General features: G+C 36.0%; 3 protein-coding genes and 1 long non-coding RNA gene across 14 annotated transcripts in view; 2 read left to right on the plus strand and 2 right to left on the minus strand.

The window, feature by feature from the left end:
• Positions 1 to 21,556, plus strand: part of Tsp (Thrombospondin) — a 128,603-nt gene extending 107,047 nt beyond the window's left edge. For 3 of the 5 annotated variants that reach the window (XM_022830932.1, XM_086967765.1, XM_086967766.1), the window contains 5 exons: positions 962 to 1,121; positions 7,539 to 7,614; positions 11,269 to 11,348; positions 13,684 to 13,774; positions 19,820 to 21,556. In XM_022830932.1, the coding sequence (XP_022686667.1) occupies positions 962 to 1,121; positions 7,539 to 7,614; positions 11,269 to 11,348; positions 13,684 to 13,774; positions 19,820 to 19,916 (504 nt within the window). In that variant the 3' untranslated portion in view covers positions 19,917 to 21,556. Of the gene's footprint in view, positions 1 to 961; positions 1,122 to 6,661; positions 6,716 to 7,538; positions 7,615 to 11,268; positions 11,349 to 13,683; positions 13,775 to 19,819 lie in introns of those variants that run through there. The other 2 variants (XR_015310461.1, XR_002679455.2) reach the window with 2 other exon arrangements.
• An 8,582-nt stretch (positions 21,557 to 30,138) lies between these two features.
• Positions 30,139 to 39,299, minus strand: LOC111259172 (glutathione reductase, mitochondrial). 4 transcript variants are annotated; one of them, XM_022830938.2, is made up of 9 exons: positions 38,498 to 39,299; positions 37,537 to 37,856; positions 36,453 to 36,680; positions 35,021 to 35,127; positions 34,650 to 34,758; positions 34,010 to 34,273; positions 33,445 to 33,748; positions 30,554 to 30,689; positions 30,139 to 30,409 (listed from the first exon to the last, which is right to left on the minus strand). In XM_022830938.2, the coding sequence occupies exons 2-9, from the start codon at positions 37,649 to 37,651 to the stop codon at positions 30,308 to 30,310; spliced, it is 1,365 nt and encodes a 454-aa protein (XP_022686673.1). In that variant the 5' UTR covers positions 37,652 to 37,856; positions 38,498 to 39,299; the 3' UTR covers positions 30,139 to 30,307. The 4 variants fall into 4 exon arrangements, with proteins under 4 accessions (XP_022686673.1, XP_022686672.1, XP_022686674.1 ...); XM_022830937.2 differs by having other exon boundaries at positions 38,280 to 39,299; XM_022830939.2 differs by lacking the exon at positions 38,498 to 39,299 and having other exon boundaries at positions 37,537 to 38,041.
• An 84-nt stretch (positions 39,300 to 39,383) lies between these two features.
• LOC111259174 (transmembrane protein 135) lies at positions 39,384 to 59,777 on the minus strand. Of its 4 annotated transcripts, none has more exons than XM_022830941.2 (12): positions 59,513 to 59,754; positions 59,031 to 59,136; positions 57,570 to 57,657; positions 56,435 to 56,575; positions 50,130 to 50,313; positions 49,686 to 49,806; positions 49,150 to 49,303; positions 43,858 to 43,978; positions 41,917 to 42,012; positions 41,608 to 41,673; positions 40,713 to 40,863; positions 39,384 to 40,372 (listed from the first exon to the last, which is right to left on the minus strand). In XM_022830941.2, the coding sequence occupies exons 2-12, from the start codon at positions 59,078 to 59,080 to the stop codon at positions 40,231 to 40,233; spliced, it is 1,314 nt and encodes a 437-aa protein (XP_022686676.1). In that variant the 5' UTR covers positions 59,081 to 59,136; positions 59,513 to 59,754; the 3' UTR covers positions 39,384 to 40,230. The 4 variants fall into 4 exon arrangements, with proteins under 4 accessions (XP_022686676.1, XP_086823896.1, XP_022686679.1 ...); XM_086967770.1 differs by having other exon boundaries at positions 59,377 to 59,754; XM_022830944.2 differs by lacking the exons at positions 59,031 to 59,136; positions 59,513 to 59,754 and adding an exon at positions 59,761 to 59,777.
• LOC147753681 (uncharacterized) lies at positions 43,985 to 50,336 on the plus strand. Its single transcript, XR_015310463.1, has 2 exons — positions 43,985 to 44,400; positions 50,177 to 50,336. It is a non-coding gene; the product is annotated as an uncharacterized LOC147753681 (long non-coding RNA).
• Positions 59,778 to 64,596: the final 4,819 nt, after the last annotated feature.

A 64,596-nucleotide genomic window follows, 5' to 3' on the forward strand; every position in this document is an offset into this window, starting at 1 on the left:
ATTCATTTTTAGCCATAGCCACCATTAGCATTCATATATCGGAGCGTACTAATTAATGAAAAACTAAATTTGAAACTAAAAAGTTGTCCGTAGTCAGCCCGAATGATTTTATATGAACGAATTTTACCATTTCCATAAATGTAATGTGTCATACATAAGACACACTTCTCAAACTTAAAAACAGAGGTCACTGAATTAATTCATGCAGAACATACGTCGAAAAACCTCTACTTTAAGCATAAGAAAATCACGCGAAAATATCTGCAAGTAATATTCACATATTGTACTGGTTGTCAAGTAAATATTCAAACATTACCAAAAAGAGTAAGGTAACTTCTTAATATGCGACTTTCATCTCCTTAGAAAATATATCACAATTTCAATATTTTTAAAGCTATACATTGCGCTAGGCTACCAAACTGAAACTGATCACTATCTATCTGAATTTTTAACGCACGAAAATGCTTGGATCTTTTGAAATGGATCCTAGATCACATTCATAGTCAATTAGGATAAGCATAATACATAAATTGGGTTTTTACGTTTAGTAGAACCAAAGTGAGCTAAAATGCAATTTGTTTCGCAGTTTTCGATGGGTAAATACACGGAAAAATAGATGATTTGGTTGCCAGATTACCCAGTTTTTTCATACGTTATCTAATAAATTTTGGAAGATTATAAAATAAAAATTATTATTTACTCGCGATTATATATTTAGAAATATAAATTTGAACAGCGATCGTCACATACCTAACACGAAAAACCAAAATACCCGTTCCGTCTATTTGATATATTCTCCTGTGATAAGTAAAAACTGGTATCTGTTGATCGCAAATGGGTACTGTCATCAAGATAGCAGGATGTGTTCTACTTTAATTACAGTCTGCCATAAATGCATTCATTAACTCCACATACATTGGAGTCATATGATGCTATCAATAATAATTAACGCTGTGCATAGGATAACCACAATTTCTACACGGTAATGTGGAAGAAGAAGAAGCAGATGTACTGGCACAGCACCCCGTTTCGTGCGACGGCTCAACCCGGCATTCAGTTAAAACTTGTACAATCCGAGACTGGCCCAGGAGAGTACCTCAGGAACTCGCTATGGCATACCGGTAGAGTGATTTGCAGAATAAATCATTACATGACCGTTATTTATGACGTCCATTAATAATATAAAATGAAGCCTGTAGGAAATCATTGCCTATATATTGGACAGAAGTGTTAATTTCTTTGTTACCGGAAATTTGTAATTAGGTTTCGTATCTTTACTTCTACGAAACCTATGTCTTAAATAATGCTATTATCACTACCTATTCAATTAACATTATAATTTTTGTTGGCTTAATTTTTTTAGACAGATATTTACATATTTAGTTAGATCTCCTCTTTTTCAGCGACATTTAATTTATCTCGAAAGATATAAGTCTCGAATTATATTTTTTCTTTCAATAGCAATAGATGCTTTAATAGAAATAATTAATTTTCTAATGTAAATAAGTCTTGTTTTTTATTATATATATAACTTGACGAGATAATTATCGATTTTTCTTTTTGATAAAAATTTAAGAAAAATTAATGTGGTAAAAAATAACAGTGAGGACCCACAAACTGGATCTTTTGCAAAATCTTAACATAACTTCAAAATAGCTAACCGTAGCTTAGTTGAAAACATCAAAATAAATTGATTTCATTTTGTTGCAATGTATTAAGCTATACTTGGACATTATAGACTATGGTAGATGACGATTGGATCAGGATTATTGCTTATGAGTATGCTAAGTTGTTTCTGTGTTTCCAGTATTAATTTTTATGTATAGTGTTTTCCTCGACAATCGGTGGGAACTCGTTTATGCATAAAAGTTGCTATGATTTAAAGTCATACACAGTAAGCATAGCACTAGATTAAAAAAAGAGTTTGTCATTGACGTGCAACAAGGCATTCCTTTATGAAAGAAACGGTCAGTGAAACGTGCTTGCGTCAGCAAACGAATTAATGATTAGAGAATGCCATAACTGCGTAACACAAATAATAAAGCTGCGCCCCTGCTCAAGTAAAGAGGGTAGTGACACATATCGAATTACATGCTTTAATTTTTAGGTTATTTTTTTTATTTTTAGGAAATCATTTGTTGGTCATCATTCGTCAAAAACGCTGATGTAACGATTTATCCGAGATCTTGAAAATTGTCAAAAAGATTCGTAAAGAGCTATTTTTCGAAAATTGGAAAAATTTTAAAATAGGTGATCTATCTTTCAGTAAGAAAGTGCCTCAACTAGTTAAACATGAAAAAACTTACTACAAGACTTTACTACAAGACTAGTGAAACTTCTACGGTGAATACACTTCGAATTAATTATGATCAAACAGTGATAAAAACATTCCAAATAATATCTATGAGGGAAAATCTATGATCATTTTTCTTAAAATCTCCAATACCATAGTGAAACAGCCTTATCGAATAAGTTATGTTTTAGTCCTCTCTCCAAATCAAAGGTTTGTCAAGATCTTGAAAACCGCTATTTACAAAAATCTAACCAGTTTGTGCTTCTGGCGGGTTTTGCCATGTTTTCTGAACGTCAATACTTTCGCCTTCCGCATATGGACAACCATGTCCTTCTTCCGTAGGATTACTTTGGTGATGCAAGCGTTTCCTATACGCACGTTCTATCCCGAACGCCACAGTAAAGCACTATACATAATATTGTAAATAGAAATTTCACTATGGTATTAAAGATTACGTTATTTTTTTAAACGAAAAATGTTATCGCGAAAATCTGATAGTGATGTCACTTTTTGGGTCATAGGTTTATGAATGACGCTCTGTGGGTCCATTTGACTGTCGATAGTTTGGACTTCTTACGTCAGTAAACATACTAAGCAATCGAGAAATTTCTTTTTCTTCAGTGCGACAGGCTGAGCCAGCACTATCATTTAGTACTCTTGCATGTCAATGGTTGTAGTAGTTGAATTATTATTGTCGTTCCACAGCAACAGTGAAAGCTTGAACCTTTTCAGCAGTGCATTTCTCTCACAGGTCCTCTAAAATCCACGAGCAGCTTTGCATGGCCTTTTCATAGTCTATTAGCACACTCTGTAAATCATGTTCGCTTGCACACGTTTTATATTATTCATATTTGAAGTATTATAGTTTTTTTTTTATTACTGAAATGTCCTAGGATGGCCGTTTTCGCGATTCCTTCTTTATGGCTTGGAAAACTTTTTTTTTTGTGTGAACCTGTGTAAGTAACAGGTAACTAAGACACAGATGACCTTATGATTTTAATGATGCTCTTTAACCATCTGAACTAGTGTTTCTCCTTCCCGCACTCTATCGTATTCGTTACTATAGCCACATAGGTAAGCCGTTCGTAGATCTGTACCTGTCTTCCCTAATATTAGTTGACCGCTGCCGCTGTTCCCTGCGATACCCTGCAGTGCTGTCGCCTAGCTATAGAAGCCCAAAATGCCATATAGTCACGGTTCCTTAAATAAGTATCACTTAATAATACCGAGAATATTTTTAGTTTGCTGAGACGAGAGAGTATATTGTTTAGCACAGACATGAGATATCTGTGTAGCACCTTAGTTAGTGCTTGTGGGTTAACAATAAGTCGTATTTTACGTCCAGTTCAATGTACGTCGATAAGATTTGTCACCCGTTCCGTGGGCTGGCTTACCCTTTTACTGGGCTGAATTACTTCCAGTTCTTCACCAGCTTTTTAATTTAATCCACAATAACTTGCACAGAACCAATAAGTGAAACCCGTGGTGGTTGTTAGGCCGCCCTGCCTTCTTCCTTATTTTTTATTTTGATTGTTTTTGACCGGTTGTCGCAGTTAGTTTAGATCCTCGAGCACGTCTTTGTATTCATCGACAAGATGTTTCGAAGCTGTGTTTGCCTTGCTAAATCGCCATAATTACGCTGTTACGACACTTGTATGACTTTCAGTTCGAGACATGTATTCGCCGATAGTAAGGCTTGTACATATTTGTCGACAATTGGAAAGCGATTGCTGCTTAAATCATGTTTGTCCTGACCACCGATCAGAAGGGTAGTTTGAAGTAACCATTTCTTGTTTCAATAACTCCTTACTTCGAGGTAATAAAAATTGGAACAACAAGACTTGCGTCTACGACGATCTAAGCACAAAAGAGAACGATTCAGTTGTCTGACTGCTGAAGCAAAACGTTAATTACTTCGTTTAGATCACAGTGTAACACGATTGTGCGTGCTCCTTACGCCAGTTGTTTCTTTAACGTCTGTGGTTCTAATTGAGGTACTTTCTTCATGACATCTGTATTCAGCTCTAAACAGTATAGTATGTCAAATTCTTCTGGAAACAATACCGACAATGCCAATAAAAATCCCCGAAACTCAATAATAGTTTCTGCCAAGAGATTCAATACTTTTAGACTTATGTTGCTCTGTCTGCTTTGGGTGCCCACATGTAATGTTCTACAGTTTCTTTAGTACACAGTAGTTTTTATTTACTAAACGGAATTTGACGGGAAGTTTGCAAACTACTTAAATGTGCAACCGACAAAATCGATGTGTCAAACCATAGAGCCATTTCATAGATAAAATCGATTTTAAGTAAAACGCCGTGGGGATTCGTTGATGTTAAAGTTAGATACGTTTAGTTAAGAATATATATATCGACACGCTTGAGGAAACATAGTCTAGACTTACGTGAAAGATTACGTCTACAACTGGTATCTTATTAGCTTCCTCACTGATGGTGGTGTTGCACTAAACAGAATGCGTCAGGGATGTCTCTGACAGCAGATTCAACAATTGTTATCCGAATATCTGTCTTATTTTATATTATATTTAATTTTATTTCACAAAATAATAAAATTCTCCAGATTTTCCGCTGCCGCCATGTAAAAGGTAATAATCTATACAAATTTTGTCCAGTAAAACGGCTAACAAGATTATCCCATTTTAGTGAGGACCGTATATATAAAAAAAGGACGAACTTTCTCGTTCTCTCGACTCTAGTTGTTCCAAGGACCCTCTGGCCTGAGAAGATTTTTCCTCAATTTATCTGTTTTGTTGCAATTTTGTTTAAAAAATTGTATAAGCATAAAATAAAGTGATCGATACATAGAACAAACCCGCTTAGTCTCAGTACAACCTATTGACAGCCTATTGTTAACCAAGTAAAATTCAGTAAGCTTAAAGCGTTTTATTGCTGTAGTAAACCTCTACAGTTTTAACAGGTTTAAAGAATAGGAGAAAAATTTAATCTAATCCACATGTCATTGGATTTGAGGACCGATGAGCTATGATCAGGTAAAAATAATGATAATAATAATGTAATAAAATATGTAAGCTTATAAAGTTCAAACAACGACAAAGCGTACACGGCAACTCTGTAGATTATTATTGCCAATGACTAGAACTTCTACTCATTGCAATAAGACTGGCTTATTAAATTTCCTAATACAGACAGTCTCAACGGAATGACTTCCAGGCCTCTGAATGACAGATTCTGTGGGAACGCCACATTCGCCACGAATTCTACATATAAATCTGTTGTGGATTCCGAGCACTGCTTAAGTGTTTTTCTTTAGATAGGGACGCCACATCTCCGTGCATGTATGTATTTGGGCTTCATTGGTCTATTATATAGTGTCACATTGAAATCGACTTCTTTAATTACGATACTGTATTGGAAACCATATTTTGCGAGCCTTGGAATTTGTTTTGTGTCATTTAAAATCTAAAACAGAATTAACAAATGCTCAGAATCCTGAATTAATTGAACTTTGAGGACAGAACCATCATTAAAAATATTGAACAAATTGGTTATAATTAGAAGAGGCAACTACTTATTTTAGTACCATGATTAATACGTCGGTTGTGCTTGCATCACTTCGTATCGCATCTATCGCAGAAATGTTTTTTCATCGTACAGTTACAATTAACTTGGCGGAAACCCCTACAGAATCACTTACTGAACTCAGCTTACCATTCGTCCTAACTTTGAATTACCTGCGAATCAGATGGCTGCGCAGCTTGTTTTATCTCCCATTTTAAGGTTATATGATTTTGACATTAGCCGTGAGTGGAAAACTTAATTGAACGCCTTCAGAAGATTGAAATAGACACATCCAAGTGACGTCTGCTTTTAGAAACGCCTAGCCCTATCACTAGCTGCGACGCTTTATGGTATTGTGTTGCTCGTAAAATAACAATACCAAAGTGTAAGCAAAGATGTGATCAACTATAGCTTTTTCGAAAATACTGCAGGCAGTCGAGTCTTGGGTCTTAAGCCTACGGTTGTTGATGCCAGATCTCAGGTAAAAATAACTTTTTAAATATTTGCCGTTCCAGTTCAGTCGCTGAACAAAGTTCATTTACACGCAACAGTGCAAAAACAGTTGATATTATGGGAAGTAATATTAACATACAAGAATCATCACACGTTTAAAGTGAATCGTGCTGGCTACCTTTCTTTCTTTGATATTGTTTTAGGTGCACCTCACTAGCGCCATGTCGTTTCTATAATTTTCTAAAATTTTTTGGAGTTTTGTGTTACTGTTTTTCGGGCCTGTTGACATGTTTGACTGGGTTCCTGGTAAATTGCTTGTTAACTGTTATTAATTTTTCATTGTTTCCCAATTTTGTTCTAACGCTTGATATAGTTCCATTGCCTCGTGGTCCCGCCTTGTCCTCGGCTGCTATATGACTTCTGACAGGTACTGCTATTTCAGATTGTCGTTCTGCTTGGGCCACTGTTGGGGCTTTGTATATTTTTTTACTGTTTATCGTGTTAGGTGTCCTGATTTTAGTCAATCAAAATAAGTACACGGGTGCGACGCAAAAAGAGTTGTAGTTGTAACTACGTGTTACGGTAATGAATCATTTTGGACTAAGCCCTGCAGCGAATGACTACGCAGAATGAGGAAACCTAGGTTTCCTACGATGAATCGAATCTATAATTTAAGACAAAACGTTACCTTTATATAAATATTTTAAATATTGTATTATAGTCTGCTTCAATGTAGATAACTAGTTTACTTAAACAGTGTACTATTGTTTCTCCTAGTAACATTTGATACAAAATATGTCAATTTATATGTGAATGAAAATTAATTTTAATCGTATTCTAAAACATTGAAACACAAAAACTGCTTCATTGATAAATTGAGAAATTTAATTTCAAAATTTCTACGTGCGCTCTATTATATCAACCTGTAATACAAATTGATCAACTTTTTGCTTGGATGCATGATGTAGTAGCCACCTGTAAATAATTTTTATATGAGCGCCGCTGGAGTTAACCCACCTTGCGCTGTAGACACAATTCGCATTGATGCGAATTGCCTATATATGTCTATAAAAAGATACTTGCATATGATAGTAGTAGGACTATAAATAACTATATCTATAAGCATTTTTAGGCGCTTCATAAACCATATCCTCTAATAGTGGCTATATATAAGATAAAAAATATAGTAGATGAAAAGTATTGTAGATAGGAAAATTAACAACTAAACCGATAAGTATTATCTATTCAAGGTAATACAACAAACCAGGTCCAGTTGTTATGGAAAGACCCTCGCAATGTTGGATGGAAAGAAAAGGCTGCTTACAGGTAACATGAACTTATGTATCATATCGGTGCATCAGACTATTCATGAATCATACAAGAGATGGCATATTCTAGGATAGTATACATGGATATTGTAGTTAGTGTTGTAATGTGATTTGGGTAATTCGGCTGCAATTATTCTGCAGCTTATTATTATTCAAATAAAATATAACTCCTAAAAATCTTCGTAAAACTTGCATTATCTGTTTTGAGAATAAGAACATGGAGGTAAGTGCGAACTATTTTTAGTAAAAGAGTAAAAAAGTAACTATCCTTAATGTTCTTAATATAATTTGTGGCATTGTTTTTTGGTTAATCTAAAAAGAGACCCAGCTTTTCACTCATTTTTACAATAAAATCGTAACGTCCAGCATTCACACATGCTGGCGAAGCTCATCATTTGGCTGCTCTATGCTTTTTCAAACTCCTGTGATTTTTTTAGCCCATTCTGTGGTATTACTCTCAATGGAATTCCTTTTGCACATCCTAGAGAGCTGTCATCAAGTCTTGTCCATATACTAGTTCTTTGACGGCCTAATATCCGTGCTTCCCTTCTAAACACAGTAGTCAATCTTACGTCGTTGTCTCCGTTCCTTTGACTCATTTAATCGATTTGCTACATGTCAACTTGTCGCGCATGAATCTTCAAATCACTAAACGAATTTTTCTTTTTTTTTTTGGAAACTTCTTTTTTTAAAATTGTTTTGTAAAAAATCTTCAAATGTATTTTTTTAACATATTATCTAATAAAACGTTCAAAGGCTCTTCCTTGAATTGTGGTGTCCTAAGATACCTACGATATTTTCCTAAACCTGATACCTAAACTCTGTCACGCGCAAATCTGAACTGTACGCGGAGAGTGTTATCAAACTCTTATGCCCTTGTACTGGGCCGCATCGCGAAACTGATAAATCTGATTTTAAATCGAAAGTACGAGATCCTTTCAATTAAGTCTGAATCGCGTGACTGCAAAGAAATCTGTGATTTGTGCGAACCGACATAGCCGCCCTTTCCTCAAGCACATGGCATGAATCTATGTTCGAATTCACAGGTGTAAATACAACTGACTATGCATCCACTACAGTTTCTCTTTCCTGTTCAAGTGTTGCCCCTTAGCCGGTGGTTCCTTCTATTTGCCAACGGAACCGGGGTCGGTAACGTTCGTTCGGATGCCAAAGGATCGAAAGCCAATCCGTAGTTTGGAAAATTCCACCATTGGTATAGCCACTGGCGAGACCAGACCCTCTTTTTTCAGTTGCGCGCATTGTTAACAAACGTGTTCACTTTAAGAACCGCTCTAAATAACGCTACAGCTCCGCAGGACAACGATGGTTACTAGGTTAATTTTTTTATGGGTACGCCGCTTCACAACATAAATTTTATTGATCCTTCTCTCTGTTTATTGATGACGGTGACGATAGAAGCTTGTACTGGACATTTTCTAGTCTTCAAGTACTATCGCTAAACCATATATAAACTAACTAAATCTAAAAACCTACTCTAGATGTGATTACAGCACTAATAAATCTACCAATTTTCTCATCAATGCGTCTATTGTACTGCTTGTTCCAAATGTATAGGTTATACAAACCACTACCGGAAACGAATAGAGTGTTTACTTCTGCGTTTGTTCATCCGTAAAGCCCGAGCGTACGATGCTGACAAATGCTGATAAATGACAGTATTCTATTAGAAACACAGTATTCTATTACATTTGCTTCGATGGCTCCATACGTTTATTAGAATGATTAAAAAATCATTATTGGTGTACATTTTGGAGCTACCGCTCTTCATATGAGAGCGGCGTTTGGAAGCTTAGCAAAAAACATCTCAGCGGAGATATAGTAAGTGGTGGGTCGTCACTGGCGAACATATTGTGGAAAAGTTGGTTAGTAATCAAGGTAAAGTACGGCTCTCCTGCTCTTAAGTGACTTGCTGAGTTATAGTGCAGTATCACTCTAATATTGCTGAACCCTGCGATTTACATTACGATGGACCACCTGTTTGTAAACTGGGTGTGGAAGAATTGCTGCTCATCTTGATGTGATAAATTTAGGTATATTTTTTAGCAACCGTGAAAAAAGTTTGATGAATGCTATACCTTCTAGCCTAAAAAATTTATCCAGCCCTTTGATCCAAACGGTTGTATACGCCAAATACAGAATCAAATCGATCGTATTGGTTTCAAGTAAATTAGCTTTCAAGCCACCGCAATTTATCTGTTATTTTCTTTGAAGTAATGTTTTTTTTATCTGATAAGCTGCTTGAAGTCCAAATATAACTACATTACTGAAAAAAAAACGCTATTGTTTTTTGCAAACACCTTGCTTGCTTATCAGTTGAGTTTCTTACACTGATAGTTGTAGGATCGTATGCGAATGGTATTTCAGCTGACTTATTTTGGCAGACTACGATCAGCCCGGTCTGTAGGATACTTGAGCCCGATGTCGCAAATTACAAGCCTTGATCTAAATATTCTGGTGCTTGTAATACCTCCAAAAAATGTTGGCGACTCACACTTGAAAATTCTTAAACAAAATATATTTACAATATCCCACAACAAGGTTATATCATCTCTACACAGCTACTAAAGATGTGTCAGGACTAGTCCATTATTGTCCATGCACTTTTCCACAATACATATTTTAATTAGAAAAGCGCTTTCAACTGAATATATAATAGCCAGCTACCAAAAAATAAATGTAGGTATTCACAACGCCACTTTCAAATGGTTCTGCTATTATTTATCGAACCGCTCTTAGCGAGCTAGTCGCCAATAACATAAGCCAGCCTTATCCAGTAAGCCCTAGCATCTTTCAAGGAATCCGCGTTTTTCCATCGTTATATGCTTTATTTTTTTGCCTACTAAAGGATGTAGAGCACCTCAAATAAGTTGCTGTTTTAAAAACCTATTACGCAATTGCGAATCACTGTCTTCATGAAATGCTTATGATGGCACCGTTCGTTGGTGTCATAAAGGCGGAATGCGTTTTTTAAATCAAAAGTGAGTAGTTCCAGGAATCGAGCCTTTGATTATAGCTATGAAATTGGTGATGTTACGTTTGCTTCTGTCGCCATTACAAAAGGTTCACCCACGCAAATGGGTGCTTAATTTGATTTTAATGAACACTCAACAAAGCTTCTTAAATCTACAAAGATTTTCTAAACTTTAATATAAGAAATTGCAAAGTTGCTGCTCGTTTTTTTAAGTTATTTCATGTACTCTAGTATGGACGGCTTGTATTAAAAGATAGTAACCAACCTGTTTGAAGATGTTCAAATACTTTCTAGAAAACTTCCCTAGTGTTGTGCGTGCGAAAGAAACAGTGAATTTGGCATCCATCACTTCACTTTTGCAGGACCACGCGCTTTTGAGCCAATCCTAATAGTAAACTACTTTTCAATATTAGACCAAATATTTTGTAAAGCTAGAATTTCATTCAGCTTAAGCCGATAACTCACGTTTGTTGCTTATAACAAATAATGACGCTATCTTCTTCACTTGTGCAAAAATTCCTGGTAAATAAATTCTGTAAGTTGTAGTAATTTCAATTGTATTTCACAAGAAAACTTTTTATGCAGGATCTCTTAATGACTACCGTTAGTTTGAAGCCGCTTGTAATGTATTAAAGTAAAATTATTTTTTACCTCCCCTAGGTGGTTGCTACTTCATCGCCCCAATATAGGCCTTATACGACTTAGGATCTTTGAGGGACAGAATATGGTTGCTGATTCAGGTAAGTTGTCTAAAGATGTCTAATTACTGTAACTACATCCTCCAAACTCTATAGAGAACATTATATGCATTTTATTGATCTTCGATCTAATATACAACAAACAGTATTATGGTTTTACTCGAGTGGCAAAGAGATATAATGTAGGTACTCATATGTCGGGAGCACTTTTGCCGCACTTCTAGTATGTACTCGACACAATAAAGCGAAGACAATAAAGTTCAAGCAGTCTAAATTGTGGCTGTAAAATATCCGGACGTCTAACGGAATGCAGGATTGTAGCCGTTTATTGTAGCCGCCAGAGTTCCCATAGCACTTCTGGTTCATACAGATTCTGGCAACTGTTATATGTAACCTTTACTATAAGTTAAAACTGCTCATTATAACGTTTTTCTATTTGACTGCTAATACCGCTCCGCTGAATAAGGTTAGGGCTAGCATTTTGATGCAGGTTATGGTTGTACGACCATTGTATAATGCTTCAAGTATTTCTTTTGCCATTACGGCTAGATAACAGCATCATGATGCGGTCATCATATTAGTTTAGCTTTTTCATCAATATAGAGTGGCAATATTTCGTCTCGCATTTGATAAAGCCAGTTACTCGTGTGAAGAATCTTGACAGGTATATGTAATAAAATAAATAATAATAAAATTTAAGAAATAAAGACCTTTAAAATGTTTCTTCTATTACGTGGTTTGCTGTTGTCAGAAATGTTGCGAACGTTCTCATCACAAGCTTCGCAAAGGCTTTCAATACTCGCGATCACTTTATTTTCAATAGATTTAGCGGACTTCGTTTCTATTCCCAGTATGTTTGTACTGCATATCAATGATTTAATCATCATTAATGTCGTTCCATGAGATGATCTTCAGTTCCGCCGATAGAGTAGTTTATAGTTGCAGTTGTGTCTGCGAAGTGGTGATCATAGATGTATAATCCTTTTTTTTAAGTTTTTAAATGGCATACATTGATGCCAGAGCTTCTGCTCTTTGGTTGTGCCTTTGTTTGGCCACAATAGTTTTTAACTTCTTTTACCACAATGTGCTTCGTTCAATTCAGTCTGCGGAAACGAAAATGTGTGAAATTTGATATTAGGTACTTTCACTCTTTTGAAGTGTGTCTGGTCCGGTTTTTAATCTAGACAGTCTTATGTGTCCTGAGTTTAACGGGCGGATACATTATCACTGCAGTATAATAGATACTGCAGGCGCTGCTTTCGCTAGAACTTCCAGCGGCAGTAGCGCCTACAGTACACCAACTGTATGAATGAAATGTTAGGTTGGTAGGAAGGAAAGAACGCTTGCAATTCAAAGGCGTCATTTGGTAGCACGCGGAGTTCGGAAAAGTTCTATTTGCATAACTAATGAATCTGATATATCCGATATGTATCCGTCATTGCATGCTTCATGTTTTTATGTTCATTTTAATGCGTTAATACTTAACAATTTCATCGCACCAGCTCTTGATTTACCTATGGTACGGAAAATATATTATGCTATACACGACTGGACTATCCTTCCTGGTTCACTTGGTGGCGTTTTGAAAGTCTCGGTATTTTTTTGCATAGGCTTGTCACGTTTCTTCATAAAGATATCAATCTTCTTGGGTATGAAAACCACTAGATACACTAATTACTTTTTCAGACCTAGTTTAGTTTGTTTTTCCATCGTTCTTTGGAAGATGCCTAAATATCGACGTCGTCGAATAAATCGCAGTATGCTGATAGCCGCTTTGTTAATCGAAACATATATATCTATAGTGTGTGCACCCTAGCAATTTTAGATACGGGAGCAGGAATAATATTTCTTATTATAAGTTCGTATTATAAGATTGTAAATGGGTAAATTGTACTCAAAGGACAACTCATTACCTGAAGAGGGTCATACCACACCAATATTTTCTACGTCTTCAGACGTTGCCAATTACTCACTTCAAAACAACAAGTTGATTTATGCGTGCGCCACCGTGCCAAAGCTATAGACTATGTGGGAACGTAAATTCACGTGATTCATTTATTTCAGATTAAACTGTTTTTATGTTGAATTATATACGCATTTAGATGGGTTCCTTCTTACAACAAGTTAGACAAAAATATTTTTTATATAAAATAATAAAAATATTCTCTTTATTTTTGGAATGTTTTTCTCTTTACTTAGGTATATGTTTTAGATTTTCTGCGGAAGTTCACTATTCTAAATATCATAAATGTTGCTGATATAGTCTTTACTGGTGAACCTTGAAATATACTGCTGGAAATTCCTTGTAGACGAGGTTTGTTGTGTTAAATACAAGATTAATGAACAATTAATAGGCTGTATTTTATAATACTTTCAGGAAATATTTTTGACGACACCCTTAAAGGAGGCAGGCTAGGAGTGTTCTGTTTTTCTCAGGAGAGCATAATCTGGTCCGATCTTGTGTATAGGTTAGTAAACGCTTTTTTCTTTTTAAACTTTCTTTGAATACTTGTGAGTACATAATATATCTTGTAAGTACGTGAAGTCATCCTACTATCGACAATTTTTTTCCTATATTCTAAATACCTTGCAATATATAGAAAAACGCACTTAGTTTTTTTTAATACGGCACCATCTCTAATACTTTCTAAGAGTCGAAGATCAGATATTTCTTCATTGTTTGAATCATAAGCACAGAAATATAAGCGCAATGTATGCTGGATTATTTTCTTATACATCTATTGTATAACAGTGGCATATAGTTTTATGTAAAATAAAAGCATTCATTAAATTAGTCTACAGAAGTGCAGCGTTTCATTCATTTCTGTTGCAAAATTGTGGGTCTGAATTTGAGAGTTTTCTGGTTAATTTTAAAGACGCTATTCATTGTCACGAACTTGATTTCACAATAACCTGAAAAGTGGTCATCCGCGGGAATAAAAGTTGGATATTGTACGGTGGGTACAAGAGAACCTTCCACACCAGCTCTCGCAAAAAGAGAATTTAAAGATTTTTAAATGCGTAGTCTGTGATCATCATGATGATAAAAGCTTTTGCTTTGTCTTTTCTATTGCAACCCTTATTTGCTTTATGCAACCCGGTCATACACAGTCACTGACCGTCTTGTTTTCCTCAAACATCTTCTAGTAATAACACAAATCATTATATCTTTCGGAATCAGTTTCAGCGCTATCTCCTATCTCCGAAGGCCACCTATTTGTTTTTTTTTACTGACATAAAGATACCTCTTGTCGCCCGTAACTACTTTGTGTAAGGGCATGTCATTAGGGTCGCGTTCTTCGTGTCGAGGGGTAAAAAAGCTGTGTTCCTATGTTCTTTTTGATCAGTTTATTAGCCACCCAGCCTTTCAATTTTCGAGTACATCTTCCAGGCTCGATGTATTGCATTTGAACCTTGCGAACTGTTTTTCTTATTTTTGAAGAAATTTTGATTAGCCCCCTTAATTATGGAATTCTCGCCGTACATGGTACAAATATCCGGGCTGCCACGGTAACCTTTGGCTTCGAATATACATTTTAGTAGTATATCGTAGCGAACAAACATTGGAGAGCAAAGGACAAGGAAACACTTGAAAAAGGTACACAATACATTTTCAACTACTTATTAATATTTAAACATTTACAGGAATTTATTTCTAGCACAGATCTAACTGTAATGTGTATCAAAAATTCGTAGAAAAATTATATTTAGTTTTTATTGGTTCATTAGTAAAACGATAAAGTTCTTGAAACAGAATGCAGCATATTCGGTGACACATTTAAACATATTATCTCACCCCGTACACACAATCCAAAATTTAATTGGTTGCGTATTACGACCTTCTTCACCTCTTCTGAAGTTCAAACTATTAACTACTCGTCAAAAGATCATTTCCTCTCTATCTGAAAATATACAAAACACTGCTGGTATTAAACAAATATTATGGGAAATACCTCAGGAACAATTTTCACATCCACCGAAACTCTTTTATGAACAGAAACAAGGGTCTAGTAGATAGCTTTCTGTCTACCCGAAACCTTTACTGTCCGTAGATTGTTAGTTTACATAAAAGCTTCTAATAACTGAAAAAAAAAATTTTTAAAAAATAATAATAATAATAATCCTGAAAAAGTGGGTGCAGCTAAGAGCAGTCTTGTATCTGATATGCATGATTCAGTTTTAGAAGTGATTCGCATCTGCACGGTCAACACTGACTTCGGTTACATCCGTCAACCGATGAGATATTCTAATAATAACAAGATTGGACTAAATTATAGAGAGTTCGATAATTGAATTAAGTGAACGTTTGTTCTAGTCAGCTATTCATAGCTTCTTGGACGAGTTGCGTCTGCGCCTCCAGTGAATGGCAGTTAAGTTGGAATCTCTAGAGACCGTCACTTTGTAGCTTTCATCCGGCCTGCTAAATCATCAAGCCACATCTATTTTCACAATCTGCCTTTGTTCTTCCAACTTTTCTTTACTCAGAGCTTAAGCTCATGTAGAACCTTTGCTGTACTACAGCGTTCTTTAGGCGACTGGGTACCTCTTGACATATAGTAATATAACTAGCAGCGTTTTTAACATCGGTTGCTATTTCGATTTTTTGCCTTCAACATGTTACCGATATATTGGGCAGGTCATTGTATTCGCCATGTGACTCTTGCCTTATGGGTGAAGTACTCTTCCTTTGCGGTTTGTTCTCCGGTATAACTATTGAACAAATATTCAATAGTTATACCGGAGGCATATACTACTCGTCAGATTCGTCTCCGTTACAGTCGCATGCCCAGTGTGACGTTCAGGTAGTTGAAGCATCACTGTAGTTCAGCGAGTGTTTTTACTATGCCTTTAACAGCAGCCGATTCTTCTCAGCATGGGTGCTTCTCTTCTAACCCATTTACCTTATCCTTTAAGAACTCTGCCAGCTTGTCACGAATCTTCTCAGTAGTGCTGGTGGAATCTGAACCTTTGACTTGTATAAAGGCCCGTAGTCCAACTCTGCCAAGCCTCCAGGTTAGCCACAGTGTTCACTTTATATATAGTCGTTTTTTTGAATCCGGCCTTAACCTACAGTAATTTCGTTTTTTTTTTTTAAATTTGGGAGATCTTCGTTACATGTATATCTGAGCAGCCGGGATCAATGATCTGCCTGCTGTTGTGTCACTTGTTTGCTTAGGGGCCTTGTACCGTGATTCATACCCACCCAGGGTCTCTTACCCTGGTCACCGTATTCCGTGCATAAGATAGCTCAATACTGACCTGCAAGAAAAACTATCATCTTTTTTCTGTCTATTTTTCTTCTTCTCATTAGACACATAGAGGCAGGCCATAACAAATGCGGCCTGGCCTATCACATCATAAAGTCCACCTGGTTAACATTGGAAAAGTTTCTAGTTTCGCTATTCGACAGTTGGTAAGGCATTCTGTAAGGTTACCTAGCTTTAAACCTCAAAATTGTATGAATTAGTCCCACTTCACTTTTACCACTGTGACGAGTAAATTAACGTAGTGCTCAGTTAATGAGACGATTACTCTTGTGTCGAGGCTTCCGGCTGTATCTTACCACGTTAATAGCGCGTCGGCAGTACAGCGGTGTAACTATAATACGTTTATCAATATACGTTTCGTTGAACTATTAGCTTTCTGCTTTTACGCTGATCTCCATACGGATATCTCGTTTCGATATTTCATTTTGTGCTTTTGTTTTTTAGCTATGCTCTAGCTCATGGGGCAAGCAAAGGCTAAAATGATTCTCCATGGAATCGTCTGGCTCCTATTTACGTCTCTATTTGTGAAGTCTATTTACGTCACAAAAGAGTTGGCAGGTAGCATCAATAATGCTGATTTTATAATTCTAGAGCCTTAGTACGATACGCTGGGGAACACCTTGATTAAGACACGGAGCAGTCGTTACTACTTTTCACTTAAAAGGGTTGTGGGGTTGGTCACGTCTGGCAGCTCTCGTCAGAGACGCGCTAAAAACTTGTTATCCGTATCGTACTTCGTCGTCCACGATTACAATCAGAGTGGGTTCTCCAAAGATTGTTTAGTGCCACTTTTCGCGTGTGCATATCTTAATCAGATATGTAATATCCCCGTTATGTTGTTTACATTTTTCGCTTTATTAGATCTCGAATTAATTTCTTTAGGCTGTTTTGATTGTAGAACGCTCTCACGTAGACTGTTTGGCTCTTTTCCTTTATGTACGGTTCTTATCGTCCTTTTTTGATCCTGTGTTCAAATGCTGCTTCCACCATAATATGTGCCTTTTTGGATTCCTCCACTGTTTCCTTAGCGTTCGATTGAGGGCTGGGAAATTCCACTATGGCAACGTTTTGAAGACAAACCTTGGAGGTTTTTCCATGTTATAGAAAGCACTCTGTCTTTTTGTCGGCCGGTTTGTTCATATTACGGGTTTCATACGGTTTGTTCATATTCGATCTTTTTTCCCTCTACGTTTCTATATCCTGCCCCACCTACTCGTGCCTTTTTGTCAATACAAAATAGGAGGGCCAAAACGTTCTACAGTGTTTCCCCATTCCTCACTAAAGCTTAAAAGGCACAATTTAAGCGTTAAATTCCGAAGTTTAGCACTTTTCCCTACTCCTCGTGTGGCAGGCTATTCGATGAAATACCCCGTGGTATAAAGTTCTTCCGAGGATTCGTGTTGGTTCTGAAGACGGGCAATTTATTATTCGCTTCTATTAAAACTGAGATCTCACTTCTTAAATACTTTACCTAAGCGATCGACCTCTCTCCGTGCTCCTGTTCTAAGTACATACTTTTTTCATATATATTATGTTTGTAAAACAGCCTGGAAACACATCTTTTGCGATCACTTTTACCGAGGATCTTCTAAATACGTCCGCACAGCTCTTCATTTCTTTACTAGATTTACTATAAATAACTAATTTCCGTGCACCGCGTTTATCTGTCGTCACTGAGTCTTTAACGAAGACCAATATTCCTTCAACACAATGAAAAAAAGAACTGAGTGACATTGATCAAAACATGTTTTGATTCCCCAGCCTTGATATTAGGTTCTTGGTGACGCCTCTGGTAAAAATATTCATTAGAACCGTCAGTAGTTATTTCGTTTCGCCGTGCATGGTTTTTATTGCATGCACTGTGCACGTATAGAAACTGCGAAGAAATTAGTGAAAAAAGCTTTACCTGTTAACTTTGTCAGCCTTCTTCACTACAGATTACTTTTTAAAATATTCAAACAGAGGACCTGTAAACCGTTATGGTTGTTACTATTATATATATCAACCTTTAAGCAATAAATAATACTTTGTAACAGCGTAAATTTTAGGTATAACGAGACGAAAAGTCATAACTGTAAAAAAATATGTGAGAGGCCAATGATTATTTCTAAGCGAGTGACCTTAATTGAGGCCGTTTTTCACGTTGTTTACTGTCTTTATCAGACGTTCTTAAGATCTCACATTTGCTCCAAAATATAGGCAGTGGCAATTTTGTCGAGTTTAATTTAGATTGCTAGAAAGTCAAGTGAAGACGAGAGAGGTAACTTCAAATAAAAATCAGGATGCTATTGTCATAATGGTAAGCCTGTTGTTAACTGACACATTATGTTGTACAATTATTCACACTGAAGTACTGAGACAATACTGCTGTTAGCCAGCCTCTATTTACATTATTTATAAAAATCAGATTAAACGGATTTTGGCAACAACTACAAGACGAAACTACTGCAATTAAAAACGTGAAAAAAGTGAAACGTCGGAGACGATATTACTGAGTAGTAACTATGTATATTAGAGCTACACGGACTGTGATGATCAAATAATTACGCGAGACAGCGGTTTGCCTGATACCCATACCGTGGATACCTTGTCTCTGATTTTAACGCAAATGAGAAAACTTTTCTAGAATCTAGTAGTATAGATCTTGCATAAATGCTTGATTGTGCATTCTAGATGTGTATTGACCGTCTGCTAAGTACTGCACTTACTGTATTAAAACTGCATGGTTACGAAGCCAAAAAAGCTCAAAGCTATTGTAACTTCAGAAACATTAGCGTCATGCACTCTAACCTCTGTTAAACTTAGTGTTCTATCTATCAAAACCCTCTCTCCAACAGCTGGTACCTCATAAGATCAATAGCTTGTTTTTCTCATAACAGTGTTGCCACCAATGGCATACCGTAGCTCCGCGTAACAGGCTTCATAAAATTTATATATATATATATATATAATTTAGATTGCCACACTCGAAAAAAGTCGCTCTTTTTCAACTTTCCTTTGAACAGAAATTTTTGCGATACGATTCTAGCAAGCATGGGATCGGAACAAGTTAGGTTCTGATAAGTATCGCATTGTTATAATGGGCATTTTAATTGGTAGATAAATCGTAAGCAGTCTTGACCTTTGGCGTTGGGTAAGTGAAGACCGCGCATTCTATTTGATTCGAAATAATCTGAAAAACAGTGTTACCAAGATAATGCTTCATTAATATAGAACACTTCATTTTACAAATGTCATTTGTTACAGGTGTAATGAAGCGATTCCCGAGATAGCTTACCGTGAGCTGCCTTTTGAGCTTCAGAAGCAGGTTTACATGGACAGTATAGTCGATACCAAAATATAAGGAAACAAAAATCTACCTGTAAATCCAGGGAAACATCGGGCTCGGAAAAAACTTTCCTTCATTTCGATTTACTTAAATCAATTAATCAAACGATCAATTTAAAATACAGATTCTAACAATCTTGCTGCAAACACACGCATTGAGCGAGTTTCCATATTTAGCGAGTTTTCATATTTAGATATCTCCTTGTAATGTATGACAATTACCTATCTACATAAGAGTACGGGCGTTTGTGCAGCGCCTTTTTCCTTCTCTATCCTGCCCTCCAAAAGTATGTAGAAAAACAAAATGGAAAGAACCTCTTCTCACAGGTGTCTCCTGCCACTAAAGTTTTTGGTGCTCACAAGTTACCCGTATCATCTAAATGGAACTTCTTGCAGAATGCGTTGAACAATAATGAATATAACTACCGGAACATTTATTTTTATATATGGTTTATCTTCAAACGTAGACGCTGTTGTTGTTGTAGAGACCGGTCAGCGTTAATCTTTATTTTATAGTTTTTTTTTGCTTGGCTTCTAGCACCTACAAAAAAGAGTATTTTTGCTATCATCATTCAGCTTATTTTTGATAGAGCTGTATTTAAACAAACATTTAACGCAAAAGAAAAAGAATAAGACAACAAAACAGATCATGCTTTCAGTCTTTACAACGGTCTCGACAAACAAAATTTTCTAAACAATGTAATCAACTAACGTTGATGGATCATTTGATATTCGATACTATTAAATGCTATACTACTACGTTAAACAATCTACAACATATAATTTTATTTCAAATTATGTTAAAATATTATAACTTCTCCAACACTAACCAGAACAACTGAATATGAAGGCAAAAGAAAAAGAGGTAAGAGCAAATTCTTCAATAGTAAGGACGTGCAGATCAGGCACTCCAACGTTGTCGAACATCAGGCTATACGTTCAGCGAGCTTGATAGACGAAGTTGATAAGCGCGTTACTCAACTTATTGTCGTACTCCCTTCCAATGTCTGTCTCGCGCACCCGTGCAGCGCACTCCAGTTACCCACTGACAACGAAGTCCATCGTTGTCCAGCTTCACAAACGTGCCATCTTAACGCTTAATGTTCCAACAACCAAACAAGCCTTCGCTGTTCTTTCCCCAGCACCGATTTTACTGTTGATATGAATAAAGACACGATCTGCTGTCATGAACGTTGAACTCAGACGTATTTTCCCATAGAGATCTCGCCTTTGATCATTGCTACAAACCAACAAAGAAGCTTATTCTGTTAATGTCGAAATCCATTCATTAACAAAACACAGGCGCGGAGCGAAGCCCATGTGTATGTTTGTTGGGAAAATAAGGAGAAGGGAGATATAATAAAAATAGTTTCTTGAAAATTTCCAAAAATAACTTACACAAATAAATATGGATATGGCATTAAAATGCCGTTTTATATTCTAGCTTCTTATACTAAATATCGCAAAGAGCCGATGGCTGATACCGTCGTGAGTTCAACAATCATGCTGCTACTACAAAGAAAAGGAAAAAAACGGCACTGGTTACATTTTAAAAGACACTGAGTAATCGAAAATGTAATGTAGAGCCTATGATGATGAGTAAGAGCAACTACATACTAACTTATACAAAAATAAATGGGAAAAATGTATCAAATACGTTTTATTGCATCTAGTTGCATGAAGTGCATAAACAGTGCCGCTACAGTGGTAACTATGATAATGCAAGATTAGAAAGTAACACTTTTTCACTTGCACTTCGCATTAACTCGCAGGCTAGAATAGATAATACGGGCAACCTGAGTACAGTAATTGCTATTGCAATGTTTAGGCACAATCCATGCAATATTCCATATATGCCGCCGTACCGCTGGCACAGGCACAACGCCGATCGGCAGCCAGTAGTAGGCACCAATAGTACACGTCTTGCGCGCAACTTTATAAGAATTCCATCTGTCTCATCCTCACTTTGGTAATACGAGAAAAGGTAACGTCGCTAGAGAAAATATATATCAGCAATTACAGACAGGATTGTCATGTATCCTACTCTGGCAAGGCTTCAACGATTCTAATCCGCGCCACAGGCAGTTCTAATATTCTAATCTAAACACAATAGCGACGCCTTTACAACGCGGTTGACAGAAGAAGATATGCATGATATGGGTTTCGAACTTCGTACCTATTGGCTGCTGCATCCACGGAAGCGAGTAAAAGTAAGTTCTGCGTCATATGCAACCGGTATACCGTATAATTATTGCAAGTTATCTTGGCATAATTCCATTGAAACTGAATTTGCATCATAAAAGAAGTTCTGCAAATATTAAAACAAATATTAAATAAATAGTAGTCGGACAGTGCAAGATTCAGACTGTATATCATGGGAGATGCATAAGTCTCAATTTTTGCCGCGTACATAAGGATATTTACTTTGGTGTTGTCTTAGCGGAGGACGACCCTTTTTCTGTACTACTAGCTCCAGTCAACCTTTTTCAATGGCTTACTGTAGTCATGTTAGTTGTTGACGGTAGAAGTCCGAATGAATCGTTTTTGGCAGGCAACAGCAACTCATAATGCACAATTCTTTTTCTATACCACACACATAGCATTAACTTGATTGGCGTCAGTATGGGCTTTGCCAGAGATTAAGGAGTATACTTTTTATTTTGTTTATTCGTACTTTATAGCCTTATGTGATCTATTTTTTATTACCCGTGATCAATTGTCTTAAAAATAGTTCGATTTCGTTATGCATTTATAGAGTGTCGCAGATGAAAATATGGTCGAGTTGAGTTTTTTTTGCGTCAGTTCGTATGACACCCAAACATAGAACTTTTGTGTAGCCAGCTTTCCTCAAATGGTTTAAATGTTGAATTCTTTGGCGTTATCATGACTATTCACATGTCGGTCTTGCTCAATAACAATTTCACCGAGATCTTTCGAAATTGACCACTATAAAGGACATCATGTATGTCGAAATTTCTAGAAAGAAAACGAAAAAACCATATCACAGCTATTATCTTCGATACCGCATTTTTAGTTAAATTTGTTATAGGCTCATTAATTTTTTAAGTCTCGGCAGTATTTGTGCCTTTATCGTAATAAAAATTCAAAATGTAGTGAATTTTTGAAGAAATTTCGTTCATCTTGGAAACATTTTACCTTAAGTCTAAATAGAGGTAGTCTTAGAATTTTTGCTGCGAAATTTCCGATTTCAAATGATACCAACGACTTATATTATTCGAGACATGTGACTTTAAAGCCGTAACTAAAAAGACGATCCGACAATATGGTATAAACAGACACAGAATGCGGAATTCGAATTCGGAAATTTAAGAAGGCTGAAGAAGAAGAACTCTAGACACCAGAAGATGGCACTTCTTTTTAAAACAGGTGAATAAATTCATCATGACGAAAAACCGTGCGCCGGTTTAGGAATTTCAACGAAGCCAGCTCATATCCAATGTGTTCACGACACACAAGCCCCAGCTGAGATCTTTTACCCGAAATCAGGGGTCTACATTACTGCCACTTAGTGCGGCATCTGAGAAATCGGATAAAGGTTTTTATTAGAGAAACCGAAAGATTCTTAGTAGAGTCTACATTTAAAAGGTTCGAACATTCATAAAAATGAGCCGGAAAGTAATTTTCGATGCTCCTGTTATTTTTTTTTAATATAAAAGTTAATGGCCATTTTGAAGAGCAAAATATAAACTGCTAATTTGATAGTCCAGATACACTCCAATGTTTAGTTTCGGGAGTTACTGCGTCTTTCTGCACCTTTTCCTTTTTTCGCTCTCAGTCCTTACATTTTCGGATTTTTTGGTCTGCTATCAATCCAAAATGTAAGTTTGCTGGAATTCAGTAGTAATGAAAGTAGCCAATTTAAATGACATTTCAGCGACTTTGCAGTTGTAGCGAACCCATTACCACCGGGTGTTAACATGTGATGTCAAAAGCTATAAAATATACATTTGTTCCGTATTTCGCATAGTTATACAATATACATTGGAAAATACTGAGTATGGGTGTTGTTGGCTAAGTGGGTTGTGCAACAGTTTATTACTTGTTCGACTCGAGATATTACGGAAATATGAATAAATCTGGAATCCACGGTGTATTCTTGTTTGTAATATAGGGAACGTATGGGCGTTTAAACCGACAAAGAGCCTGCGCCCGTGGATAAGAGCGAGCTAAGGTGCTTTCCATCTGAGTTTCCATCACCAGAAGACACAAAAAACAATTGGTCAGACGATGCGGCCGGATGAACCCTAAATCTTGTGAAATACTTCACACGGTCTTATTCGAACAAATCTCAAAAATAGACATCCTAAAACAGCCTCCATAAACTCAAAATCTATCCCAAGTGATCCCATTAGATTCGTCGGTAAGGACGCCGGATAAAAAGGAGGTAGACCCACTAGAAGTGCATAATTCCCTCATAGAGTCACGTGCATCCACATGCTTAACCAGGATAACGATAGGATGTTTTCTGTCATGGCAGGCGATAACGCAGAAGAAACTTAAACCTGCATAAACGACATACTTGCTGCTATAGAAGATTTTAGTTTTAAGTCCATTGATATCAAGTTCGATCCGATTACAGTATAAACGTTAGAATAAAAAAACTTTGACAGATGCGTAAGCCAATCGTGCGCATTTGTCTAAAGAAAATCTTTAGAACATCACGCCCTGTAAAATAATTTGCAGGCCACTTGACTTCGATGCTACAGATCGCAAGTAGGTTTAAGTTACCGTTTTAAGTTAACAAATTTGAACACTGAAATTTGTTTCCGGTAACTTGAAGAAATATTGTGTGTGATTTCAATTTTTCCAAGTTCTATCTCCTGAAACAATCTCTACTGCTTATAAAAAAAATTTCGACGTCTTTGAGGTAATTTCTTTGTTGTAGATACTGCTCTCGCATCGGATTTGAATTCTGAACTCGATCGATTCCAGATCACAGTTAGCAGAGTCAAGAAGACATTCAATAATAACTTCGTAAAGCAAGGGTACCTTTAGGCGCTCTTTTTCTATGAAAACCCGAGAAATCTGTACTTTTCACGACCTGCATAAATACAATCATTTAAAATACTTTGTGAGTATATTGAACTAGTGTTAAATCGTTGATTGCTTTAGATTATTTTCCTTGAGAGTGATTTTCGTCATTGCTGTGTTTAATGATACTAGGGTGCTTACCTTTAGAATAGAGAGAGCAACCTGAGCGCACGCTAACACCCAAAAGGGACAACTTAGAAATGTCACCGATTAAGAGTTCAGCAAAACTTGTAGATCGTCCTGTTAGTAAACAATAGTTGTTTGGGAAATACCGACGAACAACAGTACCATAAATACATGTTCCGAGTTTGAAACCACAGTAATACTAATAATAATAATCAACCAATGACAGTAGTAACGGTCTTCTAAACATCAGTAGAATGACCAAAGTTATGCACTTCATATCGATTTAATTCGTGTAGGTAATACGCGTGTGTTTTGCGAAGTATCAATCTTATACTATAAAATGCAAGGATGTGTACCAAAAATGTGTGCAAGGATGTGTCTCAAATGCGTCATTTGTGAGTCTCATAGACTTTAGACAAGACTCAGACACAAAACTGGATAGAAATAGCCTACGCCAATGTCAGTATTTATCGGATCACTTCAGACCATTGTTCTCAACTAGTTTTTAGTCTGTCTTGTTTAGCTGACCGCCTGGGTCTGAAATTCACAGGTATGATATCTCACGCCACTTACATGATGGGCCATACTAGCGAGGTCCAGAACTTACAGGTTTATAACTCTCTGGAATCGTTATAATCCTGAATATACATTTTCCCCCGAATGTTCAGATGTGCCAGAGATCACTGAGAAAAAATCTTACTTGTTGCATCGATGATCTTCAGTCTTGAACTAGTAGCAGTTGGAACGACATGTATCTAGCTGCAGCTGAAATGCTGACAGGCGCAAAAGCTATATGTAATACTCTTATGAGTGTTGAAAAGATATGTAGCAGTGTGGCGGTTACCAAAACCATTGTTAGCTGGGTTTCTATGAAGACCATGGTCAACATAAGAGATTTCAATGAAGTATATTTTTCTGTCTACGCAATGGTTGGTCTGCAATTCTATACGTACACGCTAACTATGAGAAAAATTATATAATGTCGGGCTTGACGTCGTCAGCTGAAATCTGATATTGAATATCTATGAGGTATGGAAACATCTCGAATGAGGAAAAAGAAGATCAGTCACGGCTTGTTACCGATTCAACTTGATATTACGCGTAGGCTGCTTTAAAGCGGATATGTTACTACTTTACGTTTTCAAAATAACCTTAAGCAGTAAAATGTCGGTTTTTCTCGATTAAAAACGATTTCATCTTTCTCGACCAAAGACGGTAAGTTGCTCAGAGTTGTAGGTAACCCATTGAACAACATATCTCTGAAGGTTTTGCCAAAACGACACCTCTAAAGATCCTCAACGATCATGAGAATATAGAATTTAAATTTCTCGGTGGAATTTGGAATCAAAACTCAGATTAAATTGGCATTTCGCTTTAAAAATCTATAATAAAATTGAGTTCAAGCACTCCCTTCAGACGTTCTTTGTTTAGGGATCTGTCAGTTACACAAATTTACTAGCAATTCAATGCAAATTACATGCCTTTCGCGACACTAATCTTGTCGCATTTGGAACCGTAACTTAATTTCGCTAAGTATTCAAAGATAATCTACCATCCTTTCCAAAGATAGGATAATTTTGCAAAAAGGAACTTGGGTTACACGTAGTTTGGGGTTTATGATAGCTATTATTGTAGTTCGCATGATGTTCAAAATGAAATAAGAAATCTGTTTGAATGCTGACAGCTTTCTTTTCTTATGTGATACTCCTGCGATTTTTGGTTGGGTGCGGAGCTTCTGTAAACAAAAAAAAATGTTTTTTTCTAGCAGAATTAAAGAAACTGACGGGAAATTGACGCTGCTTTCGCAGCGGAATTACGTGTCAAGTTGAAACAGAATTCCAAACGGTGTGTTATTTGGCCATGGTGGGGTCCAAGCTAATTTGCACAATAATGCATATTATGCGTTTTATTAACAATCGTTGGGAAAGTTAAAATCCGTCGGATAAATCGGAAGGTCTTCGTGGAAACGAATTTTCAAGAGAATAGATAATAGCATTGAAAGAAATAAGCTTTAGGCACGAGGTCCACTCTGAATGTAAGGCTATTTTGAAATACAGCCACATGTACAAATGTCTTAGATACCGACGGTTTCTTTAGGTGTAGGTCATGCCCTCGTGATTATATATATATATATATATAAGTGATTCATCTTATGGTGAGAGATTTCTTATATACTTAGTTTATTATATATATATATATATATATATATATATATATATATATATATATATAAGTGATTCATCTTATGGTGAGAGATTTCTTATATACTTAGTTAACCTAAACAAAGGCAAACAGTTGTGTATTTACTTAATGCACTCGGCAGATTGTCTGCACTCACACGGTATTTTCAACAATTGACTACTTTGTAATACACACACGCAAAACAGACTTCAGAGGACTGACGAGGTCAAACTGCGTTAATATGTAAAAAGCTATAATCTGCTGTCGTGTCTGTCGTTTCTCATGCCATATGCTTATAGCTTGAGGCCAATTTGTCAACTTTCTTCTAACGTTGAAAAAATAAATCGTTTTCTGTTCGTTCTAAGCAGAGTGTGTAGGATAATGCCACGATATTCAGAATCACAATAATTAACTATATTACTACGCCATATCAAAAACGCAGATGTTTAATCAGCCCTTACGAAGACAGATGTTTCATGGCAATTTATAAGAGTAGCTCGTGGCTTGTGCTGCTGGGAAATTCTCGTACAATCGGTTAAAAGACTCCTTTGTAAAATACCGGTGTAAGTATTTCGTTCATCGAGCTTTCGTCCGTTTTATTAGATATCTAAGCAATGATCAACCGGCACCAGCGATAGACTACATCCAATACCCCATGCCCGTCTGCGAAATCTTTCGCTAAGGCAATTGAACTTGAAAATATGCATGTTAGAAAGCAAGATATTACATCAAACTCTTTATATCTTCTTCTGTAAATATTTCTTCAGTGCGCATCTTCTTGATCGCCACAAAGTCTTAGTTTTAGTTTTAGTTGAATAATGCTTTGTTGAAAACGGATCTAAAAGAAGTCTGTCAATTTATCAGCTGTTATATTTATGCCTAATCATGAATTTTGAGTTTAAGCCTGATATTAGCTGTTGCAATTTCTGCATTATTCATCTTGAATATACTGACAGCGTAATACGCCAATTTGGCTGGGCAAGTAGAGCTGATCCTGTTATACCTTATCTGCTACTGAAACCTGACATGCATTGAGATGCAAGAATTAAGCTTAAGTTATATTTTCTACTTCGACGGGTAAACCCTCTATTGAAGCGTTGAGAGCGGCTGATCTCTCAGTCTTCAAAACTCACTAATGATGAGGGCGCTCTTGCATTCACGGCTCTGCATTTTGGAATAAACTAAGAGCTAGTCACGTAAAACATATTGATATTCATAGAATCATAATTTTAGTAAAAGCTAATGTGTAAAAGCCTTAGCAAAAAATACAGAAATTTCATAATCTTTGGAGAGTCCTTTGAAGTTTCTTAGCCAAGCGAGTGAACACTTTACAAGTCATCTTTATTGTTGAACTTTAAATCCTATGGCTTCACAATACTAAGAAACATCCCTTAGTATGACAATGCAACCACCTCGGTAAACACAGTCAGCCAGAACTTTGGAATTTTTCCTTTAATCCGAACAATATTTGCTTAGCATCGTGGTACTATCGTGAGGTGTATATTAATATTAATATATTATATATTAGTATATATTATATTATTCGGGTAATATTAATCGGATAAGCTAGAGTATCTATTCTTATATTATGCTTTCGACCAGATGCTTCAGGCCAAACATAGCCGTGAGACATTGCACTATTATGTCCTCAATAATTCATGCAAGTAGCATTCTTCAATATATACGCATGACGTTCTTGAAAAGTATCCTTAACATTTGAACATTTTTAAGCTGTATAAAATGGGCACAATATTGTATTCAAGAGGTAATTTTTTGTTTTACGTTATTCAGATTTTACAGTTCAATGATAATTTATATATCAAGTCGGGTATAACAAGAAAATCAACAGCAAAACAGGCGCGGGTCAAAGCTCGCGTTTATCTGTCCGACTTAAATTAGCACTGTGACCGCGTGACACTCTCAATCAAATATTATTTGTCTAGGGTTCGTGAGGTTTGAACTTCTGAAGTATCTGCATTGACAATGCAATTGAGATGGTTAACGACGCATCCTTTTAGCGATGATTTACAACTCTGAGGTGCTTGCGTCAACAAGGCACTTGAGGCGGTTAAAGACATATCCTTTTATTTTATTGGCTAAGTTTAACATTGATAGATCAGGAAAAGATCTTTTTAATGATAATTTACGATTTACTAATGATGATTTACTCGAGTTCCGTACTGATAGATTAGGAAAATGGCTTTTAGACTTAACTTTTTTAGATTTTTGCGCGGGAATTTGTGCAACTTTGGGGTAATTTATTTTTTTCAATTTATTACTAAATCTAACAAAGCTAAGAATTAATAAAAGCAATCTTATATTATACATGTACACATTTCCTATTTTCACTCTCAAACTTTTGAGATCTAAATTTTCCCTTACAAAAGCTAATTCTAATTTAGGCAAGACCTTTACTTTGTGGTTTGCTCAACAGCCGTAGTAAATCTGAAGTTTCTCTAGCCTCAGGAAATAGCCACGACACTGAATATTATAGCGTTTCCAATGCATTGTGTTCAAACACTTTTCTTAATTGTTAAATGTATTTATTTTAATTATGGTATATATTCAAAAAATCGAGCACTTTTATGATCAATACTGCTACTACTCAATAGGGCTACTTAATAGGTAGGAGTTCATAATGACAAATGAAAACTGTCGTTAAGATATTGAGAAAACTTTAGAAATCGGTAAATTGATAAACATTGTCTAGAATAAATACTACGCATTTCAGTTTTGTCAAAATGGTACATAGTCGTCCACTGTTTTACTTAAGTGAATTACATAACTAAATTTACTATTATTATTTACTATTATCATAGGCAAAAAGTTTTAAAAGTTTGCAACTGATGGCACATATTCTTAATATAGTAAATACAATATTTCTGCAAATTTGCGTAAAATCAATGCATTTATTATAAATCAACACGTATCGTTGTCACGTGTCGTAACGGGTTACACCGTTTACCATCATTTGCCATAACTTCGCGTTTATATTCTACTTATTAAAAATTCGTATTTTAAATAAGATGAAAAATTTATCTTCGACTCTCAACGCATAGTAACTAGTTCTTCTGCAGATGTAGGGTGAATTGCCACGCAACTGTCGAATTGTGCTTTAGTAGCACCCATTTTAACTGCCACACCAAAGCCCTATCCAAAAAAAAAGCATTCGTTTAGATGTTCGATTCATTAATTATTTCACTCGCCGCATTCAAGAGCACTAACATCGGTATTAAATATGGTTTAATGTAACTTATACATTTTTAACCTTATATAAACTTATAAATACAATACCTGCAGAATTTCATCACAGGAGTCTCCGATCATGTGCACACCAGCAACCCTTTCTTCAGGGCCCACGCAAACCAATTTCATGTTGGTCTTGACCTTCCTCTCGCACAGAGCGTAGTACATAGGATTGAAGCTCGATCTATGTTAATACATTGTCATACTTCTATATTAAAAACAAATATAGCAAAAGTTTTAAGTACTACTAGGAGATTGAAAAAAAAACTGCAAAAATAGTGTTTAAATAGGAAGCGAACCCATTAAAGGGCTACATCAATTTCCTGATAAAGAATACACGTTATACTTACTGAACGTATGAAAAGCCGGCTTATGGTTTTAAAATGTAGTAGGCTTATAACTGAGGTTGGTATGTTGCTAAATGAATGTAAGGGTCAAATAGATCAATTGTAGTTCCAATAGAAATATGTATATGCAAATCTCATAGTAACCACCTTATTTTTCCAGAAAACGGCTTCACTTTACTAACAATACATAGTCGCAGAAACAATCGTACGTCATACGTGGGGAGTTCTTTTTATTATTCGGGGGAGTTATTTTTATTATTCTGTCACTGAGCCCGCCTCATATTTGCTTTCATTTTATCGAACAAAGTAATTTTAAAAGTGTTCAGATACATTTAAGTAAATTTTCTGCACTGGGCAGCGATATATATGTTAAACTTGTAGCCTCAGCACATTCGGGTGTTGAAGTACATTGATGACTAGTGTACTTCTAGCCGCACTATAAATTGTCTATATTGGGGGGGCTCTCCGACAAATGCGAGCTATTGTCTTCCTAGAGAGCGGCTGCATATTAGAAGACGTACCAACCTAATACTAATGCAACTCTCTAATGCAACATAATCTCGTGTACTTCCCCAAGAAATCCGTAACTACTTTAGTTTGCTCGTAGTCATATTCTTCTCGGATGTGGGTTTGGTCTAACTTTGGACCTTTTTGTCTCTGCTTCCTATCGACCTAGAGACACTACTATTTGTCACACAAGTTTGTGAAAAAAACGTGCCATTGTAGTGCCATTGTCTTTTCTGGTGTCAAAAGAGGTATCAACGGTGAGGGTAACTTAGTATCCACGTTTCCATATGCGCTCAGTCATTTATGTCCACCCAAATCTCTGATTCTACGCTAAAGATTCCTAATAATAGGCTAGCGTTCGCAGCCTTTATTTTCGCAACCAGGTGATTGTATGTCGTCCAACTAAAGCGAAATACATCATTTTGCTACAAGGTGCAATTCTTGAACTTCGTAGGCCAGGGTTCAGCACTTTTCTCAGTTATAATATCCTCTACCTACACTATTTTATATTTATATATCTAATATTCGAATACACTATTTTATATTTATATATCTAATATTTGATCTCAATAAGAGGAAAAATAGGGAAGGTGACGGAAATTCACTTTTCATTATTAAAGCAGGCACCGTTGGCCTATCAGAACCCTCACGGGTTCTCGCATTGAATTTTGTGGCGTTTGTCAATATGTTCCGTAGCATACGATCGGTTGTGAAGTCAACCTACTTAGATATAAATGCGGTCAGGGTAGCCATTTTTGAGATGTGAAACAAATGTAGTGGCGATATCACCGTCCATTATACGCTGAATTCGTGCATCTTACCTATGGAGAATTTTACGGTTACTACTTTCCGAGTCAACAGACAGTTATTCTTATAAGCTAGGTTAAATGAGCATTTTTAAAGTCGGTCAAAGTTGTGGTTGAATTACCGTACTCTCCATGCAATAAAAATAATTCCAGGTGACCTGATCGTATGAGACACGGCCGAACTGTTACTTGGCTTAAACACATACCATTTTTTTGCGGTAAACTAAACAGACAAACTTCCGTTAATTCTATAAAACACACGTGATTAATAAGAAGGTTACCATTTGCTATCAAAGCTACCAATTCGCTACCAGTTACCAAAGCTACTTCGAAGTATTTGAATATTCTGCACAAGTAAACATATCCTTTGTTAAGTACCCTACCCCGTTTCTTAAGACTTTCACCGACCTTTGTGGCAGCTGATGCATCTCGTAAAAAAGCAATAGATTTATCATCCCATATCAAGACTCCCTCTTCTGTGCTGCATTGTTCGTGTCATATGCCGAGCAAAACAAAGTTTCCTATCGGAAGTCGGTTAACGTTTGCTCGAATCATCAAAGCAATGCTGGTGTTGTAAATATAATTTTGCATCGCTCTTTATTAGTTTTTCCCTGAATGTTGAATAGATCATAGTACCACGCTCCTTTCTCATACCATCATCTGCAGAGCTTTTGAGCACGAATATTTCTTCATAGCATCAAATTAAGAGGCTTTAGCCATTTTAGTTTACGCTCAAAGGTGTCGCAGTTTTTCACTGCCGGTAATGATCCTGGGCAGGAATTACCTATTTGTCAATTAAGTGGCGAAAGGCATACTGTCAGCGGTTTTCTGTAATTTTCATTAAGTTCATGGGGGCCTTCTTTCTCCCAACAACTTTTCCTAGTACATACAGATGATTAGCAATAATAATCTGGGTCACTCCCAGCTGGACAGAGAGCCTTGACTATGTCAAATTTGCTTAAGAAGTAGCTGCTATTCGTCGGGGTTGCCTTGTAGCCGCCCAGAGCGCAGTTCGTTGTTCAAGCGATTGAACCAGAATTGGCAACTGGTAACTTTTATCGCAAAAGTTTAACAACAGTTTAATGAAAATACAGGGCTCACACCCGACGGTCAAAACAATTATTCTGGAAGGTTTTGTACCATCAGTCGACGCGACGCTGGTGCTATCTGTCAAGTCCAACAGGAGCTCAAAAAATATCTATGTATATATTTTTATAATAATAAAGGGCGTATATTTATCACTATATAATCATAAAAGCAAATTATGTTTGTTTCTCACCTGTAAACTTTAACTTGGTCGACTCCATAACTCAGCTTTGCTTCCTCCTCCGATAGTCCTATTGTTCCTATAGGCGGATGTGAGAAGACGACTGTAGGAATATTATTGTAGTCCAATTTGAGTTCATTCTGACCTGCGAATAACCGCATAGCTAGCCTACGACCAGCTGCAATGGCTACGGGAGTCAAAAGGACCTTGCCGCACACGTCACCAAGCGCATGAACTCCGGCCAAAGACGTATCCTGGTATTCGTCAACACTTATATGACCATCTTTATCTTGTTTAATACCGACGTCCTGCAAGCCTATCCAATTGGATTATAAATAACTTTTACAAAGTAGAATTTTATATGTTCATAACATGCGAAACCGCAATAAAGATGTATATATGTTATATATAGAATTACTGATTCAGCTCGAGAAATAAAAATTCAAGTGTAAACTACTCTACACAGTTTGAATGAATACATTCGGGTTCTGCGTACATCACTGCCCAAGATGCTCAAACGCATCATTATACGTGTGCTTTAAAAGCAAAATCACTGCTACCCTCACTTACGACTTACCTAGATCCTTAACATTGGGATGTCGACCAATAGCCCATAGTAGACAATCAACATCAGACAAAACATTACCGGCCTTGGTGGTGACTTTTAGGCGATCGTCACTAGCTTTATCTACCCGAGAAATCGAGGTATTCATCTCAAACTTGACCCCGTCCGCTCGCATCTGTTCCATTAGTTGACTTCCAAGCATTGAATCAAATGCACGAAGTAGACGTTCAGTGCGGATTACCAGTGTTGTATCAACACCCAAAGCGCTCAACACACCTAGACAAATGAAGCTTTTAACGTAATAAATCCGTGGATTTATTATGAACATAATTATTCGCATATGAAGCAATCATCGTTATTAAAGAAAAAAGCCGATTTACTTAATTGAAGGCAGTCAATACCTACTCAACCTAGAAAAGATACAGGTTTTTTTCAGTAAAAGATTTTCTGTTATTTTAAAATATTTGTAACAGCTACACCAAAGCTAGCATCGGAGTATATTGGTGCATCTACATGTACTTAGAGCTTAAAACTTAGCCCAGGTTCGTTTATTGAAATCTCAAATATTATTGCATTAATGGTGTTACAGAACTGAACGTCATTAACCGGTACCAACTATTTGTATTCTTGGGTTGAGCATTACGGAACCTACCAGCGATTTCTACAGCAATGTATCCACTACCGGCGATGACGGCTTTTTGAGGCAGCTTTTCTATCTGGAAGAATCCATCGCTATCTATACCGAGCTCTGCGCCTGGCACCTTAAAATACGAACACAACTATTAGGGTACCGCTTTATGTTTTCAACTTACCAATATAGAAAAATATATTTCTAGTATGTTTCAGTAAGTGAAATTAGGATAATGCACTGTGAGTTTTAAGTGAACCTCGGTATTAACTGAATTAACTCTTATAAGAACTAATATTGTTTAGTATTTTCCAAGAGTGTGAGTGAGATTAATGAGGTCTGCATTACGAAGACCCGGCCCATAGTATTAAGCGATCATGTACGTAGTAACTTACATCTGAAGGAATAGTGGGTCGTCCTCCAACGGCGATTAGTATATGATCTGCAGTATATGTGTTTTCGCCAACTTTCACAGTATTTGAGTTCAGAAACCTGGCTCGTCCTGCAAAGACAATTAGTACTTCAGCTATGGTTACCAGTTAAAGCGAATCTACTTTAGAGTATGCGACGCCATTTTGATGGTAAATAAATGTCATTTTTCCGGTAAATGCCATTTTTTAATTAACTAAATGTCTTTTTATATTGTTAGTAGCATATTATATATATATATATATATATATACATACTGAGTACTCGGCTTTAAAAATTTCTTCTTAACAGCAGTTGTGAATAACACGTTGCTCGTACTTTTGAGCTTCTTCGGTAAGTTTCACTGGAAAAAGCTAACACTATATCTATAGAGATAAGTGGATTTTGATAATCATCTGACGTAAAATCACTGCTAAGCTTAACCCTCATGAGATACAGTAATGTTAAACCTTAATGGCAAGACCTTGATCATTTTTTGACTTCGAGCCATAGTCTAGCTGTGGACATAGTAGCTGCAGCAGCTGCTACTCTAGGACGAAATTGAGTTTAATGAGCTCAAGCACCTAATAGCCCCTCATTCAAACTAACACCCAGAGATAAAGTTTGCATTTTTTTCCTTATTCGAACTACACAATTTATCTTACGATGCGCAGTTCTTCGCATCTGGATTATTATTTTATTATTAGATTATTATAATTATTTCAAGAAATATAATATTTGGAAATATCACATTTATTAAGTAAAGTTCTGATGTGAAACTTATAATGTAATCGGGCCTGTTTGGCAGTAGTATCCATGGCGTATATTCGCTAATATCCAGTTTTCTATGCATCATTCACCGGTTTTGATTCCTACAGCCTTTAAAATATTGCTGTCCTCATTTTTTGACCCCTAAGTTTAATAAGCTAGCAACAGTCTTCCACATCTCTGTCAAATTCGCTCCTTTTAGTTGTTGACCTATTTTAACGGCTCAATCGAGGATGTCCCCATTATTTGTTTCTTTTTAGGAAGAACTTAGGAAGAACATCTATATTGCGGTTTTATGTGTACTTGGTATGTTTTATCTGTACAGCGCTACTTGGGACAGGGCCTTGTAAGATATGCGCTAGGTCTCTAGTGTTTAACTCAGTTTTCTTACTGCTAAATGCGCTATTAGTTAGGTCATTTAGCAGTTGTAACCCTAACTATTCTGTAGCTTCGATTAACATTAGTCCTGTTGTATTCTGTTGGACTTACCACATCTGCTGCGAAACCTACTATGACGTTACGCTAATTGTATTACCTTATGTTTTTATATAATGTCCAAGCTATTTTTATATTTATAAAACACGTATTTGATTTTTGTTTTAATCCGTACACGCATTATAGTGTGTAAAAATAAAATACAAAAGACCGTACCTTGGATGACTTCAATTTCACTCTTTCCCAAGTTGCTTTGGTAAATTCCGTTTAAACGCTTGATGTAATCATCCCTCCTAGCCTTAAATAAAGGCCAATTAAAGCCTTTGTAATCAAAGTCGAAGCCATACGCTTTGAAGTTTTGCATCAACTCCCTTTGCCACGCAGCGTACCAGCAGACCTTTTTCGGAACACAACCTACATTGACGCATGTGCCTCCCAGTCGAGCTACCGGATAAAAGTAATGTTATTCGAGTATGTAATTTCAGAAATTCTTGCACTACAAGGTAATACTAAAAGAAATTATACAGAGTAAAAAGCGAGATAGTCAGAGACAAACCTGAACACTTTAGCGAAAGTATTTCCGATAATTTAGTGAACATATGCCCACGGTGTGGGGGGCTCGCCGCAATTACTATGGATAGAGAATGTAGTAATACTTACTGCAACTGTCCAATTTCCGTGTGTGAATAATTTGAAAAATCTACAACTCTCAGCTGGATCAAATTTAGAACTTAGTAGTTGCAAATCCGGTGTCCCATTCACTCCACTACTGTAGCAACCAATTTAGTTAATTAGCAGTTGTATGATCACCGTATAGCTCTACAATAATAGCATTAGAACAATGCATATTCATACTCACATTAACGATAGTGAGCGTTATTGCTTCTTTATTGATTCAAAGTTGTTTAACACTAGTCCTATATTTATATAATAACGATTGCACATAAAGATTGCCCACTGGTACCAGCAAGAAGTATATTCAAAACGTGATACTAGTAACTGCTAGCCCGAAAATGTGAGCGTTTAAGTTAAGCTATCGTATATCTAAACTAGCTAGTAGTAAAAAGCTAAGAGCTATTCAGAAAAAAAATTAACATTAAAAAATTATAAAATCTTTACTCTAAATCTCAAAAAGATTCCTCGTTAATAACATTTCGTGATAAAGAAAGGAAGTCAGATTTCTTTTCTTGTTATTATTTATTAATCATTAATAAACAAGCCGTTGTAATGAAACGTCAGCATTCGAAAATTTTAAATATCGATAAATTACAAAGTCCTACTCCCTTCCATAGGTGCTTACCCTCTTCGATCAAACCGACTTTAACATTATACTCAGCTGCTCTACGAGCGCTAGCAATCCCTCCAGACCCGCCACCAATGACGAGGTAGCCAAACTTCTTCGGGACAGACGCCATTGTGACAAGAGTATGCCGATAGTTCACCACACTTTAATAGTTTGTCACAAAACCGAAAACTTGGAAGCAACACTCTTGGTATTATCAGTCCACGGAGGAACAAAGCCAAGAAGCATCCATAAAACTGCAGCGGTGCGGTATCGATGTCGACTGGATGTTTACAGTGCCTCCGTCAAATAGACAATTTCATCCGAACATTAAAAAGCTGAATCGGCAGACCAACAATGAAACGTTTGGTTTTAGTGAAGATAATGTTTACCATAATAAAGGATGGATCATATCTCGATCAATCATAACTGCTACGGAAGTAATAAGATAGTTCAATAAGGATTTGGCGAAACTAAGAGATCGTCCATGCTAGCATTTTGCGTCACTTGTTGGTTGTTACCGTCACAATTGTTTTTTCCTAAATCAACAGACTACGCCATAATATTATATATAATATACAGCGTAGGTAGCTTCCAATATACTCTGTACTAGTTTCTAATGCGCCAAGAAGACATCCTAAATCCCAATTCACATCGTATGGCACTCAAACAAGTAACACTCAAAAAAAATTACACTCGGACTCTTTAACTAAATGAGAATATTTTATCAGATTGTCTGCTTTGACAAAAAAATATTTTACAATTTCATTGTGAACCACGCTATTAGGCTACAGGCACCTATACAGCTATCTCCTCTCGGCTTTTCGAGGAACAGCTCGTACAATCTCGTCCTTTGGACCGGACTGTTGCTGCCCAAAATCCGCAAAATATTAGTCAACTGCACAGTGCGGCCAACAACACAACTGTTCGGGAACGAAGCTTCCCGTTTTGATTTATCCCGCTACCTGCCATTCTGCACCTGATCTCACTGAAGTGTTTTAGGACGGTGTTGCATTCTGATATGGTTGAACACGGCGAGTTGAATTTCGATGCAACTTGCTGTCGCGCCGTAAGCCCCGTACGACGATTTGCTAATGGCAATCCCATAGATTGATCGCCTGCTTCTAAGTCAATGTTGGCACAGGCTCCAAACCAAAGTGGCAGTTACGCATGAAGAGTTATACGTGTACCGGTCTGATCGCGTGTCCGGCATCACTTTACCTTCTTGCTCATCCCCGCTTACAACATGCGGTTGGCTCGCAGCGTTCATGCCAAAGTAAGGCACTCCTGCCTACAATAAAAATTGTTCTTTCTGAATCGGGTGAGATCCGTAACAAACTGTATCGCACAGAAATACAACAGTACGTTTTCGTTCTACATGCTTGCACTTGTTTCTACTTCCTGATTTTGCCAGTATAGTTGAGGCTGCCCTGGATAGCTGCAAATAAATGTCATATATTCGATGTCTAAGAGATTGTTTAGCCTATACTAAAAGTCTTCACATCGTACGCCGTTTCAACTTTGGTCCTCTTGGCAAAAAGGTAATTAATGTTCATACAAGTGCAGTGGAAGGTCTGATTAAGGTAAATATTCTTTGCCGCGAGTCCGTTTATTTTTCTACGCAATTTAAAACTATACTTACAGCTAATATTCAAACAAGCATCCATCTTAAGGCCAGTGACTGCTGCCAGCCTTACAAACCAGTAAATAAGTAGTCCCAGTACTAACAAGTACCTAAGTCAGTTGGGCTTAATGTTTAGCACGTTTAATAGAGGACGTACGTTTCACTATGTTAATATGTTATTTGTATGCAATCCGTTAAAAAAGCAATAAAGTTGGATCTTTCCTAAATTAATTACTCATACTTATAATATTTTGGATGCAGGTTTTTATTTTGTAACAATTTTCCTAGCAAAGATAGAAGTCAAAAAGCGCTTTCACACCTGCTAAAACTTACAAAGATTTTATACTATTCAGTTAAGTGCATTGTCATGCGCTTACCCAAATAATATATATATTATATTTAAAATAAAATACCGCTCTTATTCTTATGTCACAAATCAAGCAATTCATTGCAAATCGTTATTTGATTTATGTTGACGGAACCTCTAGCTTTACGCGCGTATAGGTTTTAAGTGGTGCGGTATTTTTATATCGTTCTACGTTTTTTAGTAGTCCTGAATCACGATCTAAAATTATTATAGTGTTGATGGTTAATAAAAGTCTACGGTAAGTTTTTCATTTTGTGTTGCTCATTAGAACTAAAATTTGGATTTTCATTGTAAATTTATGATTACGTCTATACATCAGATCTCGAAAAATAACAGGTACATCGGGCATAACAGAATTCTAAGGGTTGAAATTCTTATAAATATTCACGATGAATGGATTTCTTGAGAAGTTTATGTAAAATGTGCCTGAAATGTCAATTTTTTGTAGTTTAAAATTTTGCATTCATGTTCTTTACATTCATGGTCTTATTTTATTATCGCCGTATGCACATAACATTTTTCATAAACAAACCTTGATCTGTGACAAATCGAAAATCCATTAAGTCAGCTTCGATCTGCACGTGCCCGCAAAACGCATCCATCGCTCAAGTTATCATTCACTATTGTTGTATTGCAGTAGTTTTCTTTTATATTGCACATTCTCAAGTTACCTAGAAATTTTGTCTATAAAATCTGTCTTTGTCTACACACAGTTTTCTACTCAGAAAGGCACCCAAATGAGGATGCGTTCCGTTAGCTCCTTCGAGACGTGATCCATATCAAGACGCGGCCAGAAATCTCCAAATAATTTTGAGCTTTGCACTCCGTACATGTCAAATATTTTACGATTCACGTACGTGAATCTGCAACAGATATAAATGCAAAGATTAAACAAACCTCTTAAAATTAGTGAAGTATTGCCTTCAACGTAACCTACCTTTTTCTCTTAATAGATACACGCTAACTACATCCATAGTCCTTACTACCGGATATATAGAACGTCGATAGAACATTTTATGATTTAGTGTTATTTTAGAATACTGAAATTGGTGGATCACTTTAGTACTTATGGCAGTGACGTCGAAAGTAGTAGTACTCGCAGTATAGATATCTCAGTAGGAATTAAAAAACATGTCTATATTCATTAAAAGTTATTCAAATAAATAAACAACATTAAAAAACAGTAGGCAGGTAATGTCCAACCTGTCGTAAGAGATTCGGTTCATGAATTTCCAGTACGTCGGCCGTAAATTATGAGGTTCAAATACGGCCGCATAGAAGAGCATCGCTGTCGAAAGTGAGTAAAGTAGTTCAGATGCACCGGGGATTGGACGGCCGTAAGCACCGTATGCACCTAGAGTTCAATGCCAAAGAAGCATTTATACATCTTTTAAATACCCTATTTAGTTTATTGCTTATATTTGGGTTCGGATATCTAATGTAATATCTTAATTATAGGCTTTCCACTATTATTGCTCTACATTACTTGCGAACCTGATGAAAAAGCGCCGGCGCGTATCTCTTTATTGCAGTTTATTCCATTTATGTGCATCTAATAAGATTCGTGCACAGGTATAAAAAATATGTAACTATATGGAGTGTTACTTATGAAAAATTCCATAACTGTAAAAACAAGAGAAAAATTAAATGATTGTCAATAGCTTTGCGATGCTCGTCCGAAGTTTTTGTTGCTGCTCTCTACTACTAATAATATTACTCGACTAAACTTATCGATCTAAAGTACCGCCAAAAGCCGGTAGGCAGCTTCAGTCATATAGATGCTGGCTGGGAGCCAGCCGTCTGATGGAATTATTAACGGCAATATCGAAACTCGAAATAGAGAGATATTAGATGTAAAAGAAAAAATCAGCGGCGGAGATGAAGTAGATTTTGGAGCGCGGATTATGTTGCTACAAATATACAGTATTTAGCTTGGACAGAAACACTCGGTGGTTTGTACGACATTTTTGGAAAAGAAAAATCCTTTCCCTAAAAATTAAGATAGTTTAGAGATATTCTTTTTGCTAAAGTATTTGCGAAACTATCCCTTGCACATACGCAAAACAGCGTTTAGGTTTAAGTCAAAATATATTATTACCTTCAAGGGCTTTCCAAGCCAGGTAAAGAGCCATAGATGGGGATCCACTGAAGAACATCGAAAGCGCTAAAAGTTGAAATCCAACAATTACGTGAGCGCAAATGAAGATGTTGACTTCGCATACTTTCTTGAAATTATTTAAGAAATGGAGTTCAAATTTGACTAGTTTAAGCAAGTCAAAAGTATTATGAAGCATGTGTAAATAATGGAGTATAATAAAATTCAATATTGTTATACAAATAGCAATGCGTATGGTATGAGAAATTATATCATGAGTGTTTCAATTTAAAGCTCTAGATTCTCACCTACCGGCTAAGCATCCCGCAATACCCGCGCGGTTTTGGGGACTATATCCTCGATAACGAAGGAAACAATTCACGCCTCGAAAAATTGCACCGAATGAACCTGAATAGAATCGTTAATTTTTTTTATTGATTCTCAGTCTGACGTGTCTCACAACTTCCGTCGCTGGAATCCTTATGAAAACTTCTACGGAAATTATGAAGTGTACTCTTAACTTTGTAAAATCTATATGTATCTCCCCGGCTCTGCTTTAATTTCTTCTCATTGTAGGGATAGCTTTTTCGTGAGAAAAATCTCTGTTGTGATATTTTTGCACAAATGTTCAGATTCGAACACGCGACTTACGCGGAATAAGCTTATGATTAGCAGCCTCACTAGTGCCTCAGCTATCTCGCAGTTAAAAAGATTGATGAAGGGGACATATTTAGCCTTCTGTAGCTTGCTCTGTTCCTACGATGAAATGACCGGACAGTGTTGTGCTGTCATTCCTTTTGACTGTCTCGTTTCCTACTTCTATTTTTATTATTTCAATTATTTCACTTTAAGTCTCCGATGCGGTAGAACCAGTGATGGCTCTCAAGTAACGTGCTAACCCACTATATTTCAAGATATGTGAAATGGTTTAAGCTCATCAGTTCAATCCGGATCAAAGTACAGTAATATGTAAAAATGTTTCAAATCAGTATTTATAAAAAAACGTGGAAAATTGTAGGTAACCAATATAATGCAATGCAACGACATACTTTAGCTTTCTTCTAAACTAAAACTTCTAAAACTAATGTTAAAGTAAAAAAAAAAGGATGTCTAATGAACCATTTTAGAACCTTATATGTAAAGAGTTTGCCATTTTTTAACGTTTATCGATCCTCGTCAAAGATGTTTTTAAGTTATAGTTACTGCCGACTATATATATCACATACAAACAAGCAGTGAGATAAGTTCAATAGAAACATAACGTCAATTGTTGTTAAACATTAGCACTTAAAACGTTTTACAACCGAGTAATCGGCGTCCCCTTTCGTTCATAAGTAACGCACGCTAGATCATTATTCATTATATCAGTCGGTCCCTTCGATGTTGTGACGTCATACGTTCCAATGCATTGCTTTTTTCAAAATGTACATTAAGGACAGCAAAGAATCTCGAAAAAATAAAAACTGGATTGACTTGCGAAAAACTAAATTGACAGACATACTAAGATAAAGTTATATATAGGCTAAACAAAATTATTTAAATTCAGAACCAAACTGTAGTAACATCTGTTATCTAACTATTATCTATTAATAACTATTACCAGTAGAACTGAGCAGTTTCCGAAGTATGTTCCTATATGAAGATTTAAACAAACAAGCCCATACCGTCGTTTTAAAGCGCGCTGTCAAACTTCGAAGTTGGTTACTTAATTGGTCTTAGGTAGACTGGTGGCACTACCGAATGGTTACTTCAACGCAACTGAAGAATTTGCAAGTGCCTTCAATCAAGCGAATTAGGTAAATGTAAAAAAAAACAAAATTCACACTAATGAAAATGCGAATGGATTAAGATTTTTTTTCAAGAACACTTGGTTAAGCTACTGCTTATCACCTACATGAGTCCGAGAATATAAACTGCAACTATTATTTAAAATGCAGTTAGAAGTGTAACTGAAGAAAGTAAATGCGTGTAAAAAGTTAAGTTTATTTCTTGACAATGTTTGTAATTAGACCTTGTATCTCACAGAAAAGTGTCCCGTCATTGCACACATTAATTTGATGTGCAAAAATATCAAGAGTAGAAATGAAGGTAGAAGTCGTGATATATATTCGGCCTCTAACAACAAATACGGAATTTAAAGTGGCTCTGTATTTTCGAATGTGTGACCCAAAGCAGCAGACGGAAAACGGAGCAAGCAAGCAAAAAGCAGCTATGGATCATATTTGGTTCATTCGTTTAAGAAAATGAACTTACCAAGAAACATGCCAAATTTGTATGCTTCTTTATAGCGGATCGTTTTAGATAGTGACTGAGTAGCAATGAGACAAAGGACTGCACGTAATAACCACCCGGCGAAGAACGACCGTGCAAAACCCTGAAAAAAAAGAAAAGAATCGCAAAGAAACACATGTGAAGCCATTGCCAGCATTGTGACCGTGATACACATACATTTCGTATAAGATAGTGTGCCTTTTCTTCTCATTTTGTTGTGCCTTGTGTAACGCCTAGTGACGTTACGGGCTGGCTTCATTCTATATATGCTCGAAATCACATTCATTTATATCACTAAAGAAGGAAGTTTGCAATGAAGTACATCGCAGGGCATATTAAAATAGTTACACGTTCGAGCAATCCAACGATATAACTTACGAAGCTTCTCGTTGGACGTTAATGTACACTATTTGATGCACAGGTGTACAATTTTTGTCAGACTTGTTACAAGTAGAATATACGTACATGAGTCCTCTGCGCCGTGAGCAACCATCATCACTACGATATTCTTCATGTAGACAAAAGGTATTTAGTAATAAATGACAAAAAACATATTACTAAGAAACGGCCTGACCTTTCTATCTTCGATTATCCTATACTGGAAGTATAAGTTTCATCTTAGTCCCTGCTGGCCACGTTAATAGACGCAACTATCCTGTGCTCTATTTTGATCCAATATAATAACATCGAGCACCGATGTTGAAATTTGGTTATGTAGGATCGAGTCCACTTTACTGAAGTTTTCTCTACTCATTCGCAAGGGCTTTTCCAAAGTGAGATTAATAAGACTTCCCGCCCTGCGTATTTTCATCCTTATAATTAAAATCAGTAATTAGTACTTTGGCTTCTACAAGTATTCAAGTCTCATCGGGTCATCTTGCGAACTCAACGATACACATAGTACGGATGTAGTGTTGGCGTAACCTGGGTAAAATGGCGTTGATATTTTCTTTTGAAAGTCGCTAGTTGCAAAAACTCTTTATGCACACCTTGCAGCTCCCAGCCAGGCTTTGATGAACTGCCATATATCAATTGGATAGACATTAGAGCTACTTATTCACCTATTGATAAGTGCTAACGACGAGTCTATTTTGGGCAGTTACGTGCGCATGTACTTGTCTAAGACGAAATCTTCGCCTATCTAGAAGCCCTGTTTTCTAGTGACTCAGTATACCCTAACGTTTTGGAATGCCATATATTTATTAAGGAGTCTGAAGTATAGCATCATATGTTATATGCACTTACTAGGAAACCTATTTTACAATTACAATCTTTTCACACAAAGATGAATCTTAAATCCGCTAACCAGCAGGCGACTAATCCATCTGACGCAAACTGTTTGTGGCACTAAGGCTAAGTTTCTTATCTTTTTCTAGGTGCCTGGTTCACATGTCTTATTATCAACAAATTTAGGGGATTAGACTGTGCGTGTGAGGTCTGCATACATGGTTGTAATAGGACATACTTCCGACTATTTTTTTTATCATCCAACGATTTGGTAAATTAAAACGAAGGCGTTATTGAACAAAACTACAATATGCCTAATTTGAAACACCCTGATGTGATCATTTCGGAATAATAAAATGGTTGCCTCACATCCTACAAATGGGTTTACGATAGAATAATGTTCAGATGCGAAACTAAATAAACAATGAAGAGACAACGCAATGCAAAAGTACGCACTTGTATTAAAAATACTGTAATATTTAACTATGTGGCTCGATATACAAGAATATGTCGGGTTGATTGCTACATATACAATCTTGTTCGGCTTGTATTTCAGTACCCCTGGATACGTTTAGCTTATATATCATTTGAATCTATTTACTAGTTTGAACAAAACCTCACACAAAAAACGTCAAAGTATTATTACTGCTGGAAGCCATGTCTTGATTAGCTTTACTCATCCGGAATCTGTTATTTATACTTGTGCCGTTGTGCTGCGGACACTTGAGATATCCACCTACCCTTAGCAGCATCTACCCTTACCGCGTAAGTCGCAGTAGATCTACTGCGACTTACGCTATCTAATGAACGAATTTAGTAGACCGGAAGTAGATCCCCACTACTTCGATACTTCACCAACGTTGCAGTACCCGTACTCATGCTTTAGGTTCTCGCAAACGTTTGTTAATGATTAATGTTAGTGATTAGTTTGTTCTTTTTACTCATATATATACAATATGATCAACATTAAAACTTATTTCTCAAAAATCGCCTGCTAATAAGTACAACCAACTAATAATACTTTTATAAATAATAAAGTTTCGCTGCGAATAATAGCAATAACGAAAATTGTTTAGAAGTGAGCGGTATGTATGTTAGTAAAAAAAAAGCTTATTTAGTCTATGTGATATTGATTAGGTATATCGTATAATTGTTTGATCGAAGGGCCAGCCTAATAGGAAAGCTCCCTGAAGGGTACGAATCATATTCATTCCAATAAGAAATGAAATATAAGGATAATTTAGACAACAATGGACCTCGATTTAATCCACATCCATGAATATGACATTCGCAATTTCGAGAAGCTTCTAAGCCGTTTTAGTTCACATAAATGCTCACTTCATGGCGGTGCTGTTGAATTTATGGGTATGGAAATGTGAGTAGACCTCATTAGCGTTGTTCACCATTCTTGACAACTTTCCCATTTGTCGATAAGCCCTAGCCCTGAATATATGTTTGGAGTATTGTATTGGCTTCGATTTTTGTCGCGAAATGCTTTATCTTATGTAGCGCGCTGAAATAACTTTTGCATCTAACGAGCCAGTGGCTGATTGCCTCCGCGTCTTTAGTCTTTAGTTTAGAGAAACTGAACTTACAAAGGCAACGCTCTCAATTCATCGTTCACTTGGACAAAAAGTTAACTGTGTGAAACTGCAGCGTTCTTTATTTAAAAGAAATTCTTCAAGGTGCAAATTTGGTACCTGTCTGGCTACACGGCATCAGCGTAATAATGTGAGGCGCCAGAAAGCACAGCTGAAACGCTTTCAGAACATGCACCCGTCTTTAACTTAAGCGGAAGCCGATTTTCTAATTCTTACAATGGAGAAGCTGCGCCGTAAATAAGACTAAATTATTTGATATTAACTGCTGGTTAGTGCAGGTAAAAGCTTCCGTTTTTTAAAAATTAGCATCTCAGCAAGTTTTTGGTTTTAGTGTTCGTTGTTTTGTACATGAATCTAAACTGCTAATGTACACGATGGTAAATAAAAATTATTAAAAAGGAATTACTGAGTTGAGTGCAAAGTAAAAAAAAAGCTTGGGTCGGTCATCCATATGATTTTGCACCTTTGTTATAATCTGAAGACATATCTGCCTTACACTGCTGTAATTTCAAAAATTATATAGAAGAGGATATATCACGGACACTTTTGTTGCAAACTGACCACATTTTTTAAGCACTAAGAAATAATAATAAGCAGTCACGAGGTGACATTATTACCAGTTTTGTCGATTAATTATTCTCATCTTGCTACCCTGAATGGTTATAAATTACGCATTAAAATTAGTTGGTACAGTTATTATCCGAATTGAGGCCTCATGTTATGTGAACCAAAAATTGGTTTTAAATATATTGTGATATGCTAGTAAGTATATCCAATCAATATACTAAGACTGCATTTATTTACATTTATAATTCAAATTCCTATTAAACCTCTGAGCCTTTAAGTCTTATAAATTTTTTAGAAGAAATAGAATTTGTGTTCAAGGATGAACACCAAAAACTGTTGGCGTTTTTTATGTAATGTACTTTTCGAAGAGCTGGATGCGTCTTCACAACTGTTCCTTTAGCACGTTCAAGTTACGGAAATAGATTTTTTTTCTTATTTTAGACTTATATAATAGAGGTCGTGAGTAGGTACCCTGTAATAATTAAGTTGTTTTAGAAAAGGCATTCCTTTAAATATATAAATAGGAAGTGAAAAAACAATAATGACGATGCGGTCAGAATCGTTACCGTGCTCGGAGAAGCTTTTTCTGCTTGCCCCTTAAACCCTCTACGTGATGTTTTGAAGCGACACAATGCATTATGAATCAAATAGAAAACATACAATATCAAAATTATCAAAAAATAGCTGCATAATAAATGTAATACCTCTATACAAAAAATAAATTTTACATAACAATACAAAGAAGTACTATGCTATAATACACAAAAATAGCTACTATGAGGTTGTCCGGAAAGTAATTGTAGTTTTAATTTATTGCTCTGATTTTTCGTTTACTTACTTTGTTTCGTTTAAATTCAAAGGTCTTATTTTCGCTCTGCAAGAGTGTGTCACTTTTCGTTACAAAATTTTCAGTTTTCGTTACAAAATTTTACCTTACGTTCGGGCTTTGAATAATTCCTGGTGTCGCTAAAAATCACGTGTTGTACATTCATTTTCTGTTTTACCCAACATAAAATTTATGAATCGGATGAAACAGAAATAATGATTTCTGTAAAGCAAAAAAGCTTTATATATATGTATATATATGCTACTTCTTATATATATAAGAAAGAAATGAAGCAATAAACCAAAACTGCCATTACATTAGAAATAACTTCTATTGGGCATTCCACCATACGAATAGCTTCCACTATAAAACAAAGTGTGGCTAGGCCCGCTAAATTACAAGAAGTCCCTAAAATTCGCAGGCAAATATGTCACCCACTAGGCTAATATCGTGACACGTTTCGAATATTTTAAGTAGATGTGACGAAAAATGATGATTACAAGGGTAAAACTTTTCCTTATTTGACAATTCTCCGTCGTTATAGTATTATATTTGTCATTTAAATTTGTTACGAACCCTTTCGAAACTTATATGTAGTTACCAATAAGTCAATGTAGAAATCTTTTATTTCCGGAAAACTACTTGATCTGGACTACATTGCTTCAATCTCAGAAAAGTGAGTGCAATATTTTAGTAGATTTGTTTATTTGCTCGCAGGCTTTGATAGGTAACAACTGACTAAAGCTTTTAAACGTTCCGAGCGCACATATTAATTTTTTGTACATGAATCAATAAAGAGGTTTTTGAGAAGGGGTGCAAAAGAGTGAATTCGGTTCGGAGCATCGACAGCCTCAAAACCATTGCATAAACTTCCAATGGGCTGTTTGAAATGTTATGGATTTTTTTGCCGGCCTAAACACAAATCATGTTTATTCCTTATACACGCTATCCTTTCAACTTGATATCGAATTTTCAGTTACATCTAACGAATCGGTGGAAATGCCCTTCAAGTAATAACTTCTAACGGCTAGAGTACGAGTTTAGTCAGTTTACCTGTACGACATAACCGTAACAAGATGACCTGACGTCATTGTGTAAAGATTTTTGATGATCACCGCTTCCCTGCTGAAGTTGGTTTCCAGAAATTGACACCTCATGTGCAGGTACACCTTGTCCTTTCGTAAACTCGTCATCGCCAACGACAAATCTTAATAATGAAAATAATGTGGTATTTAAATCGGGTACTTTGAGAAAAGAAGGTAGAAATGATTAATGCATCATTATCTACCGCCGCTTAGGCGCTATAGTGCATGAAAACTATTTATCTATAATTTTTAGTTCGTTTCTTACAATTAGAAACCTATAAATAGAAACCTGTTTATTAAAATTATCCGAATATATGAATGGCAAGCGGTACAACAAAAATTCTAGTTCTACTTACAACAATAATGCTAAATGCAGTCAAAATTTTAAGCTGTCGTTCCCTAACGAAAACTTGTCTAGTAACCGCGTCGTGTTCACGAATGGGACGTATTTTAGGTGTAGATGTTTTATAGTAAGGTATTGAAAGACAAAACTTGATTACTCACTGAAACATTCGCTTAACAGGGTCATTCGGATGTGTGTGGCCTTTTTGGCAGAGCCATAGGTAAACGCCTGCACTTACTGCGAACATAAATTTCTCGAAATGTGGAATTGGAGTTATCCAGCCTATGAAAAGCATCAAAGAATAATATGACATGACTTATTTTCAACCCGGTAATCAATACCCTCTGATAAGAGAATCGTTGAGTTAGGTGAAAACATGTGCTAGATGGATCATTGAGGTCAAACCCATTTTACTCAACATATCTAGATTTGGGGAAACTCTGAGTTAAGTTTTATAACTTAATAAAACGATAATAAGAACAATAGTAAGAAAAGAGCTTTTTAACATACATACATTTAACGTACATAGCACTTGATTATTTCCAAATAAAGAATTAGAAAAGCAAAGATATAAATGGAGGTCAAGCCTGATTTTCTATATATACCACGGAATTTAATCATATTGTAGATAACTTCCGATGCCATATTACAGGTGTACACAGCCAATTGTTTGCGCCGCGCTGGACGTTCCACTAGAATTGCAAGTAGGGACGCGACGAAACCTGGAGTGCATGCCGTTGACATTAAACTAAAGTTGCCAGTCAACTGTCGTATTGTGCAGAAACATGCCTGAAATAACGTGCCATGCCAACTACAATAAAGTAAGCAAAATATCTTTCGTAGTGGAATAATTTTCATTATCTTGTTACAAATAGACCATACTTAAAAGTAAGAATTGGATATAGTTACATAATAAAACGAGAGTTAGCATTTCCAGAATTAACAAGCTTTTAACTCGTGGGATCTTTAGTTCCCTTTTCAGAGCGCATGCGCAAGGAATAGCAGCCTTTATAATCTCTGCGGGATTGTCGCTGTGCGTACGTATTATAGTTAGCTTGTACGCGCACTTTATGAGACCTCAAACGCTGTTAGGATGGCCCAAAATTGAATGGTAAATTTTTGCAATTTTTCCTAGTCATTACGTAACCAATTGTCAATGAAAAAGAATTTCATATTAATTTTCTTCCTGATCTGAAAACAAAACAACTAAGACTCTAGCTGTAAAAAAAAACAATCTTTTGAAGTAGGTCTTAAATTTAACTCAAATTAAAAGACTGAGTCGCAGTTAAAAAAGAGAGCTTGCGATTGAAGAAGCGGCGGGTGTTAGCAGTTACTGCTTCATTTTATGTATTTATAATATCATTAACGGGTTGGGCTGTCCTTCACTTGATCTGCATATGCGAGGTACCCATAATTTTTAAGACTGGCTGGAGGATCTCGAATACACGCCTTCAACTCATAGCTTGCAAACCTTTTTGCTTTTCGAATGTCAAAAGGAAGATCAAGATTATAAAATCGTATGAAAGAAATAGCCAAAAAACAGGTGTTTCGTAGTCCAAAGAAACTGACGTCTGCTAAACTTATTCATATAAGCTTATCATTAGCCTCACTCTGAAGTTAAAGCTTGCTTGTAATATTGCAAGAAAATTAAACGGAATATATACATATATCTGTAGCACTTTACAGATACTAATACAATAATCCTCTAATACTTATAACCATAACTTATGCTAGAAGCAGCGTGCATGTATCGAACCCTATGTCGTACATAAAACAATTGAAATTAATAAAAATAATTTATAAAAATCATTACTATTATTATTATTATATGGAGAATGAACCATGTTGGCAACGAACATTACATCTAGTCAAGCTAGCTCAATAGTTTTAGATACTTAAATAATGTGTTTATCCACTTGCATTTATATTTTCTATTTTCCTTTTACAAATATGAATGGGATGACCGTTTACAAATCTTGTCATTTTTTCAGTATAGGCTGTAATAATGCTAAGGTGTAGTTATAATAACGCCAACATCCGCAAACAAATCTGCAAGTCTAAATCTACGTCCATTCATTAACTTTGAGCAGCAAGCATTAATCTACTTTTAGTTTAAGTAGGTAACGCGACTCGTTCTCAAAAGATTCGCACGTAAAATGTGAGCCAACCGGTGCATCAATAACGAAATTTATTTAATAGCGTATTGTAATCATCTGTTTATTGAGTACTTCAAACAAAACATTAAGAGGATGTAGTTTTATTTCGTCTCTAATTAAAACTTCGATTTTTTGACGTCGTTCTGCACTACACCGTCAATTTCTACGGCTACGTAGTCTTTTGAACTTACACCAAATGTTGAAAGTTTTAAGTCTAATACTACCTTTAAGGATTGTTTTAGACGGCCGCCTCCAGCCGACATGAAAGGTAGTCCCTCACATTCAGTTTCGAACCCTGCTCAACCTAGCCGTTATCCTGTGCAAAACCGTGACAATTCTACCACCACATGTTCGTACAATTATGCATGTGCAGATATATAATGTTTAAATATGGCTCCTAAGTTGAGTGAACTTGTTTCTATAATATTAAATATCGTTCGGTGCCACAATGCACGTTGATTTATCTAGCATCGAACTCACAGAAGATGAAGGTAAAACAGAATACACTACAATGCGAATTTTTTCACCTATTCTTCGCTGTTTAGACCAATACAAACAGAACTATTAGGTGCAAGGAGTTTTACTCGTCTGTAGTGAATCCTAAGTGATTAAAATTATAGTTGTATTATTAATCGCATTAAGCCCCCGAGCTAGTAAAGCCTTTGCTGCTTTTTTCATGTTTGAAAGGAAAATGGCCAACAAATGATGGCGGTTTCGGCTTTGTGTTCAAACATATATTATCGAAAACGGAACGGCAAGCAGCTCCACATTATGGCTATGGTACATCCTAACGACAAACCAATTGACAATTAGAAACTTCAGTTCGTTCTTTTTGTTCAAACCGTACCGACCTCAAAAGCTTTGTCGTGTCTTATGGCACTAGTGCAATTGCACAGGTTAGCGCATTTGCGAAGCGCCTGTAATGTGATCCAGATTATTATGGTCTACACGTTCTCCAGTCCTAAGATTTCCTAAGAGATCCTGAGCTATACAACTACCGTATATCTGATCCCCATCACCCACAAGCACTAAATATTTCAAGATATCTTTTGAACAATTGATGTATTATTTTCCATTTTGCTCCGCTAAGCGAATCTTACAGTTTCTACATGTGAATTTTTAAAATCATTACCTTCCTAAGTCTGTAGACTAACAGACTTAAAAAAGTCTGTCATGCTTGTTGCTACTTGTTGTTTGTTGTATGAATGCTGGTCGAATATGTATTTCCCATGCGAGGGCTCTATTTTAGAGGAAAATTTTCCTTTTGATTTACCACAGTAACCATTTATATATAGTCCTTATTATTTTTTTTTATCAAGGAATATCCTTAAACAGATTTCTTTGCTACTGCCTATTTAACATTGCTCTGTACTTTTTTATGTTGTTAAATTATGCTTAACGGTAAAAAAGAAACTATGTTACGACCGTGTAGTTCATATTTGTTTATGAAATAGCCAATACTACAACTAAAGCCCATAATGCAAAACTATTTTTATTCCTCATATGAATTGCAAAACGGGTTAAGACTAGTTAGACCAATAAGGTAGATATAAGCAGGCAGTTTTAAGGGTTTCCAGTTTAAGCCAGAAACCTGTCCTATTTTATCAAATGTTCTCTTTTTTCCGAACATAATAGTCTTGCAAGCCTTACACATTTCCTAGCAATACTTTTAACTCTTTAATCCGTCCAAAAAGATAACCACCACCTGAAGAGATATGCGTTTACGGATGCGGTGATCCTTTCATTCGACGAAAATCGCTATCGCACGAGCAAGTCTTTAAATTCAAAGAACAGAAGAAAGTACTGAATGCCAGCCCTAATAAATACAATTTGTGGTCGACAATTTTTTAAATGCGGCCATTTTCTGTCTTCGGCTTGTCAAGTTATGATGCGTAATATGTTTTTGTCATTGTTTTATTTTTTTAAAATAATCGATTAGCACTGCTTAATGGCTATTGCATAAGATACTCATGCTAATTTTCCCGGCCTATAGACTTTTTTCTATTTCCGATTCCCCTTTTGCAATTGCTTGTTTCGACTGTGTGTTAATTTCATAAGAATAGTGTTGTATTCACGTTTTACCTACAGTTATAATTCGATGCTAAAGTTCCAACTCATTTCTTTTAAATTACTTCAGCAGGGTTTTGAAAAATGTTAGTTTAAATGCGGTTTTGCTCCTGAATGAGCAAATGCGGCATCCAACACACAGCACGCTTTTTAATGCCTAAATCTTCAGTTAATATGTGGCAAACACGTCCTCACAACGTGACCATTGATATTTCTCTAATCTTAACTCGACCGTCGTTTAGCACCATTTGGTAAATTGTTCCGATGTTATTGGTAGGGGTTGCAGTCCAACACGTCCATCGTCAACCAAGATCGTACGTTTAGATTTAGCTGATTAAAATTTCACGGTGACATACAATGCAATGTCTCGTAAACAGTATCCACCTATTTTAACTGGTGTTGACTTAGTGCCTCTCAATGCAAAAATTTGATGACGACTCGATAGTCTTTTTCTTTTTTATTTATTCCAAAGGATTAACGTCAATTGATTCAAATATTACTAGTTAACAACTATGCGCCCAACATGCTTGAAATGTTCATTTATGTGATTCAACTTATGCACAGTTATATCACCACAATATTTTAGACTAATAATGCCATATTCATGTAAAGGTTGAAAACTTTTTAGACTACATTTATAGCCGCACTTATGAATAATACTGTGTATAATATATGCACGAAATGTCAGTTTCTATATGACTTGAAAAATAGTTAGACGAACGCCAGCCTTTAGCACATTTTTTGTACGAGAAAAGGTTTCTCTTCAGTGGCACGATCTGTATATATTATAGGATAATTGTTTATATTATGGATCAGTTTGTCTGATTGTAGGTGAGCGTCGTGCAGTTACCAGAATCATTTTAGCCATATAACTGTACCGTAAGAAATTTTCCTTTATTTTGCACAATAAGGATTTTTTAACGCCAATAGATACAAAAGACATAAACGTGCAATTCCGTTTTTGTTGTTGCAACAAATGCGGAGCTATCGGGTACCCTGCTACCATAACTCAGGGTTCGTATGCTAAATTGTTTTTGATAATATAAAGCTCATTGAGCTCAAAGCTGAAATGGGTGAAATTTGGAATAGTTTCCATCGTAGGCAGTCTTTTACAATTAAATCAGCAGGTCTAAACATGGCCGTACCAAAAAAACTGAAAGTGAACTACGTACAAAATCACCAAAAATCCTCGCGGAAAATACGTTAAACGCCTATTAGTCGATTTACATAGCTAAACAAATTAACATCTCTGAAATCCTGGCAGTTGTTAAGAAGCAAAAACTTTTACATATATACCTTTTTATATATATATACACATTTTGTAAGAATATCCTAGGGGTATAAAATGATTGATTCCCACATTGCATCTAAGATATAATTCCACGAACTTGCAGCACACAACTCTTGTCTTAGCAAAACTGCAAAGATAAAGATATACACTTTTAAGAAGATCAAACTGAGAGAATTGGAGTTTAATAAACTTTGACTACCATTTTTGCAAACTATACCTTTCAGTGGCTACATTTGCTTTAATTATTTCAAGATTCTCTTTTTTGTGATTAAGATTTTCTTTCAAGGCAACAAAGGTCCGAAAGGGAAAAACAAAACTACCTCCGTGGAAGTACATATAAATTTTCCAAAGATTTGAAACATCAATGAGTGGATATATTCGATGTATACTTTGTAAAATAATGTTAAAGGTCATCGATGTTTTTAATATACTGCGTAATTATAAAATTTCTTCGTATTCATACCGAGCAGTGAGGTTTACAGAAGTCAATGTTTTCCAAACACTACCGCTGTCAATATTTTGATACAAACTTATTTTCTCTATTGAAAAACATCTGGAAGCTGCTGTGAAAAATATATATTTTAGTATTTTTCATTACAATTATCTATAAGTGTAGCCAGCGTAAAACATTCACTATATTTTCGTTCGATAGCTCTGTACAAAAAATACAAGTTTTTTTTCTTATTTCAAGGTACTTTCGGGTGAAAAATATTCCTCATTAATATTTTTTCCTAGTATTCTTTTACATGCCAAATTACTTCTGATAAATTTGCAGTCAATGTAAATATATACTGCGAAATAATTTATTTAATCATAATTTATAAAATTTTAAGCATTCAAAAGAATATCAAAAAATAATAAGGTTTTCAAACTGCTTTAAATTATCCCACGGAAATGTTTATACCATGTTATTTTGTAAGAGAAAAAGGACAAAAATCAGCGGAGTGAATTAAAAAAATATGTTTCTACCATATAATTTTAAAATTATAAGAACAAGTCAACATATTGATTCAGCACGAAAAGAGCAATATTAAAAAACCTATTAAAAATAAATTGCGAGCTCACTTCGGTCAAATATTGACTAAAAAAGCAAATATCTCCGAATTAATTGAACAAATATACCAACTTCAAAACAAAATACAAATGTATATTTGTTTAAAATAAAAAAATCTATTGAACGGCATGTATTCCAAACCTCTTTCCAGCCGCAGAATTTTACAAGCTACTATGCTTAATATACGCAATTGCTTTCGTAGTTAGTTGTGTGATACTAGTATGGTTGGGTCGACGTAATCATTGTCGTAACTCAAATGGTTTAGTCAATTGACACCCACACCATTATTACTACATTCATATATAGTATAACCATGCATAGTAGTTTTATTATACCCCGTACCAGAAAAGATCCAGCGTTAATTGAGAGAAATGTAGATGACGTGAGGATACTTTGAAGGGTCCGTACTAAGTTCTGCTTATCAAATTGTCTTCCATAGATCAATGACGCGACGTACAGCGGGGTATATATTTTCAGCGATTCCTAAGTCATCGAAAATCAAGATTATGCACAATCGTTAAAAATACATTTGTGGTAAAGTAAAACGCAACGAAGTTTAATTTACACTGAGTTTTTAGAAGATTAATATGTACGAAATTTACATCATAAGCTTATTTGTAGGCGTATTCCACGGTATTGTACGACTTCAAATAGCTTTTTTCACCTCCGGTACCAACTAAATTCAAAGCTTTCTTTGTCCCTGGTTTTGGCTCCTACTTGTTTTAATTTTACTTATACTTATTAGTTGTAAATATTACTTATACTTATTACTTATAAATATTACCTATTATATAGTTGTATAATAATAATAATAGAAGAATATCTAACGCGACGCTTTTGGATCATTAGCTGTTTGTAAACATCTTTAAGGGGCCAGTATCATAGGTGAAGGCTAAAGCGTTACACGACCATGACGAAGTTAGAAAATATCGATATAAAAAAAGTCGCCAGAAATATTTAACCACACAAATAATGGAAGTATGCACTTATTAGATTTTTCTTATAAAATCCCGTTTGCAGGGTTGCTCAGGTTATTTCTTGATGAAGTGGAATAAGCACCTCTGTTTGCCATTATAATGGTCCCTATCGAAATTCAGTTGCTAAAAAGTAAGTGTCAAGGTCATGAATATAGATGAGATCATATAATTTAATGAATTTTAATTTACTTAAATCGCTAGTCAAGTTTCACCTAGTATTGATTTCATTTTTTTTCATGTGTTCATAAACATTTTCATTTAGTTTATAAACATGATACACGTTTGCCTGTCATCATTATTACTATCGTGTTTATACACTACCATCCCTGAAAAGTATATATTCAAGAAAGGGTGATTTGTTCCAACATTAACAATGGTTGGGAGCTAGTTACTAAAATAACAATACTTTTTTATAACACGTAAGTTTTACAACTACGTCATTTCATTAGATCGCATAATTTATATCATGATAAAACAGTACTGAATAATTATCCTGGTACCTCATAGCAGTGAAGAAAAAGCTTCAGACTGCTCTCAGCGCAGTTTACATTCCACGGATGAGCAACCTCGTAACAGTTATACGGTACACTGTAAAGGAATTACCATAGTCATCAGACCGTTAGTACTACGACTTCAAAAATCAAGCATTCGATTATCTACATGCTGGGTAGGAGATGGTTCTCGTTCATTTTAATGTATGACGGATGTTGAAAAGCAGGCATGCTTTATACTCATTGTTATTTACTTGCCACATACAACGCTTTTTCTAGAGTACCATAACGCTATAGAGCTAAAATTGAGACACTCTGGTCTTTGTGCGCCTTTTTGCAAACACCGCGTTGCAACTTAAGCTAGTAATACGAATCTCGGGCAAACACGTTTAGTCACCTTGTGCACTTTATAACACAGTGGTTTTATGTGCATATTTAGGCTTCACTTGTAATGTCAGATGAAGCGACTTCACCCATGGAAAGCAGTACTTCTCACAATCATGTACGCATTACTCAAGGTTCAAGCGTTATTAGAAGCACGTAGTAAACACTGCACCAACTCTGACTAGGATAAAAACGTACATGTATACTACAAGTTGGCTAAGCTTCTGTCGAAGCACTTTTTATCGCAATACTTAATAAACACTTTTATAAAGCTTTCCGAATTTTAAATTCGAACAAATCTTAGCACACATATCATACATAGAAGATAAAGATGAACTGAAAATAATATGTCAATTTTATATAATATATATAGCACATAATAACAACAACTTTGAGTGCAGTATTTGTGGAAACGGAAGTTTTAAAGTTTTTTGAGACCAGGTTTCCTGAAAACAAAGTTGAGTTTTCACGCAAGCTTTATACTTTTTTTTCGCAAACCGCATCCACCGCTTACAATCCACTACAAACACAGCTTAAAGATATAAGTCAGTTGATTATTGTCATAAAAAGACCAAGTACTTTCATCGATAATCAGTTACTTTAAAGATATTCATTATGTTCATGTCTTTATAACCCCGGGGTTATATAATCTCAGAGTGTTGAAAATAGCACAGAATGGTTCTAAGGGGGCTTAATTAAAGTTTGAATAGGCAAGGTCACAAGGAAGGTTTGTTATTAATTAAAGGAACTCTGTTACTTGTTGTTATTTTTTTGGTTCTCTTAATTTGCTAGTAGTTCGTTGAGAACATTCATTTATAAAATTTGCATATCATTGTCGATACTTTATTGGGGTATTTTTGTTAAGTGCAAAAAATACGAACGGCGATTGTCGAAATTAAGTTATCAATGTAAATAAATAAAAAAAACACGAAGATGGGTAAATAATGTTGATCCTTGATGATGTTTTATCCAGCTTTCGTTAAATTTGACGGCCCAACTCTGCATAAAGTAAGACTGAATGGAGAACACCGTGTCATTCGTGATTCATTCATCTTCCGACTGTTAAACGTGTTACATGAAACAAACCTGTAAGGTCCGAGTGGGTTCCAATATGTTTTACTCTGAATAGGCGCCATGTCGATGCTTGTTATCCAAAAGCTACTGATGAACAACGTACAGTTTTTAATGTATCCTAACAAAGATAAAAAAATCCAAGAACAAAAACTAAATTGTGCACACTTTTGTATATCACATACAGATAGTGTTTCGAAGATTAGCGTAGAGGTACTAGATGCCAGAACAAAAGTTACAGGATGCAACCGTACAAATTTTCTGAGTTGGTAATTTTATGGGCACGTAGTTCTCTAAAAGAAGTCCAATCGGTATAAGTTTTCAATTGCTGTGAGATAAAGCCAAGCGCCACTTGGCTTACACGTTTTTACGCCTTCCACTAAAATAGGAGCTGTAATTCAAAGTTTTATCGCGTGTGTCTCCAGTTAAAGACACTTGCTCGGTGAATACACATCTACCGGATCTACGGCCAGCAGTCTTCAGTGCTGAAACGTCACCTTTTTTTTTATTTACACGTCAACGGAAATTCAGCTGAATGCTGTTTTTGTGACTTATAGGGCAGGTAGTTCTACACGTGTTCCTTTTCGGTTTAGCGTAAGCACCAAAGAGCTAGGGACCCGAATATCTGGCCAAACTGAAAGAAGAGTTAGAGCTAACGCTTTAAGCAGGTGAGGGGCCTCGGCAGAACTTTGGGGTCGAATGAAGCTGACGAAGAAATGATAACGCACCAAAACCAAGCCCTTACCGAAGCATTAGCCCGCATATTCTGTCGGTGCTCTAGGACACCAACTGTCGCTGTGAGAAAGGGAAACTTGCAACAGAAAAAGAAAGGGCAAGGAGCGAGCATCTATTATTACTATCTATTATTATTATTAGAAATTATTACCATGATCTTAATAAGACAATGTGTAACACCTATATAGTAAGCCATAATATAAATAGCTGACATGAAGAGTTTCAGCTTTGTCTTAATTGCACATGGACCAAAAGGATTTATTTTTTTTAGACCGAATTTAGCTTTCTTACCAATGTACCAGAAAAGTGATCCATAAGGTTAAGGAAAATTTACACATGTAGATCCCTTAACATTATTTAGAGCTGCTTTCAAGGTTAAATGAGCATGACAAACTTCGAACACGGACATTTTCCTATGAGGCGATGTAGCGGTAGTGTTTTCGTATATTACAGTGGCAATCCGTTTTATGTACTGCAGATTGTGATAGGAAGACCGTTGGCTGGTTTTACTTAGGTGATTTTGCTACAAGAGATGGTAGGAAGCTTCACTTCTTACGTAGCACAAAATGCATAGACGACAAAATTAATACCCAAACTATTAGCAATGGTTGTTTCTTACACAGGATTCTTGCTACGTTTCAGTCAAAGATGCTTCTCTACGCCGGTAGTCTAGATTGTCCAATACTATACAATATAATTTATCATCAGATGCACATATTGAAGCGTTAAGATACGCTAAAAATAGCATATTTTTCCACCTTGAAGGGAAAATTGATGTGCTTTTATGGTATGGGTGCTCCACCTCAGTAAGGTCCGTATAGATGATAAAATTGCACGTGTAACAATTGCGCGTACACTGGAGTCATCGGAGCATCTTGATATCGCGTCAATTCTGGAGTGTAGTAATGTTTTACCAAACGAAACTATCACATAAGCCCTATCATTTCGAATCATCCGAATTCAATTCATAATGCCCTCAAAAATCGTATCTTGAAAGCAACAACGCCGAACTGAAATCCTCCCGGTATTCCTGTCACATATTTCTGAAGCAAACTGGACTTGGCATTTACATAAATCCTAAAATGACGCTTCGTTAGTTAACTGTATATCCATGGTAGTCATTAGCTCACCTAGTTGTCGATAGGTATGTAGTTTGGATATAAAATGAGGGCGAGATACTTTGCCAAACGCTGTTGCAAAATCGAAGTATATACAATCAAAACTAGATTTGACACTCAGTCCTGCCTAGTCCTAGAGCAAGCTGAATGCATTAATCTTTTTTGAGAATATACAATGCGATTGACCGCAATCCTTTCAAGGCATATACATGCAGTAAATTCTTGGTTGTAATTATTAAGACTCAACGTAGAGCTTTTATGCATTAGTATAACAAACCAATAAGAGAAATATTTAATTGCAATTCCGTTCTTATCACTGCGGCAGATTACAAATCGAAACAGTTTGGACCGGATAGTCGCAAGTTTTGTGGATAATGGGGAGAATATCGTAAATAGTGAGGTTGTATTGTATGGAAATAATTATCGGCATACCTTTATTTTGGTTTCAGTTTGTTCAGTGAGTAGCACAGATTAGGGTGTAGTCAAACGCAATGTCACCAAATTCATTGATCTAATTTTGGAGCACCTGGGAGAAAGATATTGACAAAGCAATGTTTAAAAATATAAGAGCGTAAAGGACCTATTCATTCATTTGTATGCGTTGATGTTCATTCCATGCATTAATTTATTAACTTATCGAAACATTCTTCAAAATTACAAAGCAAACGCTCCAAACCCTAACACTCTCTCTAGGCGTACTCGAAATTGATCATTCTCTTCCTATTAGGGTTATTTGTTCATAGCGTTATATAAATATAGAGAACAGACAGTGTGAACACTGCATATATCGACAGTACATTTCGTGTACATAGGAACAGGAGCTCAAGAGCGAATGCCCATTAGTTAATATAAAAATTGCCTACATAGGTTTAGTCACCCTTCAAGAAAATGTAGCCAGAAGTATTATTACTAACACAATTCGGTCTAACAAATTAGTCAGATCTAATGGATTTATGGTTAACGACAATCTTCTTACATTTCTTATTGCAAGGCCCAACGAAAACACAGAGTGTGCAAAAACTTGCTAGCCTACTTCGTTTTTCTTGTGCTGTGCCTGTGAACAAGCACAGCAGATTGTCAAGCACTAAAGACAGCTTCAAACGATGTTCTCAGGCCGGTTGACTTCGATGCACGGCGGTGACATCGAATGGCTGTGCAGGTCCTGTAATTTCCTCTCCTTTGAGCTTGTTCTGTAGAGCTATGTGAAAAACAGGGTCTATAAAACCACGCCGAAAACTATTGTTGTGTACCATAATTGTAAAGTGATTGCTCAGATTTATACTCAACTATGCCGTGATCTAAAATCATGCGAGTTATCCAAGTGGTCCCTGAAAGGACATTTAGCTGACATTGTTTCCTATGTGTAGTTCAAATTGAGCAGCTTCGACCTAGGAACAAAAATACGCATAGAAATTTGCCTTTGTTTTTCATTCCAGTAGCACTGAAACTGCATAGCAATTTTCTGCACTTATAAAAACCCAGGAAACGCGTGGATATCGGGTTTAACTAAAAATTAACCGCAACAGTTCTTACAGACATTTGAATAACAACTTGATGAGACTTGGGATATTTTTAACAAGGGTGTGAATTGTTCCATCGTATGAGTTTCTTTTCTTGGGGTACACATCATAATGCCGTTCAAAGATAGTTTTCGGGCATGAGTTGGGTACATGTGTGTAAAATCATGGGTATGTTACTGTCAATTAATGAATAGTAGTTAGACAACATTTGACAAGCACCTGTCCCAATAGAGTGGGTATAATATCAAAGACATTTAAACCTACTGGAAGGGATCAGAAAAGGCCAATCAAAAATGACCACCAGATTCATCTTTGGTGCTTTGTTAATTTATTAGACTGAAATATAAGCATCGGAGATTTTTCTCGAAGTTCTTTCCCTCTTACTTCTTCCCTAGTTGTTTATATATATGCCACTTGGATGTACTTTTTTCCTTTTCCATAGACCCCTTGTAATTCCTCTGTGCAGTGAACCGAATTTTACGTTGAGTTTAAGCTCTGGATGATCTTGGTGGAATAAATGCATTTTTACAGCTACTTATCCCGCCTTTCGCTGAGGTAAAAAAATCTACCGATGTGGCCATCTTTTTATCGTGCTTTATATAGACTCCATGCTTAAGAACAGTTCAAAAGTGACTTGCTGAAGTCTTAGAACTGAAGGATATACTCCGCTTCTGTCGGTCATCCGGGGTTTATGAGGGTCGCTTTATTCAAGAAACACGACTGGCAAAAGATTCGTGAATTGGTTTAGAATACAAACTGCACATGACTATCGCTAGACACCTTAAACTTCTGGGGTTTTCTCAAAAATTAGGAACGAAATATCATAAACTAAGGAAACAGTACATAAACAAGACTTTTCAGCGTTTTCCAATATCTTACCAAGCACCAGACAACACGAAGTCATAATGACAGGCTTTTACACAGAAATCTTCCATGCAAACTATTTTACCAATATGTACTATTCAAAGCAATAACGTTGTTATCCGTGGAATATCTTTTATAGAATTCTAAAAAACGTTTCAATTAAGTGATTTGATATTTTTAGTCACCTACCTCAAAACTATTTTTAGTAAAATAGTTAAAAAATTAAGGATGATCAGAAGTTGTGTCTTGATGTCTGTATAAAGCGGAGAAGGGAATCGGCGTTCCCGGGAGGTACGTTTAAAATTAGAATAAAGTCAGAAATCGGTTTGAAAAAAGCACGATTTGCGTTTCGTGGAATTAGAAAGATCTTAAATACTAAAAAATGCTTAAGAAAACAAAACGATCAACAAAAATCTGTATATGGGCCATTTGCATTGGGCGAATGAGGTCATCCAATGTAAATGATTCGATGATACACTGGGCGAAGGTATGTAAGGTGTTATATAGGCGGTTAATGTGCGCCCCCTTAAATACAATGCCCTGATAATTATGAAGAATAAGCATGTAACCACCGATCAACCTCAGCGTTGAAAAATTATTATTTGGATTGAAAAAACGTTTAATAGTTACAACGAAGCTACTTGTGTGATTTCCACGACTTCTCATAGCCAGTAAAACATACCCTAGGTAGATTTTGCTCTAATGGTGCAGGTTTTACTGTTATGTCGAAAGGATGAGTCTAAGAAGTTGTGTGCATACGCACGGGATAAACAGAAAGTGAAAAAAAAAGATAAGGTAAAATCTCTTTGTGCCGGATTGTGCTAGATCACAGATGGTAAAGGCCCTTAAAGACGCTCTTTGTAAAAACTTGAGAGGGAGGTTATTTCATAACTTCACCTTCACACGAATTGGCTACCTCTTTTCCTATTATTGGCTAATTAGATTAGTGACAGTTTAGTTGACAAGAAAGAGCACAACAAAAATTTAAACGGTTAAGTGATGCAACACCCGAGCTGAAAATGTTTGGCGAAATGGAATGAATAAATTGGTTGAAATGTGGGAGAAGATCGTTGAGAGTGACAGCGAATATATAATAATTTATTCTTGTTGCTAGAACAAATTTTTATTACTTATGGAGAATTTTCATCAGTAATCTTAATTCTCTTTTTATACTAGATACGTCTACTCTTCACAAAAATAATGGATGCATTATACTAAAGTACATCCATTAAAAAGTTCATTGACAATAAGTAAACACCGTGTGATGTTAAAGATGGATTTATTCAAGTTTCTTCATCTGTTCATTTTTCTTCATTCGTTCGTGTTTTGTTTGTATAATTATAT

The sequence above is a fragment of the Varroa jacobsoni genome, unplaced genomic scaffold (assembly GCF_002532875.2).
Source record: "Varroa jacobsoni isolate VJ856 unplaced genomic scaffold, vjacob_1.0 scaffold_301, whole genome shotgun sequence".
NCBI classification, from domain to species: domain Eukaryota; kingdom Metazoa; phylum Arthropoda; class Arachnida; order Mesostigmata; family Varroidae; genus Varroa; species Varroa jacobsoni.

Excerpts from the sequence above, each read along its gene's own strand:
- LOC111259172 (XM_022830938.2), bottom strand. The coding sequence starts at position 37,651 with ATGGCGTCTGTCCCGAAGAAGTTTGGCTACCTCGTCATTGGTGGCGGG. Across the intron at positions 36,681-37,536 it reads AGTCGGTTTGATCGAAGAGG|CTCGACTGGGAGGCACATGC; the intron begins GTAAGCACCTAT and ends TTTATCCGGTAG. Across the intron at positions 34,274-34,649 it reads CATTGCTGTAGAAATCGCTG|GTGTGTTGAGCGCTTTGGGT; the intron begins GTAGGTTCCGTA and ends TCATTTGTCTAG.
- LOC111259174 (XM_022830941.2), bottom strand. The coding sequence starts at position 59,080 with ATGGCGCCTATTCAGAGTAAAACATATTGGAACCCACTCGGACCTTAC. Across the intron at positions 49,807-50,129 it reads CAATATGATTAAATTCCGTG|GCTGGATAACTCCAATTCCA; the intron begins GTATATATAGAA and ends TGCTTTTCATAG. Across the intron at positions 41,674-41,916 it reads TATTGCGGGATGCTTAGCCG|CGCTTTCGATGTTCTTCAGT; the intron begins GTAGGTGAGAAT and ends TTCAACTTTTAG.